The sequence below is a fragment of the Elgaria multicarinata genome, chromosome 20, assembly GCF_023053635.1.
Source record: "Elgaria multicarinata webbii isolate HBS135686 ecotype San Diego chromosome 20, rElgMul1.1.pri, whole genome shotgun sequence".
Lineage (NCBI taxonomy): Eukaryota > Metazoa > Chordata > Lepidosauria > Squamata > Anguidae > Elgaria > Elgaria multicarinata.
Genome location: NC_086190.1, coordinates 4796746 through 4867146, shown reverse-complemented (window position 1 = coordinate 4867146; position 70401 = coordinate 4796746). Strand labels below are relative to the sequence as shown.

Below are 70401 nucleotides of genomic sequence, written 5' to 3'. Positions count from 1 at the left end.
GAATTTATTTGGGTGGGTTTTTTAAGTGTACCTGATTCCTGGGAGGTGGCCAAAGGGCTGAGTAATATTTTATCTTTTGGTTACACATCTCTGCAGCCTCTCAGGCTTCCTGTGCTTCCTGACCCCCTGGGCTTTCATTGAAGTGCGGGAAGTCAAGGAGACTCGAAGCTGACAGATAGTACAATGAAAGACAAGAGACTCACACCTGCTCCTTGGCCACCTCACAAGACCCCTGAACCCAATCCAGGACAATTTCTCTGAAACAATCCCCTTTGAATCAGGGGTCTGGAAACAAAGCCCCATGAAGAGAGACTGAAAGAACTGGGCATGTTTAGCCTGGAGAAGAGAAGATGGAGGGGAGACAGGATAGCACTCTTCAAATACTTCAAAGGTTGTCACACAGAGGAGGGCCAGGATCTCTTCTCGATCCTCCCAGAGTGCAGGACGTGGAATAACGGGCTCAAGTGACAGGAAGCCAGATTCCAGCTGGACATCAGGAAAAACTTCCTGACTGTTAGAGCAGTGTGACAATGGAACCAGTTACCTAGGGAGGCGGTGGGCTCTCCCACCGTAGAGGCCTTCACGAGGCAGCCAGACAGCCATTAGTCAGGGGTGCTTTAAGGTGGATTCCTACATTGAACAAGGGGTTGGACTTGATGGCCTTTAGAGACTCCTTCCAACTCTACGATTCTATGATTCTGTGAATTTCTTTTTGAAAACAATTCTCCCCCCCCCTTTCAAATTGAAAGAGAATAGGTCAGCAATGAAATAGGAGAAAAAATCGGTACAGCAGCAGTTGGAACCAACAGACCTGCTAAAAATCAATGGGGACTCAAGTTCAGCATGACTGATTGCCCCATTGATTTCAGTGGGTCTGCTCTAAGATCACACATGGACTTCAGTTGGAGCTGTGGCGTGGAAGGGAGGTAGGATTTAATCTTGGGGTAAAATGAATCCAACGTAATCCCTAGTTAGAGTAGACCCATTGAAATGAATGGGACCTAGGTCAGTCATGACTAATGTAAGCCCTATTCATTTCAGTGGGTCTGCTCTAAGTAGGACTGTTGGATTTTACTCTTGGCATCTTAAGTACATTGTGCTTTATTTGCACCTCATAGAATCACTCGCCTTTGGGGGGCCAGGGTACACTGTCCCAAAGGACCTGTTTCTGTGTCCAGAAAAGCCAGATCCATTGCTTTCAGTAAGGGCCAACCTGCATGGATCTCCTGCATATTTATTTATTTTTAAAAGGGTAAATGAAGTCACGTGCGTCCGTGTGCATCCATATTGGGCCAGTGATTCTAAAATAAAATAAAAAATAAACAGGAAAACGTCCGGCCCTCCCATTTTCCCCAATCCAAATTCCGCCCTGCCCCCGGAGTTAGTATTTTCTCTGAAGGGGGGGGGGAGTTATATGTACCACACTGGTATATTTGCACATTTTTGTTGTTGTCCTTTAATGGGACAAGGCAGTGCAAGTTTGGGGTTTCCCCAATAGCAGCCCGCCCCCCTCCCTGCTATGCAGACGTCGCTAGTCAGCACTCATGCAAATAGGGGTTGGCTGAATTCATCAGCCAACGGTTCGCTCCCAGCCCTTCCTGCTGATTTAACAACAGGGCACGATCCACCATTGCAAAGGAGCAGGAGCTGCACCCCTGCACTCACGCATTCAGAATGAGGAGCTGTTTGAAAGTATGGGTGGGTGGACATCTGTCCATTTTCAACCCGAAGGACAAATTCCAGTGGTGGGCTTGGAAACTTGCTATTTACTGTTTTACTCTGTACAGCACCATGTACATTGATGGTGCTATATAAATAAATAATAATAATAATAATAAATTGGAAAAGCAGGACACAGCCAAATAATCGCTGAATGGGGAAAGGGGTGTCGTCAGTTGGGATAACCCGGAGGGCCACATTCCGCCCCCCCTCCCCCAGGCCTGAGGTGTATATATGCCCCGTCCGGCATATATTCGCATGTACATGTATGTAGAGCGATAATCTAGACCAAGTTGGCTGGGAAAAGAGGTGCAGTTAATTTATTTCTCCCCCAACGGCCGCCTTCTTTCCAACTTGCTACAAGGCTTGCACTCATGCAAATTGAGATTGGCCGGAGCCGGAGCTGGAGCTCCTCGCTCCGGCTTTGCAGATGGAGCCTGCTGCCTTCCGTCCTGCAGGAACTGTGCTTTATGGCCTCTGCAGTGTTAATAGCCGCTGCTGCGGGGGGAGGAGTTCATCTTCGCGAGATGGGTTTGCCAAAAGAGGAAAGTGAAGGCTTTGATTGGACCGCTGGGAAGGAATTGAACTGTGAACGAAACTACATATGATTTTTTTTTTTGTGGAGGGGGGGAGGGGTGATATATCTGTCATGTGGTCTCTTGACTCCCGCCCCTTTAATGCAATGGCATATGGTGCCGGGGGGGGGGGGGGGCAGGTACTTATTTTGATAGCAGCAGAAAAACTGGGGAAGTCGGTATTTGCCGTTTGCCTAATTGAAATGGTCTCTCCACCCCCCCACCCCCCACATGGCACTGCAAAGGAGGCTACCATGCAGGATGAGTGGATGCTTTGGAAGACACACACACACACACAATAGTATTATGCTAGCAAGATTCCCGGCATGATCATGGGTGAGCTACGTGCGTGTTGAAGGGGGGAGGGCTTGCATGTTGCAAAAAGCTGTATGTGCACGCCATGGGCGCCCTTATGCGCAACGCCCAAAGACACATTGCAGCCTGCACAGGGAGTTCAGTGCCAGGGCAAACAGATTCTTCCAAAGGCCCATGAAGCACATCTCCTGAGCGCCCATCTCTGAAGGAAACGCTGCTAGCACACGCCAATAATAATAATAATAATAATAATAATAATAATAATAATAATAATAATTTCAGACCCTCTTCTCCCTCTGGATTGAGGTGGGGAGCAGCACTGAATACAAAAATATAAAACGCATAAAACTGATTGAAAACATAAAACCAATACATTATTACAATCTCAAAATCTTTTAAGGCATTTTAAAATTCAACTGGGTAGGCCTGCCGGAAGAGATCTGTCTTCATAGCTTTTTTAAATTCAGAAAGACTATGAAGCTCTCCCAGCAGGCCATTCCACAGTCTGGGAGCGGCAAAAAAGAAGGTACTCTGGGTAATGGTTGACCTGAACAGCTTTGTCTCATCCCTACAGAGAAAACTATCGGATTGCTCCAACCAATACACCCCGCTGCCTCTTGCCGTTTCAATTTTCCATGAATGGCAACCTGTTTACTTATATGGGAGGAAATAAAAGGATGCATTCTCCAGGGTTTCAGGGCAGGGGTATTTCCAACACTACCTGTAGATGCTGATTGAACCTGGGACGGTCTGTATGCAAAGCAAGGGCTATACCACTGAGAATCTGGACTCTGGAGCGCGGCTGCTGCCAGTCAGTGCCAGCAATATTGGGCTAGATCAGCCTTCCTCAACCTGGGGCGCTCCAGATGTGTTGGACTACAACTCCCAGAATGCCCCAGCTGGGGCATTCTGGGAGTTGTAGTCCAACACATCTGGAGCGCCCCAGGTTAAAGGAAGGCTGGGCTAGATGGACCAAGGCTCTGACTCAGTATAAGGCAGTTTCCGACGCTTGATATGTTTTTCCGGAATGGTTTTGCAGTGGTATCAATACTCACTTTGAGATTGCTTTGCTGCAGTGTTTTATCGATGTGAACGCGTGCATTGGAGATAAACAGTGGGCAGGTGGAGGAAAGTCACAAAGGTACTGAAAACTGCCGCCAACTGAGCATGTGCAACATTTTGTAGAAAACCAAGGGATCAATCAAACAACAACAAAACCCAGAGCTACGCAAGGTTCCTCGTGCATTCCCAATGGATTGGATCGACTTCTGAAACCAGGAAGAGCGATTAATGAGTTGTCAGTCCTGAGCTGGCACCAGGGCGCTTGCAGATAGGAGTCTCCTAGCAGTAACAATCGACAGGCATTGTGAAGCTTATCCCCATCTTTTTTTGCTTAACGAGGTTTTTTTCTGGTAAGAAACAAATGAACTGAAGAAGTGGTGAGAAAACGGAGGAGGTCTAGAAGTTGGTGACATTGTCTCAATCTCCAGACCCATCACCATAAAATTCCATGAATGGAGCAGTGTGGTTGCACAATAAGGCCTTTATTCATCTGGGAGCAGCCGTGTTATCGAATAAGCAATGGGAAATTGTTCACGGCAAGAACTTCGCCCTTCCAGGAGGAAATTTGCATTTGGGGTTGTGGGTCGGAGGATTTGATTTCGGCCTGCCTCCTGTAGCTAGGGTCGAAGGAGAAACTCACAATGGCATCAAAGAAGTTTGGATTTCCATGAATCCAACCTATGGATTCCGCTTTTCCTAAGTTGCATGGATTCCGCAGACTTGAGGGCTTTAAAAAAAATAAAAAATACTGTCTGGAATTTTACCCAAATTTAGTTGTAGAAAACTATGTTAGAAGAAAAAAATACCGATCAAAAATGTGCACACACACACCCCCCTACATAGACTATAATATGAAAGCGTATATTTTGGGAGGATTTATGCCTTTTGGGGACAATTTGCTCATTTTTGCAGGTGCAAAGTTGCGCAAATTTGGGAAACCGGAAAAAAATCTGATTCCACCAATGAGTGTATTATGGAATGAAAGGCACCTAACAATCCCTGAAATGCAGTCGGAACAGGTTCCATGGCATGGGATACAGAAGGTTCTGAAATTCAATCCCAGCTATCTCCTGGTAGGGTGAAGAAAGACTCTTGGAAGTCGGCTGCCAGTCAGTGAAGTCAGTGTACTGAGCTAGAGGGATCATGGCGAAGGTCTGTAGCTCAGCGGCAGAAGAACACATCCCTTGTATGTGGATTCCATTCTCAGCACCTCCTGGTAGGGATGAGAAAGACAGATGTCTGAAATGCTGCAGCTGCGTAGCTGCGTAGCAATGCATTTGCTTTGCATGCAGAAAGCGCTGGTTTCAGTCACCTGGGTCATCGCCAACTAGGGCTAGGAAAGTCTCCTGTTTAAAAGCCTGGATAGCTGTTGCCAGACAGAATTGACACCGCTGAGCTAATATGACTGATGTTTTGCCAAGTGGAGGCTAGTGGCACTGATGTCAGTGGGGCTGTGTACCTTGGAGCGCTTCTTTAGAGATTCTGATTGGTTCTGACTGCATCTCAGGGTGGATTCATTGCCCCATGGACATCGGAGCCACCAGCCTCCTCTGGCTCACAGGCTACTCTGCTCTCAACGGTGAGAAAGCTCATGGCCAGTTCACCAAATCCTAGAGTTAGAGGCGGTCTTGGAGGCCACCTATTCCAAACCCCTGATCAATGCAGGAGGTTCAAAGCTAGAGCGTTCTCCAATTGCTCTTAGTACTGTCAATCCATTTTTCCCCCTAATGTCCAACTGAAATCTACCTTTCAGTAACTTTAACGCATTAGCTCTACTCCTGCCACCGATAGGAGCAGAGAACAAGGTTATACCCTCTTCTATATGACAATCATTTGGATATTCGAATAGAGCTCTTCACCTTGGAGAGCTCCTTTAGACTTCTGACTGGTTCCGACCGAAGCCCGGAGCGGATCCACTGCCTCACTGACATCGGAGTCACCAGCCTCCACTTGGAACTCTGCTATACTTCCATTTGCTGCAAAATTTGAACTGTTTGCTCTCGTCTCCCTTTTCACTCTCTTGAGAAATGGTCGTTCAAGACAATTTTACGCATGTTCTTTGCGTGTGGGCAGAACGTAGAACCTGATGACATCTTTCCCTTCATATACGGCAAGGTCCCCAGAGCATGTGCAGAGCGTCACCAACTAATCGTTGAAGAAACAACCAACCTGCAATTGGTTCCTGGGTGTGAGGAGGAGGCCATGCCAACGTTTTTTTATAGAGGGGAAGCAGGAAAATAAACCTTTTTTTGCCATTTTGCACACAGAAAAGCATGGAACGCCACCCCCTGTTTCTTCAGGCATTTTATCTCCAGATTTTGGGAGAGGAACTGCTCCCAGGGGCAGGGTGAGGAAGAATATGAACTTTGGAGGAAGATGATTGCATATTTTTAGAGCTACGTTCTATTGCCACGGCAATTCCTTTCTAGCAAAATCCATCACAAGAAGAAACAGGAGGGGAATCTGGTTTGAGTGGTCATGGCAACCGGCTTATTTTATTTCATTTTATTTTTAAGTCGGGCCAAATGGTTCACGGGCCTAACACAACCTCCTCCTGCGGTCTTCTGCCAGTGAGAATCTTGGCCCATCAAGCTATTGAGTTCTCACATCTCCCCTTCTTCATCTTTATCCTTCTCTGTATTCTTTCTTTCTCTCCTTGCTTTTTATTGCCTGCCTTTGAGGCTGAAACATCTTATGCAAGCTTATTTTTTTAATTTATTTTTTTTACACAGGCGGAAAAGGGAGCTGTAAGCTTTACTTTCGGGGTTTTGCTCCTGGAACAGCACCACCAGAAAAATCATGTTGTGGTCTGTCTAGCCCAGGCACTCCACCACTGAGCTGTGACCCCCTCCCCAATGTGCCCTGATAAAACATTTTTAAAAGCATTCTCAACGTGACTGTAGTCCATATGACAGCATCAAGGCATTTTGTGTGTGTACGTGCAGTGTTTTAATGGTGCACAGTGTAGGGTGACCATATGAAAAGGAGGACAGGGCTCCCGTATCTTTAACAGTTGCACAGAAAAGGGAATTTCAGCAGGGGTCATTTGTATATATGGAAAACCTGATGAAATGCCACCTTCATCACAACAGTTAAAGGTGCAGGAGCTATAATAGAAAGACCAGACTTAAAAGAGGGCAGGGCTCCTGCAGCTTTAACTGCTGTGATGAAGAGGGAATTTCACCAGGTTCTCCATATATACAAATGAGACCTGCTGGAATTCCCTTTTCAATAAAACTGTTAAAGATACAGGAGCCCAGTCCTCCTTTTCATATGGCCACCCTATCTTCTTGTCCATGCCGCTTTGTGAAGGAGCATTTAACTAGTCTGCGGGGAGCATCTCAGCAAAGGCAGCCCGTTTGCCCATCTCTCAGGGACCCCTTACTCTTGCAACAAGTGGCATGTAGCTGTTTTCTTCTTCCTCCTCCTCCTCCTCCTCCTCCTCCTCGTCATCTCTCTCTCCAAGCAGCTGGCGGTGTTACGTGCAGCTGGTGACATTCAATGCCTTTTCCTCCTTCCACTGAGGGACACGGACGGCTCTGCGCTGTGGTCATCATTGTTTCCCTTGTGTAGGCTGCCCATACCCTCCGGAAAATTCCGGAAACCTCTGGGGAGAACTGGGGGTCCGGAGCAACCGGACTTAGGGCCCAAAATACCGGGGTTGTGGTTACTGGGCCCGCAACATTATTATTATTATTATTATTATTATTATTATTATTATTATTAATTTATTTATATAGCACCATCAATGTACATGGTGCTGTACAGAGTAAAACAGTAAATAGCGAGACCCTGCCGCATAGGCTTACATTCTAATAAAACCATGATAAAACAATAAGGAGGGGAAGAGAAAGCAAACAGGCACAGGGTAGGGTAAACAGGCACTGGGTAGGGTAAAACTAACAGTATAAAGTCAGAACAAAATCAAGTTTTAAAAGCTTTAGGAAAAAGAAAAGTTTTTAGCTGAGCTTTAAAAGCTGCGGTTGAACTTGTAGTTCTCAAATGTTCTGGAAGAGCGTTCCAGGCATAAGGGGCAGCAGAAGAAAATGGACGAAGCCGAGCAAGGGAAGTAGAGACCCTTGGGCAGGCGAGAAACATGGCATCAGAGGAGCGAAGAGCACGAGCGGGGCAATAGTGTGAGATGAGAGAGGAGAGATAGGAAGGAGCTAGACCGTGAAAAGCTTTGTAGGTCAACAGGAGAAGTTTATATTGGATTCTGAAGTGAATTGGAAGCCAATGAAGAGATTTCAGAAGTGGAGTTACATGGTCAGAGCGGCGAGCCAAGAAGATGATCTTTGCGGCAGAGTGGTGAACAGAAACCAACGGACTGATGTGAGAAGAAGGAAGGCCAGTGAGAAGAAGGTTGCAGTAGTCCAACCGAGAAATAACCAATGCATGAGCAAGAGTCTTGGCAGAAGAGACAGACGAAAATGATCGAATCCTGGCAATATTATACAGGAAAAAATGACAGGATTTAGCTACTGCCTCAATATGAGGAATAAAGGAGAGCAAGTAATCAAATATAAAGCCAAGACTACGAGCTTCCTTGACTGGAGTAAGTGTAACATCATTGACAGTAAGAGAGAATGAGAGATGAGGAGAAGGTTTAGGAGGAAAAACAAGCACTTCAGTCTTTGCCATATTAAGTTTCAAACGACGGTGAAGCAACCAAGCTGAGATATCTGAAAGACATGCCGAGATACAATCGTGAATATCAGGAGAAAGATCCCGAGATGAAAGATATAATTGTGTATCATCGGCATACTGATGATATTGGAGGCCATGAGATTGAATAAGATTACCCAAGGGCAACACGTATAAAGAAAACAACAACGGGCCAAGCACCGAGCCTTGGGAACCCTACTGAAAGGGGAAAGGAGGAAGACGAGCTGTCATTAGCCAACACGCTGAAAGAGCGACCCGCTAGATAGGAGGAAAACCAGTTATAGACAGAGCCACAAAGTTCAAGGTCATGAAGGGAATCTAAGAGAAGATCATGATCAACCGTGTCAAAGGCTGCAGTTAGATCAAGGAGAATAAGAACGGAATAAAGGCGAGGGGTGGGTGATGAGAGCGAGGTGAGTGGTTGGGGGCTGCGTGCAGGAATTCCCAGCAATGCAGCCTCCAGCTACCCCCAACACAGAAGCAGAAGAAGCAGAAGAAGTAGAAGAAGAAGCAGCAGCAGCAAGAAGAAGAAGCAAGCAGGAGGAGGAGGAGATAGAGGAGGAGGCAAGACAGGTTTGTGTGAGAGAGAGAATGTGGGGGTGCATGGGGTGTTGAAGTGTGTGCGTGTGTGTGTGTGCGTGCACGCACACGTGTGCTGGCAGTGTGAGTGTATTGATGTCTGAATGGGATGCCTGGTTGTTTGACTGAATGAATGCATGTGCATGTTTGTAGTGGGGGTGGCTGTAGTTTTCTGTGAGTTGGGGGGATGATTTGGAGGTGATGTTCCTATTAAATAATGCATTTTAGACCCATAGACCTTCCTTTCCAATTTGTTTACTATAATTGGCATGACGTATATTTTGTAACAGTGGCTGACAATTGTTCATCCTTCTTAAAGAAACTTTTAAAAAATAAACAGGGTTGCTATCATCATCATCATCATCTCTCTTTTCTTGCTTGTGGTGTTTTTCTAGAAGAACATGATGGACTTTGCCAAGTCATGTTGTCTTTTACTGATTCAGAAATGTCCTGACTATTGAACATGTTTTAAGTATGACTGCTTTCTGGATGTTGGCATGCATGTATTTTGGTAGGCCTAATTTCTGAAAGTTTTATGTAAAAACAACCACGATGTCATGCTGGTGACTTATGTGACTAACAAATAATTGTAAGTTTTTCCTGTTGCCATAGTTCTTTAACTTCCATATCCAGTGGTGTATATTTTTCTTTTCTGCAACATTTTTGTCATTAGGTATTGCAATTTCAATGTAGGTGTGTTTTTCTCGGTTGTTTTTGACTGTTATGTCTGGTTGAAGTTGAAACAAGCTAAGACAAGCTTTAATCCATTTTGTTCCTTGGCTAACGTTTGCAGGCTAATAGTAGTTTATACTCTTTCTGAATGCTTGGTTGTTTGGTTGTTGTATACTTGTCAACTGCTTCATTTGTTCAGTGGTAGCAGTATGCAGTAAGGTGATGGGGAAACAGTGTTAAATGTTAGGAAAGGTTAGACTATGGTCATCCAGTGAAGGATTTGCAGTCAGAAAAGATATTTGAGGGAAGGGAAGATTGTATCATACACAGGGCTCATCTACACCAAGCAGGATATTCCACTTTGAAAGCGGTATAGAAAAGCTAGGAGCCACACTACTGCTTTATAGCAGTATTGAAGTGTACTAACAACTGTTGGGGCCCATGACACATACCATATACCACTTTCATAACACTTTCATAGTGTTATATCCTGCTTGGTGTAGATGTGTCACGGGCCCCAACAGTTGTCAGTGCACTTCAGTACCACTATAAAGCAGTAGTGTAGCTCCTGCAGTGCAGTTGAATACCTCTATAAAGTAATAGTGTGGCTCCTGCCTTTTATATACCGCTTTCATAGTGGAATACCCTGCTTGGTGTAGCTGAGCACACAGTATAGCAAAAGCTTCATCGTACAGCAAAAGCTACAGAAGTAGGAATGAGTGAAGTTAATTTCAGATACATTGAATGTCTCACTTATACTTTATTCCAGTGATTTTAACATTAAGATGTTATGTAGAACAGGTTTGTCTTAATTGTGTGCTGTGAAATCAGACCTGTGACCAAGGCTATGTTCGAGTGGGCATGCCCCCTTGGGGGCTGGACATGTTGGTGAGCACGCCCCTTGGGGGCTGGACATGTTGGTGGGCACACCCCCTTGGGGGCTGGACATGTTGGTGAGCATGCCCCCTTGGGGGCTGGACATGTTGGTGAGCATGCCCCCTTGGGGGCTGGACATATTGGTGGGCATGCCCCCTTGGGGGCTGGACATGTTGGTGAGCACGCCCCCTTGGGGGCTGGACATGTTGGTGAGCACGCCCCTTGGGGGCTGGACATGTTGGTGAGCACGCCCCCTTGGGGGCTGGACATGTTGGTGGGCACACCCCCATGGGGCGGCCATGTTGTCCTCCTTTTTGGTTTCCAAAATATGGTCACCCTAACAGAGGCTCTGTAACACCCTCCAGAAGAAGGTTTGGCCTAGTGGTAAAGTTCACCCCAGGACAGGCTCTATCATTAGGCAGAACTAAGCAGTCGCCTCAGGTAGCAGATGCTGGGAGTTGTCAGCAGGGTCCTGGAGGAGATACCTATGTGCCATGCAGCCAGTTCTATGCCCCCTTCACCTGCCACTTTCAGATGCAGTGGAAGATGCCAAATCACCAGTGCTGAAGAGAGATTAACCTTCCAGTCCCGTCGGCTTTTTCAGGTGGCCTGGGAGAGGTTACCATCTTGTTCTTTGCCTCAGGCAGCAAAACGTCCTGGGCCAGCCCTGGTTCACCCTGATATCCTTCACCTTGACTTCAAGTGCCTGAGCTTTCATTTAACTCCTTACAGCCTTCTCAGGAGTGGGCAGAAGATGGATCAGTAGATCCGGTACATTGGCCGGACTTTCTGACTCCCAGTAGCAAACTCACTTTTCCACCTAAATAAGGCTTCTGAAATGAAGAACACTTGGGGTAAACAGGAGAGGAGTTTTGTGTGAAAGGCCTGTGACCTCAGCTCAGGTTTCCTATTGAAAACATATTCCTAGCCTCAAAATGTGCTGAAAAGTAGACTTCTAGTTTTTTTTTTTTTAAAGTACATCTGTCTTTGAAGTCTGACCTCCCTTCTAAAAGAAGACCTTACGTGGGGCACGATCCTATGCATGTTTAGACAGAAATACATCCTACAAGTGGCAGGAATTATTTCTGTCTAAACATGCATAGGATTGCACCCTTGATCAATCTTTATTCAATACTTCTTGATGTTCTTGTAAGGTGTTAACAAGTTTAATGCTTTAGGCCAATTTTTTTTCTTTAGTCTCTTCAAAGTCTAATGGGGTCTTTAAATATTGTTTGCTTTTCAAATCCTTCTTTTTCATCACATTTATTGCAGCTCTTTTGATCAAAGCTCATAAACTGGGATTCTAAAAATTGCTTACTTATCTTTCAATACTGCTAGAAATTTCTATTTGTCCTTGGAATTTTTTTTCTTATAGTTTTGATGTTCATGATTTTCTTGCAAAATTCAACTGATCCACGTTATCACCCCACCTTGAGAATTCTTGTGCTGCCCATGAGTTACTTTGATGGAAATAAACTCTTGCATACTAAATCCATTCCCTGTTCTGATAAATTGCACAGTTCCCACATTTGTTAGTCCACAAACTAATTGATCATACATAGAGTTTTTGTTTGAAAAAACATAAATGCAGTTTATTCTGGAGCAGTATAATCTTATGAGATAGTTCTGGAAGTGGTATCTTTTCTGTAAATACTCCATTTTGGCCAATATTGTGTGCAAGTTCAGGACAGAAAACTAACCCACCACCCACCCCAGTAATGATGAGCTCCCCTATCTCTGGAAACTGAAACACTTGGCAAGCAACAGACTGGTTCAGCTTCATCAGTAAACTTGGGGGAGTGAGGGGCCACCCACTGAGAACCCTGAAAAAGTTTCATAGAAGGACAACATAAAAGGCTAAGTAAATGGAGCCTTCTCACAGAAACAGACTTTTGAGGACCTGTGCTCAGACCACTAACTGCTAGAGAGTGTTTTAAACAATGGCCCAGCACACACGAAAGGAGGAGCCACCATTGGTGAATCCCCCATGGGGCTTCCTGTCATGGCAGCAGCTGCCATTTTGAATGTTAACTCAGCCAGGGTGGGTTATTGGCGTGGTTAACATGTGCAACCCTAAAAAAGCCCAGAGGTTATGCATGACTTGTCAACCATCCCCAACATACCACCTTTGCTGAGTTTGCACATAACAAGCGACACCCCGCACCATGGCTTAATTATTCAAAAATGGTGGCAACTACCGTAACAAGCACCTCCACTGGGAAATTCCCCCATAGTGGCTGCTTGTTATGTGCAAATCAGGTCACTGTAAGGTGATAGTAACAACAACCCAGGGTATGGGTTGTCAATGAATCAATGGAGGGAATCTACACGTCGTACTGAAGGTGCTTGCGTGCGCCTCCAGTGCGCCGTCAAAACGACGGTGTAGACGGAGAAAGAAGAGGCGGAGGAGGAGGAGGATGGGGAACTGGCCGCCTCCTTGCCGCCGCCGCCTCCCCGCCGGCCTCCTGCTGCCGGGGTAAGAGCCACCCTGGTCGGAGAGCTCGGCGGAACGGAAGCCGAGCTCTCCGACCTGGGTGGCTCTTACCCCGGCAGCAGGAGGCCGGCGGGGAGGCGGTGGCAAGGACGCGTCCGGTTCCCCAGCCGCCGCCTCCTCCGCCTCTTCCTCCATCTCTTCTTTCTCCGTCTACACCATCGTTTTGATGGCGCACTGGAGGCGCACACAAGCGCCTTCAGTACGACGTGTAGATTCCCTCATGGATTGTTCTTAAATTAAGGGGGGTTTTTAACATTATTATTTTTTAAATCGTCATTTTTAAAGTTAAAGAGATGAAACTTTGTACCATGATAGGATTTAGGTAGAGCTTTAGCCACACCAAATTTGAAACAGATCCGTTCATCCATTGATTTTTTAGGATTTTTTTTAAAAATTGAGGTTTTAAAATTATTATTTTTAAAATCGTCATTTTTAAAGATAAAGAGATGAAACTTTGTACCATGATAGGATTTAGGTAGAGCTTTAGCCGAACCAAATTTAAAACAGATCCGTTCATCCATTGATTTTTTAGGATTTTTTTTTTTAAAAATGAGGTTTTAAAATTATTATTTTTAAACTGTCATTTTTAAAGATAAAGAGCTGAAAGCTGGCACCATGATAGCTTTTAGGTAGAGCTTTAGCGATACCAAATTTGAAACAGATCTGGGGCCAGTAACAAAACCTGTTAACAACAACAACAGCTTGCAATGAGTGAAGATACAGTCAGAAATGATATTTGAAGGAAGGGGAGAATCAGCAAAACCTAAAAAAGTAGGAGTGAGTGAAGTTAATTTCAGATACATTGAATCTCTCACTTGTTCTTTATTTCAGTGATTTTAACATTAAGATGTTATGTAGAACAGATTTGTCTTAAATGTGTGCTGTAAAATCAGACATGTGACCAAGGCTATGTTCGGGTGGGCACGCCCCCTTGGTACTGGACACCCCCCCTGCGGGCGACCATGTTGTCCTCCTTTTTGGTTTCCAAAATATGGTCACCTTACCCTTGTGGAGGAGGGCACTGTGGGGGATCGGCCAGAAACAGATAACACCATTTTAAAAAAACCTTTTAACTCTGTGTTGGAGAGCCGGTGCAGTGTAGTGGTTAGAATGTCAGGCTAGGACTGCGATGTTCATAGAATAGTAGAGTTGGGAGGGGCCTACAAGGCCATCAAGTCCACCCCCCTGCTCAAAGCAGGAATCCACCCTAAAGTATACCTGAGGGATGGTTGTTTCCAGACCCAGGATCATCCTTGTTGCCCTCTTCTGAACACGCTCCAGCTTGTCTGCGTCCTTCTTGAATTGTGGAGCCCAGAACTGGACGCAATACTCCAGATGAGGCCTAACCAGGGCCGAATAGAGAGGAACCAGGACCTCACACGATTTGGAAGCTATACTTCTATTAATGCAGCCCAAAATAGCATTTGCTTTTTTTGCAGCTGCAACACACTGTTGGCTCACATTCAGCTTGTGATCTACAACAATTCCAAGATCCTTCTCGCTTGTAGTATTGCTGAACCAAGTGTCCCTTATCTTGTAACTGTGCCTTTGGTTTCTTTTTCCTAGGTGCAGAACTTGGCATTTACCCCTATTAAATTTCATTCTGGGTTCAAATGCCTACTCGGCTACGGAGCGCTTTCTGTGATCTAACGCCAGTCATACATTATGGTGGGACATGGGAGAGGGCTTCCTCTGTTGTGGCACCCCAGTTGTAAAATACCTTTCCCTTGGAGGCCTGACTGGCGTCAACCCTGGCCTCATTTCAGTGCCAGGTTGAAACATGGCTGTTATCAAAGCCTTTGAGGCCTAAATTCTCCATGGTTACACATAGTTTTAATAGTTTTAATTTGCTTGTATTGCTTTTTTAAAAAAAATCTACTGGCTTTAATTAGGGTGACCCTATGAAAAGGAGGACCGGGCTCCTATATCTTTAACACTTGCATAGAAAAGGGAATTTCAGCAGGTACCATTTGTATATATGGGGAACCTGGTGAAATTATTATTATTATTATTATTATTATTATTATTATTATTATTTGTCATACTTATACCCCGCTCCTCCGCCAAAAAAGGCTCTCAGAGTGGCTTACAAATTCCCTCTCCCTCACAACAGTTAAAGCTGCAGGAGCTATACCAGAGTGACCTGATTCAAAAGAGGGCAGGACACCTGCAGCTTTAATGGTTGTGATGAAGAGGAAATTTCACCAGGTTCCCCATATATACAAATGACACCTGCTGAAATTCCCTTTTCTATGCAACTGTTAAAGATGCAGGAGCCCTGTCCTCCTTTTCATAGGGTAGCCCTACTTTAATTTGTTAACGATTTAATATATTTTTAGCTGTGTATATTATTTTTGTTTACATTGTTCTGATGTTATCTTTTCGCTGCCCTGAGATCTCAGTGACATAGGGCGGGATGCAAATGTTTTAATAAATAAAGTGCACATTTTCTCCCACGCTGACTAAAGTTTGAAAATTGGTTAAATTTGGGGATTTGAAAACATTTCTTGAAATAAAGATCTCCTGCTCGAGTTTGCATTCAAGATTTTGAATGGGATGTGTTTGCATGATCTGCAAAGAAAAACGATATTTTTGTACATCCCCATTTTCAGTAGGGATGGGCAAATGAGCCATGTTTGAAGTTGCTAGGACTTTCTGAATATCATCTCCCTGCTTGGCATAACACACATCACCTTTGGCTGTGTTGGCCAGGGCTGATGGGAGTTGTAGTCCAAACCACCTGGAGGGCGCAAATCTCCCAAAATTCGCACACATTTCCTCCATAAGCTGATCCGTTCCGTGCAAATTAGGAAAGTTCCGCAAATCGGACTGGGGACTGAGATGAACGTGAGGACTTGTTTGAATATTTGCAAAGTTTTTCTGCGGACGAGTGCTTGTGCTCACGTTTTTGGACTTTGAACAGGGCGCACTCGCATTTTTGAGAGGAAAAGTTAAAAATTCCCATTCATCCTTCATTTTCAGGTAACACAAGTGTTCAGCAGTGTAGGTTTCATGCCCTCTAGCGGTCAAAAGAGAAAAGAGTGACAGAAACAAGAAAACCTGAGCTGGAGATGGACAATTGTTGTTAAAGGTGCAATCCTGTGCATGTTTGGACAGAAGAAAGTTCACTATGTGAACAGAGTGCTGGACTAGATGGACCCTTGGTCTGATCCAGCATCAGGGCTCTTCTTTTGTTCTTGTGTGCTGATCTATGATTCTATGAGTAGTGTGTGTGTGTGTGTGTGTGTGTGTGTGTGTGTGTGTGTGTGTGTGTGTGTGTGTGTTGTGGAACTACAGAAAGGGGTTGCCATTGTAAAAACACACACACGTACACACACCATGGCAGTGCTTCTGTGCCTTGGTAAAATGAAGGAGGCTAAACACAGAGAGAATAGCAGAGTTGGAAGGGGCCCACGAGGCCATCGAGTCCAACCCCCTGCTCAAGGCAGGAATCCACCCTAAAGCATCCCTGACAGATGGCTGTCCAGCTGCCTCTTGAATGGCTCTAGCGTGGGAGAGCCCACCACCTCCCTAGGTATTGACTTGTCCTTTCCCCCCTGCCCTGAATAAATAACATTAAAGTAGAGTGACCCTATGAAAAGGAGGACAGGGCTCCTGTATCTTTAACAGTAGCATAGAAAAGGAAATTTCAGCAGGTGTCATTTATATATATGGGGAACCGGGTGAAATTTCCTCTTCATCACACCAGATAAAGCTGCAGGAGCTATACTAGAGTGACCAGATTTAAAAGAGGGCAGGGCACCTGCAGCTTTAACTGTGGTGATGAAGAGGAAATTTCCCCAGGTTCTCCATATATACAAATGGCACCTGCTGAAATTCCCTTCTCAATACAACTGTTAAAGATATAGGAGCCCTGTCCTCCTTTTCATTTGGTCACCCTAATTAAAGGTTATTTCTTGGGGTAGAGATGCGATTTATTCATTTTTAAAACATGTAAGAAGCTGAGTTGCCATTATCTCCATAAAGGTTGTGTGCCTGAAAGAGAGTGCCTCATGACAGCCCTGCGGTGTAGAGCACTCTGACGATTTCCAGTTGTGGGGTGGGGGTGTCAAGCTGATACTGAAAGAGTAGGTGTTCAACAACCCTGAGATGTAGCCCAGTGGCATTGCACCTCTATTGCAAGTGGAGGGGGGGAGTTGAAGTGGAGTGAATGGCTTACAACAACCCAGCAGTGTTGTCGGGTGATGTTATCCCCACATTGTGGGGGGTGGGGGTGGCTGGGTGTCGGACTGAGAGAGAGGGAGAGCATACTACAGCAGCCCTGCAGTGTTGTCTACGGTTATTATACCACACTTGAGGTTAGGGGTGTGTGTGAGAGAGGCAAATGAACGACAACCCTGCAAGGTAGTCTAGCTATTTCTCCGGACAAAGGTGAGGCTGCTGCAGGTTTTGAAACCCAGCCACCCTCCACCCCATATATGAGAGCAGACTTAGGGTGAAGCAAAGCTCGGTCTTTCTAAGTTGCCCTCTTCTTCTTCTTCTTCTTTTATCTAGCTGGGGTAGGGTGACCCTATGAAAAGGAGGACAGGGCTCCTGTATCTTTAACAGTTGCATAGAAAAGGGAATTTCAGCAGGTGTTATTTGTATACATGGAGAACCTGGTGAAATTCCCTCTTCATCACAACAGTTAAAGCTGCAGGAGCTATACTAGAGTGACCAGATTTAAAAGAGGGCAGCTTTAACTGCTGTGATGAAGAGGGAATTCCACCTGGTTCCCTATATACACAAATGACACCTGCAGAAATTCCCTTTTCAATACAACTGTTAAGGACACAGGAGCCCTGTCCTCCTTTCCATAGGGTCACCCTAAGCTGGGGGTATTCTGGGCCACTCTCCTTTTTCCTATCTCTACAGCATTTTCACCATAGAGTTGCCTCCCCGCGCGGCTTCTCTAGGCCACTTTTCTATGGCGCTTGGAGGACGTTCTCTGTTCCGGTCAAGGCCGGAAGTAGGCCGCTGGCGGCCGTTGCCGTGGAAACGCGGCGCTGTTTACCACCGAGGACGGGACCGGCTGCGAGCGGGGCTGCTGGATGGAGCCGCGGCGAGGTGAGAGGGCGGCCGGAGGGCCCTGCGCGGCTCCCCCGCCCCGCTTGGCGCCACAGGCCCCTGCCCAGGGCCCCTGCCCAGGCGGGTCTGCGAGGCGCCCCGGGGAAGGCGGAGAAGCCGACGTTTCCCCCACCCCACCCCACCTTGGATGTGGGAAGAGCTTGTGTGTGCCGTGAGTGAAATTGCCGAAAGCAGCCTTCCAGAGGTGGTGGACTACAAGTCCCAACATCCCCAGCCAGCACAGCGCCAGGTTGGGCAAAGCTGGCCTAGAGCAAAACCTAACCTGATGTGTGGACTACAAGTCCCATCATCCGTGACCACTGCCCATGCTAGCTGGGGGCTGATGGGAGTTGTAGTCGAAACCATCTGGAAGGGGGCGGGGCGGGGCGGGAAGGGAAGGCTGGCCTAGAGCCAGGGTCGACATCCTGGTGCCCTCCAGGTGGTTTGGACTACAACCTTAATCATTCATCACCTTTGGCTGTTCTGGCCAGGGATGATGGGAGTTGTAATCCAAACCATCTGAGCATTTGGAAAGGAGGACGGGGCTCCTGTATCTTTAACAGTTGTAAGAAGGGAATTTCAGCAGGTTCCTTTGTATGCACGCAGCACCTGATGAAATGCCCCCTCAATCACAACAGTTAAAGCTGCTAAACTATAGCTAGAGTGACCAAATGCAAAAGAGGTCAGGGCTCCTGCAGCTTTAACTGTTGTGATGAGGGAATTTCAGCAGGTGTCATTTGTATGCATGCAGCACCTGTTGAAATTCCTTCTTCATCACAACAGTCATAGCTGCAGGAGCCCTGCCCTCTTTTGTATCTGGTCACTCTAGTATAGCTCCTGCAGCTTTAACTGTTGTAATGAAGAGGGAATTTCACCAGGTGCTGCATGCATACAAATGACACTTGCTGAAATTCTCTCATCACAACTGTTAAAGCTGCAGGAGTCCTGCCCTCTTTTGTATTTGGGCACTCTAGCTATACTTTAGCAGCTTTAACGGTTGTGATTGAGGAGGCATTTCACCACGTGCTGCGTGCATACAAAGGACACTTGCTGAAATTCCCTTTTCAATAGAAACTGTTAAAGATACAGGAGCCCTGTCCCTCTTTCTATATGGTCACCCTAATGCCAAATTGCCCACGGTTAGCGCATCAGATGAGGACCAGGAAGATCTAGGTCGGGGTGGGCAAGTTTCAGGCTGCTGGGATTGACTTTATCCTTTACGAGACCCCCTCCTCCTCTTCCTGGAGATCTACCCAGTAAAACCAGGTGCCTAATAGGTGGCTCAGCTACCTCCTGTGGTCCCAGGGGCCACTTGCACATATCAGCACAAATCCACCTTGAAGCTACTACAGATCAGAGGTTCCAACACAAAGCTGTAAAGCCGGCCAGCTGAGCGGCACAAGATTTGGTTGAAGGCAGCCCGATAAAGGTTCCTCTTTTACAGGTGAGGAACAACAGAGAGGGAGAGAGAAACACTTGGCACCAGGCTGGCTTTGGCGGAGAAATATTATCATCCCAGGCATTGATAATATTTATATACGCAGGGCAGTGAAGCAGCAGTTTCTGCAGCTGAAACTCTCCCCACAGCCTGAGTTCGATACCAGCGGAAGCTGGTTGCAGGCAGCCAGCTCGGGTTGACTCAGCCTTCCATCCTCCTGAGGTCGGTAAAATGAGTACCCAGTTAGCTGGGGGGAAGGTAATAACGGCCAGGGAAGGCAACGGCAAACCACCCCGCTATAAGGCCTGCCAAGAAAACGTCAGCGAAAGCTAGTGTCCCTCCAAGAGTCAGTAATGACTCAGTGCTTGCACGAGAGGTTCCTTTCCTTTCCCAATGTAATAAGACCTCTACATAGCCTACACATACACACATGCATTTATTGTTAAACTATTGGGAGTTAGAAGAGTGTTGTAGATTTACAGTTTGTCCTCCCTGATTTATTTATTTTATTTATTTATTTATTAAACTTATATACCGCTCCCACAGCCAGGGCTCTCTGGACGGTTTACAGAAATTCTAAAATTGAGGTAAAAACAAGCGTACAAAATTTAAAACTCTAAAACACAGAACATACACACATAAAACATTAAAAACCGATTTGAAAACTAAACATGTGGGCAATTAGGATCTGGGTTCAAAAAACCCCACTCAGCCATGAATAGACGTAAGTAACTGTTATGGGTATCCTGCCTTTTCCTTTTTAAAAGCTTTCCCCACACACAACTCCACCATCACCTTACGATTGAATAAATGTTTGTGAACAACCAAAGCCCATATTTAAAAGTCTGCCCCACCTCAATTCAAAACTGCGAATTTCTTTTGTTTAAAAAAATCAGAGAAAGATGGACCTGCTGGTCTCCGGGAATGCAAGCTCATATGGGGGAATTCGTGCTTTTAATCTTTGCCAATATGCTTTTGCATTTTTTAAGATGTGTCGAGACATAGCTTGGGTTCCTGTTTGCTCAGAACATGGAGCACAGCTTTTTGTATTCATTGTGCTACCTTGGAGTTACATCTGTTGCTTGGCAGATTCAGCCGAATACACACAACACGCCCACTCTTTTTCATAGATGTAGTCCGAGAGAATGGCAAATTGTCTCACGGGGCGTGGTCTCTGTGGCTGACCTGCTGAGCATTGCTCAGTTGGCATTGCTGCATCCTTTATTGTGTCCTAACTCAACCGGCTGTCTTCTTCTACATCGCTTGTAGGGCAGGGTGCACCGTGCCGCTCTCCAGCTAGTAAGGAGGTGGTAAGCACCCTGACTTTTGCAGCAAGGGTTGACTTTGCCATTGCTGGAAACTTTTCTAGTTCCCACTTTGAGCAGGAGGACAAAAGCACTGTTTCTCTCAGTTTGGAGACAGCAGCAGGATCCTGAGGTAACAGGTTTTGGGGTGTATATCCTGCCTTTTGATTTGGAGATCCTCCAGGTGGTTATGAAAATGCAATTGATTAAAAAAAAATCACCTGTGTAAAGAGGAAATGCAATCCATCAAAGAGGCAAATACAGTAAATTAATCAGGCGATAAATATTAAAACAACAAACAAAACCCAACCCAAAGCAGTAGCACATCAGAATTATTGTTCATTAAATGCCTGGGCCAATTGAAAAAGAAAATGCCTTTGTCTGTCAGCTACAGCTCGTTCAAGAGGGCATTAGGCACCCTTGGGGCACCACCACCGAGAAGGCCCTGGCCCCGAAAAGACAGCGGATCTTAGTGGACTGGCAGGTTCCTGGTGGTGGAGTTGTTGTTGTTGTTTATTCGTTCAGTCGCTTCCGACTCTTCGTGACTTCATGGACCAGCCCACGCCAGAGCTTTCTGTCGGCCGTTGCCACCCCTAGCTCCCCCAAGGTCGAGTCTGTCACCTCCAGAATATCATCCCTCCATCTTGCCCTTGGTCGGCCCCTCTTCCTTTTGCCTTCCACTTTCCCTAGCATCAGCCTCTTCTCCAGGGTATCCTGTCTTCTCATTATGTGGCCAAAGTACTTCAGTTTTGCCCCTCAAGTGAGCAGTCTGGCTTTATTTCCTGGAGTATGGACTGGTTTGATCTTCTTGCAGTCCAAGGCACTCTCAGCATTTTCCTCCAGCACCACAGTTCAAAAGCATCTATCTTCCTTCGCTCAGCCTTCCTTATGGTCCAGCTCTCGCAGCAATCCTGAACTTAGGTAGGTGGCTGATGCAGGAGAGAGAGGCTGTCAGAATGTGGAGAAGGCACTATTTCTTGAGCTGCTGTGGCAGCGTTCAGTAAAATCATGGCTGGAAGCCTAAATGATCTGTCAACCTCTGGGTTCCATTGAAGGGCCTCTGGTTCTTATCTTTGACTGGGGTTAGTGAGTAAGCAGGGTTTAGCAAAACACATAGCACAAGACATCTTAAACCTGAACCAAAAGCCTTAACCAGCAAGGTTTAAGGTGTCTTCTGAACAGGCCCAGTGAGTAGGTATCCTTACTTTAGTCTAACAAGTGCTGAGTGTGGGTGTTGTTCTTTACCGCTCCCTAGTTCATTTATTGCTTTATTGTAGTAGTTATAATTGGGGGTTCTGTAACAGAACTACAGGAGGCAGTTTGGGAGAAGCAACCCAATGGCAACAGGTCCCAACCAAGGTAATGGTGGCACTTCCTGTGATAGATCCAAGAGGAATAGTTTAAGACAGGGGTGACACTCCATCACGGCCAAAATCCAGCATGGAGAGAGGCATGCGTATGGCCAACGGTTTCCGTGGGCGTAATCTGCTTTAACCAGTTTGCAGCCAGACTGGGTGAGTTGAAGTGTTCTTTAGGCTCTCAGCCACCAACAGCTGGTGGGATCGAGGCTAAGCGTTCTTGTGCAGAGAGAGCGAAAGGGTGCATCCTTGGTGTTAATACAAGGTTTGGACCTCAGCAGAGCATCTGCCTTTGGCTGCCTTGACAATTCATTAGTCTCTCTGCTAGTTTTTGTTTCAGGGCTCCCGTATTTTTAACACACGGAGATTCAAGAAAAGCTGCACCTATTGGTTTTCTGCCTGTTATGTGGCTGCTAGTAGCTCTACTGGAAATGGGGCAGCATCAATGCCCACCTTGAGCCTCCATCTCAAATCAATAGCGAGAAATGTCACTCTCCCCCCACCCACATCCCCAATTTCTCTTGCCAGATTTCAGGCTTGAAAATCTGCGACTCCCCGGAGGTGCAGGTTGAGATCCTATCAGACTGACTGGCCTGTTGATCCTTGGGAGCTTTTGAGCTGTCAGTCCTTTTGAGCCGATGGAGCATCTTCTGTATGTGAGTATTATATTTTTTGTTTTTATTATTTTCTTAACATGACCTTCACAACAAAGCTTTTAACGCTTTGTCGGGTTTCTAAAGCAGCTGGAGACGGTTTAGGTGCTGCCTTTTAATTCCACTGCTGCAGTTTTCTCTGTTCTGTAACCCCAAGACAACTGCATAATAAACTTTAGAAAGAGATCTATCTTCCCGCAGCCGAGACTCATGTTCAAAAGAAGGCCGTCTGGCTTTTATTTTGTAATAGGGTTGTTTAAAAAGTTGAGCAGCCGTTACATGGCCACAGAAGCAAGCACAGAGCAGGCAGTGCTACACTCGAAATCCTGACCAAATTCTTGTCCTTTTCCCCACCGCTCCCTCTTCCAGTGTCTGTCACTTTTCACCATCATTCACCTTTTGCCGTCTTTGTGATTCTCTTTGCATTCTTCACAACAGACTTCAGTGGACAGTTCGACAGGATTAAATAGGATTCTGGAAAATACTTATCCTTAGAATTCTAAGGAGTAGGATGGAAAAAGAAGAAGAAAGAGTGGGAACTTGTCACAGACAATGTATGAGATCATGAGTTGAGTTTCTATGCTCACCCCTTCGCAAGGGCTCAGGGTGGATAACAGGTGTACAAAAATGCAATTTAACACTAAATCTCAGTTAATCTAAAAATGTTGCCATTAATCACCCCATATTTGTTAAGCCATGAGTGTGGAGTGCCGTCTCAAAACCGGAAAGGGTTAAAAATATCTGGGATTCATGCTCAGACTTTGGCAGACCACTAGGGGAATGGAATTATGCGGCCAAAATGCCTCTCTGAAGGTTCTTGACTGTCCCTTTCTATTTGAACTGGGCATCCTGGATGGGACAGTCCAGAAGACATGATGAGTCAAGGTGAGGAGTGACAGATCCAAGCTCTTAGCAAGGTCGAAGCTACCACAGAGGTGGCCGGTGGGTAACCAGCAAGCTGGATTTCCTGCCAGTGGCCCTGCCAGATTTTAATCCGAGTGTGATGAAAACATGGCACTATTTCACACACAAGGGAAAAATAACTTGCTTTGATGTCTGTGTTTGGGAACGGGTATACACCTCTGCTTTTCGAAACAGAAATGAGTTAATTTCAAATGTGTTGATTTGGTATTCTGCTATTTAAATTGAGATAGGGAAAGTGCTAGTAATGAGGGGATCAAACAAATTGCCCAGGGACGGGGAGTTCCGTGTTAATAATCATCATCATCATCATCATTTATTTCTTACCCGCCTCTCCCTTTGGATCGAGGTGGGGAACAACATTAATAAAGGAATCAACACATCTTAAAAATTCTTGATTTTACATTGATCTGGGTAGGCCTGCCGGAAAAGGCTAGTCTTCAAAGCTGCCTTAAAATCACAGAGAGAGTTAATTTTACAAATCTCCTCCGGCAGGCCGTTCCACAATCTGGGGCAACAGAAGAGAAGGTCCTCTGGGAAACTGATGTCAGCCTAGTTTTGGCTGACTGTTGTAAGTTCTCCCCAGAGGACCTGAGTGTGCGGGGCGGACTGTACAGTAGAAGGCGATCCTGCAGGTAACCTGGACCCAAACCATGTAGGGCTTTAAAGGTAATGACCAACACTTTGTACTTTGCCCGGAAACTAATTGGCAGCCAGTGGAGTGATTTTAATGTTGGAGTAATATGCTCACCCCTAGATGTACCGGTGACCAACCTGGCTGCCATATTTTGAACTAGTTGTGGGTGTCACAACGAGGCCCTCCTCAAATGCCCCCTGCTAGCCCTACCTCAGAAGGAAATGGGGTGGGCAGGCAGGAGGACCTCAGATGATCTCACCGTTATGCTGGTGAGGTGTTCTACTGAATGATAAACGTAGTTGCTCCAAATAACTGCCAGTGCTCACCTCTAACAAGAGAAGCATCTAAAAGGTGCCACAGGAAAATAGATGTAGTGTGGCAGCAGCTTTGTGAGACTACAGCTCATCTTGTCAGAAGTACATTATACTCAGTTGCAGATGTGTAACATGTCGGGGAAAAGTGGGCAATAGTCCCTAAAAACTTCTGCCCCACTAGATCCGTTAGTCTGTAAGTTGCCAGAAGTCTCTTGGTGGTTCTTCTTTCACAGCCTAGCTCTGTTTCCCCTCTGAATGATCTTAGTGATGGCTGCATTCACTTGGAATGGTAAAATAAGATTCTGGCAAATTCTGGCATATTGATCATTCCCTTTAGCTCTTCCCACTAGCACAAGCTGTTAAACAAAGCCGCAATGGATTGTTCAGCCTGTCACCTGAAACCCAAGATCCCGGCTTGTTGCTTCTCAACAAGCCAGGATTTGTAAGCCAGGAACAAACCCTGTTTTACAATCCTGGCTTGTAAAGGGAGCAACAAGCCAGGATCCCAGGTTTGGCCATCACGGGAAGCTTTCTGTTTCTGGTTTAGTTTGGCCAATCATTTTAGTGAGAGGAGTCAAGTGAGGGTGAACGGGCTGTGTGCACCAGAATCCTGGCTTTTTGTTCTGTGCGAACGCAGCCTAAGCCTCGAGCAGATGAGGAGCAAGCGCGTGTATGCCGGATGCGAGAGAAAGCGGGTAGATTATTTTACTCTCCTCCTTGCATGAAGTGCCGGGCGTGTGTGGATTCCTGTGGACTCAGTCCGACGAACGACTAAGCCAGGATGAAAAGTGCTGTGTTGCAGGAGACCATCCTGCCAGTCCTCGGTGTACTTGCACTTCCCACCTTTTTCCCCCCACCAGGCGTCCTGAGAAGCAATGGCTGCTGCCTCGCACCTGAAGATCCCACCCTCTAAACGGAAGACCTCCTTCGGCCTCGCAAAGCCCTCCGCCTGGCAGCCAAGCCCCCTCGCCATGCACGTCACGCGGCCGAAATCGGCAAAAGGGCGCACGAGGTCGAACCTGAGCTACTCCCACAGCGTGGAGGCCTATTCCTACCAGGTGCCAACGTCCCCTCAGCCGCTAGCTCCCTGCGAAGACGCCGTCAGCAGCCGGCGGGCCTCCTCCTCACAGCAGCTGTACCAGCCCGTGCAGGTGTTCCCCGCCGAAATCTCAGACCACCTCCAGCAGGTGCCCATGAGAACTTCCTCCTCGTTGAATAAGTACAGAGTGCTCCCCTCCATCAGCCGGAAGGAGCTGAGGAAGAGTGCCGTGGAAGTGATGTCCGAACAGGCTGGCCACCTCCAGGTGAGCGCGCAGCAGGAGGAGGAGGAGCAGCAGGCCCGCAGGGATCTCCCCTCGGCGGGGAAGGGGCCCACGCCGATCCTGGCCCCGCACACAGGGGGCAGCGGGGAATACGCCCAGGCGCCACCGCTTCCTTTGGAGACGAAGCCCGCGAGCCAAGCCAGGGAAGGCGCCTCTCCCGCCCCGGCGCTGAATTTGCAGGAGCCCGGCGACAAGGAGCCGAGGTTGCTGCTGGCCATCCGCTCTCCTTCGGGCCACCGGTTCGAGCGCCACTTCCGGCCGACAGACAGCCTGCAAACGGTCCTGTCGGCGGCGGAGCGGCAGAACTCGGCGGTGTACGAGCACTGCAGCGTCGAAACCGTGGAAGTGCCTCGGAGGACCTTCTCCGACCTCGCCAAGTCCTTGCAAGAGTGCGCCATCGTCCACAAGTCCGTGCTGTGCATTCTGCAGGAAGAGGGGGACCTTTGAGGGGGGGCGTTCTTTGCATTAAATGCCGCTGGAGCCTGTGGGTTTTCTCCCGGCGTCCGCTCCTTTAGACGACGCCAAGGCTTGCCCTCTGGCGTCCCCGCTTTTTCCAGGCTCCTCCTTGCGTGCCCGAAAGGAGCGTCCGGGGCCGTTCTGTGTTTAAAGCATTGCATTGAACTCCCCTTCTGTGCTCCTTCCCCTTCAGCCCAGCTCCCAATAGATCCCATGCCATTTTTGTAGGTTGCCAAGTTGCGTTCAAAATAGTCTGTTCTGCTCGGAAGTTGTAAGATTTTGACTCCCGTTTTCCAGTGGGAGGGTCGGTTTTTGTTCTTCATTCGGCTCTTGGAATAGATCTTATTTTGCCCCAATTAAAAAAAAACTAGATGAGTGGATGGTAAAGAAGGACGTAAACAGGCACAGTCCACCAGGAAGTTCTCTTTCACGAGCCCTGTTGAGCGAAATTGTCATTTGCCCAAGCAGCTGCTGTTCAATGGGGCCTGTGGAAGAAAGCTTTGCGGAGGTTGTGCCCAGGGCTTCATCGTCTTTAGTTCCCCCATTCAAGAAAGGCTTTCCCAACCTGGTGCCCTCCAGATGTGTTAGACTACAAATCCTAGCATCCCCAGTTATTATGGCTGGCTAGGGAATGCTGGTAGTTGTAGTCCAAGCATCTCAAGGGCACCAGGTTGGGGAAGGCTGTGTTAAGCAAAACTGTCTTTGCTCACCCTACCTGGGTTTGCTGCTGTATTTTAATTTTGTTTTTCTTTCATGAGATTATGGCACAAATTCGACTGGAACAATCCTAACAAAGTGGGTTTATCTGGTACAAATTTGAATTTCAGTGTTGTTTGGCAACAGGTACAGAACTGTTGCTTTTTTTAAAAAAAAATAGAAATGAGTTAGCTGCACAGTTGTTGATTTGGTGTTCTGTCATCAGTCGGGTTTTGCCTGGGTATGAGCAAGTGGCTTCTCTTGAAAGCTGCTCTCTTTTTTGCAAAAAAAACGAATCAACCTGTTTTGATTTAAGACTGGGCCTGTTTGTATTTGTCAAAATGCCATTTTATATCTGTATTTTAAAGCCGGATTTTAACGTGTTGAAGAAAACCCTTCTCCTGCCCACATGCAGGGTTTAAAATCCAGGTATTCTACGAAAAATGGATTAAGCTCAAGGAGCGGACAGCCTGCCAAAACCGTCTGCTTCCCCAAGTGTTAATGTCTTGCCTCACAGAGACGGCCAAACTAACCTGAGGGGTTGGTAGCAAGTTTGCCTCCCCTCTGATTGCAGCTGCTGAATAGGCCACGACCTGACAACGTTGAGACAGAGGGTCAGGCTGAGCAGAGCAGGCGGCTTGGTCATTTCTTCCTCCTCTCTCGGGCGGTCACGTTTCCCCTAATCTATTCACAGGCCAGGTTACTTAGATGCCCGCCTTTGCTTTGGCTACAGCGCCGGGTTTCTGTCTTTGCAGAGGCCTACACGCTGACTGCTCTCTTCAGCTATAAGCGGTGAAGAGAAGCCAGCAACAGCAGGATGGGCTGACATGCCACACATCAGTACCCCACAGTTTGGCAGAAAAGAGGGGGGGGGGAAGCAAAACTAGCTAGCTGTTCTGGGCCGTCAGCTTTGAAATCTTGGCGAGAGGCAGAGATGTCAGTTCTGGACTGAATATTCGCCTGCAAGTCAAGAGGCAGCCAGGCAGCCTGAGAAATTGACCTGCATGGTGGACGGCCCTTCTTAACTCATGCAGCAGGATCAAAGAGGTTGGGGAAAGGGTCCTGGTCTGTTGACCGGGGGGCAGCACAGGGCCCACGGCGAAGGTACCGTCAGCAGCCTGCCGTGCTCAGGCGTCACTTGTCACCAACTTAGCAGCAGTAGTAAGCAGAGCAGGGGGACAAAGTAAGTTTCCTACAACTAAGTTCTCCGGGGAGCTGACGGAGGGCGGTCTCTCAACCTGCGAAAGAGCACGCTGTTTTGAAATCCCAGGCGCAAGGACAAGAACCACCACGTTGTATTATTTGCAGGGGCTGCAGACTTGCCCTGAAAACATTCTTTTCTCCCCCTTAGTAGGGGGGAAGTCAGGCTTAAAACAGTGTACAGGTTACTGTATTTTGGGTGGGGGCGGGGCGTATATGCTTTTTGCACTTAAATAATTTGGAAACATGTTGCGTGTGCTGTTAGATCAAATAAAGATATTCTGGGTGTAATGATTTTTTTAAAAAAATTATTTAGCCCCATTTTAAGTATTGTTTTTGCCTTCTTATTTTATACCTGCTATGATATCAGCGACTGGACAATTGAGTAAGCCAAAGGTTTTTACTTGTTTCTGTGCTCTATTCTTGCTGGGTGCCCTGGGTGGGGGTGTAAGCCGTTGTTCTTCAGGCTAAACCCCAAACGTCCTCCTTCGGAGGAGGATAGGGTGCAGAAAATGGAAACAAATCTATTTTGCAGACAAAATAAGTAGCAGGGGTGGGGGTGGGGTGTTCAATCAGACCAAAGGCCCAGTCTCTTACCTCCCATGAAAAGTCCACAAACGGAGTAGTAAGGCAGTGTCCCTCTCCAGGAAGTGGGTTTTTTTAAGATACCCTGCCTCTGAATATGGAGGTTCGGTATAGCCACTGATAGACCCCACCTTCTTCATGGTGCTCAACCCCTTTTTAAAATGGGATCTAAGCTAGTGTTCATCACCACATCTTGCCCTCCCCAGCCTGATGTCCCCAGATATGTTGGACTACAACTCCCAACACTCCAGGGAGACTGGGGGTTGTAGTCCCAACATCTGGGGTGGGCGCTGGGCTGGGGAAGGCAGCTTTAGTGTTGCCTGCGTGAGCATCAGCCTCTGTGCTTCCTTTTTTCTCTCTCCTGCTTCCAACACAGTCCTAAAGAGACTGGAAGCTTTTGCATCTGTTTTCAATTAACCGTGGTTTCTCCTTGCATCCAAATGCGAAACTGTGGTCCGTCTTAACCGTGGTTCAGGGGAACAAGACAGGATCGTAAACCAGTTTGAAGTCGGCTTGTTTCCCTAAACCACAGTTAAGGTGAACCACAGTTTGTTTGGGTTTGGACACTGACGAGCTGTGAGTTGAGTTCAAAGTTAAAGCTTCCAATCTCATAGCTGCGTGGGGGGGGGGGGGGGAAGAGAAAGGGAGCTGATGAGTCCGAGGCTGGTTCAGCTCAGTGTTACGTCTGCACAAGATTATGGGTAATGGCGCTTCCTTTTCTTTATCCTGAAACTACTGGGCAATTCCAATTTGAAGTATTAAGAGAATCCTGTCTGTTCGCATCACTGCAGCCGTTCCAGCTCAGCAGACTTGTCAAAAAGATGAATGCAATGTTTACTAGCTTGCAAAATAGTTTTACTAGCCTGCTTCGTGGAGACAGTAGAAGAGGGATGGGCCTCTGTCCATCCTCTGCCGGACCACTCCCCGTCGCAGATGGTGACCAGGCGAGCGCTTATATATGGGATTCCCCTTAGCTACTGGTTAAGAAGAAGTGAGAAGAAGGTTGACTACTGCAACCTTCTTCTCACTGGCCTTCCTTCTTCTCACATCAGTCTGTTGGTTTCTGTCCACCACTCTGCTGCTAAGATCATCTTGGCTCGCCGCTCTGACCATGTTACTCCACTTCTGAAATCTCTTCATTGGCTTCCAATTCACTTCAGAATCCAATATAAACTTCTGTTGACCTACAAAGCTTTTCACTGTCTAGCTCCTATCTCTCCTCTCTCATCTCACACTACTGCCCCGCTCGTGCTCTTCGCTCCTCTGATGCCATGTTTCTCGCCTGCCCAAGTGTCTCTACTTCCCTTGCTCGGCTTCATCCATTTTCTTCCGCTGCCCCTTACGCCTGGAACGCTCTTCCAGAACATTTGAGAACTACAAGTTCAACCGCAGCTTTTAAAGCTCAGCTAAAAACTTTTCTTTTTCCTAAAGCTTTTAAAACTTGATTTTGTTCTGACTTTATACTGTTAGTTTTACCCTACCCAGTGCCTGTTTGCATTCTCTTCCCCTCCTTATTGTTTCATTATGATTTTATTAGAATGTAAGCCTATGCGGCAGGGTCTTGCTATTTACTGTTTTACTCTGTACAGCACCATGTACATTGATGGTGCTATATAAATAATAATAATAATAACAACAACAACTCACGAAGCAAGGCTGGCCTTGGCCTATGCAAGCCCTGTGGCAAAATACAGTTGGAAAACGTGTTCGCTCTTCACCCATCTCCCACCAAGGTCCAGAGCAGCACAGCAAGTTGCCACGGACACCCCGTTGCCCACTGTTGCGGGGAGGGAGGGAAAGAGGGTCTAACCCCGAGAGAAAAGCAGCCCAGACCATTGTGAGTCTTTTGTGTTCTTTATTCCAACTGAAAAGTACATCAGAAAGAGCACACCGGCCCAGCAATACCTACAACCATTCAGTGCCAGCACACTGCTCTCACATTGTCATACAGCGGTACCAAAGGAGGCGGTCCGAGGCCCTCTGCCCCCCCACCCCACCCCACGCACACAGAGCACACACATTCACCTGCCACTTCCAGTGGAATAAAAATAGATATGCCCTGGCATACAAAATTTGTGGATTTATTTATGTATTTTTTTTTAAACCTGCCCCCTCCCCACCCCCCGAAGCCAGTTACACAAATGGGTAAGAGGCCTGCACGCAAACTTCCTAAAAATTTAGGTACATTTTAAAAATGAGATTGTGTGTTTTGCTTTTCGTTTTACTTGGTAAAAGAATCCAATTTCTGTCACTGAACAGAACAGTTAACAGCCAAAGTTAAAAAAAGAAAAGAAATACAGAATTTACTTTTTATTATTATTATTAGTTTAGAAGAGATTCCTGTACCAAGTAGGAGGCCAGTGAGCTGTGTTACTGCCTGTTCTAATTTTCTATCTATTGCGAGTAAAAACACGTTAAGTTCTACTTTGCCCAGAAAATATATATATATATATATATATAGCAGGTGAAGTTTCCCAAACCCTGGCTGTGCAGCTAACGTCGCTATAGCGGAATTGGAAAACCCAAATGCAAAGAAAAATGCTGGGATGAGTCTCAATTGTCAGGCACAATGGAAGCAGATGGTCTCCCGTAACTGAAGCCAACAAGCACACACGGTTATGACCCTGCTGAAGGATATTTTTTGGTCATCGCAATCCTAGGTCTGATTTTGTTTTAGTCCCCAGATCAAAACACCTACACACTTTGCAGCAACTGATTGGACAAATAGCAGGCAACCCCATAAAAGAGCATCAGATGCAGGCCACCAAGCTAGAATCCTGTGTGCGCTACATTCTTTGCTGGGACGCACCATAGCCATACCTGGTGGACTGTGCAGACTTGCGCCATTATCAAAAACAGGGACTTTCGCCATCTAACACAAAACCCAATAAAACCTTATCCCCTTCAAGGCAATCATGCTCAGAGGTGAATTAATACCTGTATTCTTAAAAGGAACCTTTCACTGCATCATCTTTTTCACCCTCCTTTCCTTCCTGAACTCTTCAATTCCCCCACCCCGGCTTTTCACTGCCATCTGCTGGGTCTCGTTGTGTTGTGTTGCAGTGAGAGAGGGAAATAGTTGTGTTTAATTCAGTGCCTTTGCAGGATTTTGCAGGGGCAGCAGCTTGGTGGAAGTGAGTTACAGCACTTTTCTTTCTGAATCAGAAAACTGGAGGTACACCTTGAAACTGTGCAAATTGGAAATGTATTTCTCAGACGAATTGGATTATTCATAATCCCTTCTCCATGCCTATTTGGTATGGCAGAGTTGAAGTGCATCCTATATTCATTGTATCACGCCGGGCACGTTCTACTACCGCCTTCTTTAAAATGCAACGTCTGCTCTGCAGGGACCTTAACTGCGCAGTTTTAACAGCTGCAGTTCCCCACTCACCCACCTCCAGTGACTGGATAGTCCTGCGAGGAGGCTGAGGATTTCAAAACTCTGTCCAAAATAGTAGTTCCCAAAGCTCGTTGCTTGGGGGGGGGGGGGAGGGAAACGTAAGAAATCAATTGATTGTTCAGCTTACCAAAGAGCAAACTTAAGGAAATAGCAGGGCAATCTACAAAAGTCTAGAAAATTGAGAGCTCTAAGGGAAAATCTCATGTAAACTAACTTGGATATATAGATATATTTACTTGGTTGTTGAACTAATATACTGCTTGGGCATGTTTACGAAGTTACTCTCAGAGATAAAAATGGGCATGTATCCCTCCTAATCAATTGGCTATGTTTTTGGCATCATCTTTAGAATTTAAGAGATCGCCTCATTTTAAGGCTAAACTAAAAAAAAAAAAGAAGTTAAAAGTTATTGTAAACATTTCTTCTTTCCCCAGAGTTTGCACACCACCCCCCTAAATCAAGTCCAGCCGCATTTTTGTTTGAAAGATGAGGTAATTTCCGTGTATTCGTTATCTTTAAAGACGTCCCTTTGCGTGTGACTGGCTAAGATCCGTGCCAGTCAGGATGCTGATCCAATTGAGGTGGGAGAGCTACCATGGGAGGGTGTGCGCACCAATTCCGGCAGCTGTAATTTCAGTTAGCTATTTTCTCAATTTCATCCAAATCGTCTGTATCCAATTTATGAATCTTCTTATCTGTATTAACAAGGAAACAGAGTCAGTATCAGGAAGGAACTGGGAATTTGAAACTGTAGTAAAGGAGAGCACCAGGAAACCAGACGAATTGCATTCTTCAGGGTTTGTGGGTAAGGCACGAGAAAGACATTTAGGGTTGTGAGAGTTGAGCACTTTTTTTTCTGAATCAGAAAACTGGAGGCACAGTTTTTAACAGCCCCCAAAGCTTTACCTTCATAGCACGCAGGAGTCAGAGCTACGTGCCATCCGTGGAACCCACTCCCTGGTTTTATGTAGATGTCACAGTTTTAAATCTCAGAGCGTGTCTCCAAATGGAAGGAGGGAAGCCCAGAGCAGTGACTTGTGCAGAGGTGCAGCAGTCAGACTTTCTCTGGAAGGAAGGCAGTTGTGCTCCTTCTGTGCACTGGGAGTAATGGAATGATACAGTGAGGGCATAGCCTCTCAACTGTGCCCCTTGCATGACCCAGCATTCTGGCTTTGTCTGCTTCCACAGAAAGATTCATTTTGGATACAGCTTCTTTGTGCTTGCAGGAACCAATACATTCTTCTTTTTGATACGAAGTTGTACAACACACTACCATTTCTCTTGCTGGGCCACAGTTTGAGAATGAATGCTCCAATCCAAATGACTGTCAACTAGAGATGGATGGACCCTCCTTGCCAAGCTCCATTGCCACTTGCCCCCCTCTGGACCCTCTTGCTGATCAGTGACGTGCCTGATAAGCAGGTCTGGCAACCACCTGTCCCCATAGTGAGCTGCCACTTGCGTAGAAAGGGCGACTGGGATTTCTGTAAATGGCGGTCGTAGAGAAGCCAATTATGCAATACTACAGATGCCCGTAATGTTGTGGCCGCTATTTTACTTTTACAGCAAGAGGGTCCGTGAGTCTGTGCTGTGGCTTGGTGAGCAGGTCCCAGGCGGAGTGGAGTCTGCTGGACTCCCGGACCCAGTCGGGCGCTAGCGACATCCCTGTCAATTTCGGCCTGAGCGAGTGGAGAGAAATTCTCCCTGCCCAAGTGGCATAAAGGGGAGCGGGTCACCATACTAGCCTCCCAAGCAGTTTGAGCAGAGTCCCACTGAACAGGCATTCCTCCCCCCGTGAAGAGATGAGGAGTTGCCCCATAGGCCTGTGTGGCGTTTCAGAGCACTCGAGGAGACCCACTCACTGCCCAATGGGAGGAGCTCTTACAAGGGAGGCAGCGGGCCAGGCAAATCCACAGGCAACCAGCTGGCCAATCCTGACTCTAATTCAAATGTTCCTCTTTCTGAAAGAGCAGCCACCAGAACCGCACGCAACAATTTAACTCGGGAGTGCTGGGCCAAGCCGTGGAGGGGTGGCTTACACAAGCCTCCAAAGACAACGGCTGGCCAAGGTGGAGAGCCCGTGCTCTGCGTGGGGGAGAAGCCAGGAGGGACGTACTGAAATGTTCCTGGATCCTGTTGAGGATGTTCATACTGTGCTTGCTGTCCACCATGTTAATGGCCAGGCCCCTCTTGCCAAAGCGCCCCGTGCGGCCGATGCGATGAAGGTACGTTTCGTTATCCGGATTCCCGTCTTTATCGACCGGCAGATCAAAGTTGATGACAACAGACACTTGCTCCACATCAATCCCTAGAGGAGGAGAGCAGCGAAGACTGAGAAGAGGGCTAAGTCCGTTTCACAATGGAGACATTTACAGTGCCACGAAACATTGATAGCAGAGCATGCCGAAAATCTGCCCTTCTGTTAGGTTGGGCAGCTACCGAATGCATCCAAATAGTAAAACATTTCCAGGCTGCAAGGATGCAATCAGGAAAGGGGCTGGACATACTCAAACAAAAGAGGTCTATCACTCCTTCTCATAGCTTCACAATTCGATTATACGGAAGCAAAACCGTTTTTCACAGCCCTTTTCATTTGCGCACACATCTGCGACTTCATCTCCTGTGTAACATCTCGTTTAATCCCTTCCTCCAGTCCTTGTGACCTGTCTTACCAACATGGCGGTTGCAAGGATTATGGAGAGCACGGTGTCTGAAAGACTTTGAACACTGCAAAGTAACTGCAGAAATGCATATTATTGACAAGGGAAATTAGGGGTGGAATATAGTCATCAAGACGATGACACGTGAGGTCCTGGTTCCTCTCTATTCGGCCCTGGTTAGGCCTCATCTAGAGTATTGCGTCCAGTTCTGGGCTCCACAATTCAAGAAGGACGCAGACAAGCTGGAGCGTGTTCAGAGGAGGGCAACCTGGATGATCAGGGGTCTGTAAACAAAGCCCTCTGAGGAGAGACTGAAAGAACTGGGCATATTTAGCCTGGAGAAGAGAAGATTGAGGGGAGACATGAGAGCACTCTTCAAATCCTTAAAAGGTGGTCACACAGAGGAGGGCCAGGATCTCTTCCTGATCCTCCCAGAGTGCAGGACACGGAATAACGGGCTCAAGTTAAAGGAAGTCAGATTCCGGCTGGACATCAGGAAAAACTTCCTGACTGTTAGAGCAGTAAGACAATGGAATCAGTTGCCTGGTGAGGTTGTGGGCTCTCCCACACTAGAGGCCTTCAAGAGGCAGCTGGACCACCATCTGTCGGGGATGCTTTAGGGTGGATTCCTGCATTGAGCAGGGGGATGGACTCGATGGCCTTGTAGGCCCCTTCCAACTCTGCTATTCTATGATTCTATGATTCTATGACTGCACCATGAAAATCCAAATGCCACTCATATGTTACATTAGAACCACTTACAGCACTTGAAAGACTAACATTTCCTGAAGTCCACTTGATCAGATGCATGAAGGCGTCATGCCCTTGCTAGAGGAACCCTCGGAGGAGGAGGAAGCAGAGTCCCCAGGAACCAGGGACACACCACAGCAAGTACTGGCACCAGACCAGGAAGAGACTGAGCCCTTAGGGGAGACAGCTCCAGCTCCTTCCCTGACACAGGAGGGGACTCTGACTCTGGAGCACAGGCTGAGCAACCCCGACCCTCAGGAGCGTCATTGCCTCAAGCAACAAGCCAGTAGGCCTCCTGCAAGGAGGAGTGCTGGGTTGCAAAAACGGTCTCCTCGGGCGAAAACAACTCCTCCTGAGTAGGGCTCTGGCCAGAGAGCTCTGATGGACAGCAGCTGAGCTTGGGTGGGGCTCAGCAGCCTTTGTGAATAAAAGCCAGCAGTGAGAGCTTGCTGGTTGCTGGAAAAAATGTCTCACCAGGTTCTCTTGTCTCCTGGCCCTGCCTTGTTCCTAAACCTCTGTGCTACGACCTTGGACCTCTGCCACCGGATGACGTATGTATTGGACGGCCTAGCTGTGTTTGACCTTTTGCCTGTTTGACGTCTCCTGCTTTGCCTGAGTCTGCATCTTGGACTGATTGCCTGGGCCTTGACCCTCTGCCTGTTATCTGGGCCACTTCTGCATTTGCCTGAACTTAAAGCTCGTCTGCTGGAACATCCGTCTGGGGTATTACTTGGCCTTGCGGTCAGCTGTATAACCGAGAATGCTACAGCCAGCGCAAGACAGAAGGAGTCAGTAAAGATGTTTGCATAGGCAGAAGTCCCCATGCGTTAGTCAGGTGGGGAAATGCACTGTTCTCCAAATGAATGCACACTGAATTTGGAGAGTCCGTATATTAAATAGGGAACGGCCATAGGTCAGTGGTGGAACATATAATTTACATGCATAAGATCTGAGGTTCAATCTGTCTGAGACCCTGGGGAGTCGTTGGCAGTACTGGGCTCAATGGGCCAAAATTCTGACTCTGTATGAGGCAGATTTAGACATTCGTAATTGAAGTAGGAAAGGAAAGGAACCTCTCGTGCAAGCACTGAGTCATTACTGACTCTTTTGCTGACGTTTTCTTGGCAGGCCTTATAGCGGGGTGGTTTGCCGTTGCCTTCCCCGGCCGTTATTACCTTTCCCCCAGCTAACTGGGTGGACATTTTACCGACTTCAGGAGGATGGAAGGCTGAGTCGACCCAAGCCGGCTGCCTGAAACCAGCTTCCGCTGGGATCGAACTCAGGCCGTGGGGAGAGTTTCAGCTGCATAAAGGGGCCCATGAAAGCCAGAAAGGAGTCCATGCACACCCAAATACTATGGGGCTGGGACTCCATTTGCAGAAGACCCCTTTGGAGAGGGGGAATCTGACATTCTGAAACCTAGATGTACTGCAAGTCTTGGTTTGCATAAATCTATTTTGCTTCCATTTTTAAAGCTTTCCAAAAATTTAGATGGGGGGTAGGGGAGAGGGGGGTTGCATAAAGTAGAGGGGTGGGGATGCCTTGGAAATGGGGAAGAGCAGTTCGTAACTGATGTGGGGCAGGGAAAGGTTTGTGGTCCTGAACTGACCCCATGACCACAGGAGGAGTTGCACCATTCCTACTCGGTCCTGTCTGCCTTCCGACGCAAAGTGCCGTGTTTTCACGAGGAGGGCTTCAAGCAGCTGTGTGGGTCATATGACGCACCCAGGTGGTCATAAGAACAAGAGGAGCCCTGAGGCTGGATCAGACCAAGGGTCCATGTAGTCCAGCACTCTGTTCGCACAGGGGCCAACCAGCCACCGGCCAGGGATGAACAAGCAGGACATGGTGCAACAGCACCCTCCCGCCCATGTTCCCCAGCAACTGGTGCACACAGTTGACAGCACACAACCATCAGGGCTAGTAGCCATGGATAGCCTTTGCCTCCAGGAATTTATCCAACCCCCTTTGAAAGGCCATCCAGACTGGTGGCCATCACTACATCTTGTGGCAGTGAGTTCCATAGGTGGTCGCTTCATCTATGGGAGCATCACATGACCTGGCAGCTGGCCTAAACCACCAACCTACGAATAACCTCGTCTAGGTTGGAAGGCAGCTATAAAGGGGGCTTCTGTTGCTGCACAAAGCTGCCTTGGCCGAGGAGGTGTTCTAACGTTGGCTGCTGGGCTTAAGCCTTTGCGAGGCGAGGAGGGCGATGCTGGTGTGATGAACTGGGCCCTCATTTTGAAGCCCGGCAAGCCTTGCTCACGGAAAGGACGTCTGGGTAACGTGCGTCGGGAAACCTATTCCCACACTTGCATCGCTCACGCAGAGCCCGGCGCGGCCGTTACCTCGGGCGCAGACGTTCGTGGTCACCAAAACTTTCTCCTTGCCCTCTCGGAAGCGATCGATCACGGCGGCTCGCTGCTCCACCATCATCTCGCCGCTCAAGAGCGCCACCTGGTGGCCTTCCTTCGAGAGCTCCCCCGCTAGCCAGCCAGCCGTCTTGCGAGTCTGCGGAACGTGAAAACGGGAACAGCCTGTTCAGACCCTCAACGTTAACACACGTACACTGGATACGTATGTATCTTGCACGCCTGTTACAGCCCCACCGGTCAACGGATTCCGTTTGAGTCAAGACCCGCCCACCCACCACGCCTCTTCCCTGAAATCACTCACATGGCAAAAGATCATGGCTTGCGCGATTGTGATGGCGCCGTAGATGTTGCAGAGCGCATGGAACTTCTCCTCCCGGCTGTTGCACAAGACGTAGTACTGCTTGATGGTGTCCAGCGTCTCCTCCTCCCGTTTCAACTTGATGATGTTGGGATCCGGAACCACCTTCTGGGCAAACTTCCACACGGAGTCTTCAAAGGTGGCTGAGAAGAGCAGCATTTGGCAGTCCTTGGGAAGCATCCTGGGGGGGGGGGGGGAGAGAGAAACCACATGACGTCCCTATCTAGATACATCTTGAGAAAGGAACAGTCCTGCTGGTTTACACGAAAGTAGTAGATCACAAGCTGAATATGAGCCAACAGTGCAATATGGCTGCAAAAAAGGCAAATGCTATTTTGGGCTGCATTAATAGAAGTAGAGCTTCCAAATCACGCGAGGTCCTGGTTCCTCTCTATTCGGCCCTGGTTAGGCCTCATCTAGAGTATTGCGTCCAGTTCTGGGCTCCACAATTCAAGAAGGACGCAGACAAGCTGGAGCGTGTTCAGAGGAGGGCAACCAGGATGATCAGGGGACTGGAAACAAAGCCCTGTGAAGAGAGACTGAAAGAACTGGGCATGTTTAGCCTGGAGAAGATTGAGGGGAGACAGGATAGCACTCTTCAAATACTTAAAAGGTTGTCACACAGAGGAGGGCCAGGATCTCTTCTCGATCCTCCCAGAGTGCAGGACACGGAATAATGGGCTGAAGTTACAGGAAGCCAGATTCCGGCTGGACATCAGGAAAAACTACCTGACTGTTAGAGCAGTACAACAATGGAACCAGTTACCTAGGGAGGTTGTGGGCTCTCCCATACTAGAGGCAGCTGGACAAGCATCTGTCAGGGATGCTTTAGGGTGGATTCCTGCATTGAGCAGGGGGTTGGACTCGATAGCCTTAGAGGTCCCTTCCAACTCTACTATTCTATGATTCTATGTAGACATCCTGTGCCCACCCAGAATGCCCACAAATGGGGCTCAGAGCCCCCCCACTGTCACATGCCTCCAAACTATGGAGGTTCGATGCAGCCATCCCTGCTACAACTCTTGATAGACTTACCCTTCCTTAATCTGACTCATCCCCTTTTCAAATCTTCCAAGGCTGCAACCCGACGCATGTTTAGACACTGGGGTGGGGGGAGGAAAAGTCCTACAACTCCCAGCATTTCCCAGCCAGCCTGGGGAATGTGTGAAGAAGTCCTTCCTTTTATCTGTCCCAGGTTTCCCACCGATCAGCCTCATGGGATGACTCAACTGAGCTCTAGCATTTTGAGCGAGGGAGAAAAATGTCTCCCTCTCCACCTTCTCCACACTGTGCATGATTTTGTACACCTCCATCATGTCTCCTCTTAGCCTTTTTCCCAAGCTAAACAATCCCGTGGTTGTTTCTTCCCTCATAGGGGAGACGCTACGGCCCCTGGACCAATTGCCGTCTTCTGGCAACAGGGCCGTTTTGGGACGCCCCCTAAGAAAGCCTCCCTGCAAGTGAAAACGGCAAGCTTACCCCAAAGGAGAGATTGCACCGTTCCTGTGGTGCTGCGTTTCTGTTTGCAGGCCTTTCTGATTATCCAGCACACACAATTTCAACCAGTGGCAGTCCTAAGAGGCACAGCCCATTGGACACCTCACTGCATGGCCCACAGTAGCGCGGGCTCTGTCAGAGGCAAACTAAAAGCATACAGAAGCCTGTCCTCTGTCACAACGTCGCCCCGGACGTCGAAATACAACGGGGCAATCTTGTCGCATCCAACAGAGGCGCTCAGGCGGCTCTCCAGGGAAGAGAACTCCGCCACCAAGCGATGGCCGTGGAGGAAACCGCTCCGTGTGCGTTTGCTTGGCTCACAAAACGGGCGCCCTCGGCAGACCGAGACAGAGAGAGATACAGCGCAAGAGTTCCCAAAGCCCTGGCAAACACTGATTTGTGGCACCTCTTTCAGCCGCCACATTTTAGTGATCATAGAATCATAGAGTTGGAAGGGGCCTCTAAGGCCATCGAGTCCAACCCCCTGCTCAATGCACGGGCTGAAGGCACAAGGGCAGGGCCAAAAACATATCCACCTATTGTAGCTTCACCCTCTTCCTGCCGGTCACTAGAGGCGTCGGCAGGGGCGTTTCGTCCTCTGAGAACGGGGGACAAATGCGCCAGAGCCGGGAAACTGCTGAACCATTGGTGGTGGTTACAAGGGGGAGGGGCCTCCTGGGGAATCCCAAAAGGCCAGATTAGGAGGGTGGGATGTGATGCCCAGGCCTGAGGTTGCACACCCCGAGCTGGGCCCAAACATTTCCAGCCAGTCTGGATGAAACCCCAAATAAATCATGTGACAGAGATGCTTTAGGGTGGATTCCTGCCTTGAGCAGGGGGTTGGACTCGATGGCCTTGTAGGCCCCTTCCAACTCTGCTGTTCTATGATTCTAGGATTCTAAAGAACGGGTTTCCTTTCCGTTGGATGTCGACCACTTGCAGAAAGGGCATTCGGTCAGCGGCCCAGGGGGAATCGGCGCCCGGAGGGCGAGGCCCCCAGGTGAGGGGACAGGGGGCTCAGCCTCACCTCTGGATACGGATGCTCTGGTCCTGGTGCCCTTGGGTGGCTATCATGACGTCCGCCTCGTCCAAGACGAAGACCCTGATCTTCTTCGGGTCGATGAACTTGAGCTTGGAGCACCAGTCCAGGACGGTGCCCGGAGTGCCAATGACGATCTGCTCCGCGATTTTCTGGCCACGCTCCACTGTGGAAGGACGAGATCAAGAGCCCTTTGGAGCAGCAAAACCACCCGGGGAGGGGGCTGTTGGGGGAAATGTCCCTCTTTCTGCCAGAGAATGGAAACTGGGACAATTTCCTTGGGGAAGTTTCCTGCACTACCGGAGCGACCAAAGTGCGGTTCTTGGAGGTGGAGCCACTCAAATCAAGACCGTTCTGCTATCCCAGGTGATATTCTGGACTGTTCCAGGTTTCCACAGCTGCTGCCACCCACAAGAGAAGCCGTATTGGACACCTCCCTCCTTTATGGTCTTTTTTTTTTATTATCACCCACTAGATCTTCCCCACCCGAAGACGCTTCTGATCAGGGGGACAACATTCGCCCGCAAAAACAACAGAATAGTTCACACTCACGTTTGTTGCCTCGAACCGCGTAGGCGAGCTTCAGTTCCGGATAAAACCTGCCCATCTGTTCAATCACCTTCCCCGTCTGAAGGGCCAGTTCATAAGTCGGGGAAAGGCACAGGCACTGAAAAGGAGGAGGAGGAGGCAGGTCTGAAGGCTTCCCAGGGACAGCCCGCATGGTGTTTAGGGTGGCAACGGCAACGGCCCGGAAACTTCAGCTGGTACAAAACAGGGCAGACCACCTACTCACAGGGACTGGCCAACGAGACCACATCACGCCAGTCCTTCTACAACTTCATTGGCTGCCAGTCCAGGTCCGGGCCCGATTCAAAGTGCTGGTATTGACATACAAAGCCCTAAACGGCTTGGGGCCAGGTTATTTGAAGGAACGCCTCCTCCCATATGTACCTGCCCGGACCCAAAGGTCATCCTCAGGGGTCCTTCTCCGTGAGCCCCTGCCGAAGGAAGTGAGGCAGGTGGCTACTAGGAGGAGGGCTTTCTCTGCTGTGGCACCCCGGTTGTGGAACGAGCTCCCCAGAGAGGTTCGTCTGGTGCCTACACTGTTTTCCTTCCATAGCCAGCTGAAGACCTTTTTATTTTCTCAGTATTTTAACACCTAATTTAACTTAAATTTAAACTCTGCTGTTTTAATCTCATATTTTAACCGATATCAATTTTTGCTGTGTGGTTTTATCCTGGTCGTGCTTTTTATATTGTATTTTGGATTTGTGTTTTTAAATTGTTGGCTGTTTTATTATGCTCTTCATGGTTTTAATTTTTGTGAACCGCCCAGAGAGCTCCGGCTATTGGGCGGTATAGAAATGAAATAAATAAATACAAGGCCTGCCCACCTCCCACACAGCCCCAGAGTGTCCCCGAGCGCACAGCCCCACTTTCGGCAACATCGGTGAACGGATCGACATTTGCTGGAAGGATCTGGACCCATCTCTTCGTCAAAAAAAGGTCTTACGGAGGAGCTTACAAAGATCAATAATAGAATCAGGCTTAAAATCCTTGTGTTTTTTTAAGGCAGCACAAAAGGAAAAGGGAGGAGGAAGGAGGAGGAAAGAAGCCGAGTCTGGCGCTCCTTCTTGGTTACAAGTGGCTGCTCTTCCTTCTTATGGAGAAGGCTATCCCCCAATACCAGAGGGGATCATCCACCACTGGCAGGGATGCTTTTGTTCACCCCACCTCACAACCTGAACGCAGCTCCAGGGTTGTAGGGAAGGAGGCAATATGTCTTCAACTGGGAAAGACAGGGGCTTAACAGAATGGGAAGAATTTGTAGAGAACCATAAGGTAGGAGACAAAGGAATGATAACTCAAAAATACAAAATGTTAATAAAGCAGGCGATCAGGGGAAGTAAGACAATAAAACAGGTAGAGGAAGCAGCAGCCAGGCACCTCTCCACCGTGCCTGGGTCCAGCTCCAGCTGAGAGCCCCCCTTCCTCCTGCTACCAACTGTCTCTGCAGAGACCACCAGTGAGGGAGGAAGCAGCAGCAGGGCACCTCTCCATCATGCCTGGGTCCAGCTCCAGCTGAGAGCCCCCCTCCCTCCTGCTACCAACTGTCACTGCAGAAGCCACCAGTGCGGGAGGAAGCAGCAGCCGGGCACTTCTCCATCGTGCCTGGGTCCAGCTCCAGCTGAGAGCCCCCCTTCCTCCTGCTACCAACTGTCTCTGCAGAGACCACCAGTGAGGGAGGAAGCAGCAGCCGGGCACTTCTCCATCATGCCTGGGTCCAGCTCCAGCTGAGAGCCCCCCTCCCTCCTGCTGCCAACTGTCACTGCTGAACTTTGCAACTAAGATTGTAGTGCCTGAATTTGCTTTCCTTTTCCCCCTCCTCCTCCTCCCTCCCAATCCCCTTTCCTTTTGTGTCATGTCTTTTAGATTGTAAGCCTGTGGGCAGGGACTGTCAAGAAATACTTTTGTAAGCCGCCGTGAGAGCCTTTTTTGGCTGAATGGCGGCATAAAAATCCTTAAATAAATAAATAAAATAAATATAGAAGAAGAGACTGAGGAATAAGAGTGGGAGAATTTTTTCGAAAGATTCCCTTTCAAAACAACATCCACAAGAATAAAAGATGGTGCCCTAAAATTAATTCAAAAATGGTACTGGACCAAATGGTCAGACTGGCACAAATTAACAAGACTTTGTCACCCTCATGCTGGAGAGGGTGTAAGGAAAATGGAACTCAAGTACATATGTGGTGGGAATGTGGGAAAGTAAAGAAATTTTGGGATAGGGTCTTCAGGGAAATGGAGAAAATTACAGATCAAAAAATACATAAAAAGCCAGAATTGGCATTATTGAATATTCTTGCCAAAGGAAATAAAGAGATAAAAGAAAATCCTCTAATAGGTTACATGCTGACAGACGCAAGGCAATTAATAGAAAGCAACTGGAAAATTGCAAAGATGCTGATAGTAGCTATTTGGAAAAGGACAATTTGGGAAATAGCAATTAGTGAAAAATTGACACAGAAATTACAAGTACGAAGAGGAATAAAACAAAAAGATAACTTTGAGAGAGATTGGCAAAAATATATCGAATGTATGAAGAAAGAAACGAATAGAACAACAGCTTATAGGATGCTCTGGGACTCATAAAAAACAAGTGGAGTTTTAGGAAAATAACAAAAGAAGAGACAAATAGAAGTGATATAACATGCCAGAAGAAGAGATGGAAAAATCTGTGAGAAAGTCTTCCGGGCGTGTTGGGGGAATGGGGCGGGAAGAGGTAAAAAAGGGTTAAAAGTTAAAACTTGAAATGAAAAGTATTTTTATAAATGTAGGAGGAGAAAAAGGTTACGGTATAATGAACATGTACCTATTCATGAATATTTGTTTAAATGTATATATATTGGAAAAATAAATAAAGCAATTTAACACACACACACTAAAAAGAGAGAGAGAGACTCTGGTTTTTTTCATGGGCGGGAGGGGGAAAAGCCGTCCGCTACACGGCCCTTGAGTGCAGCCCTGCAGGGTTTGGACAGGTGGGGATGGATCCATTAGATGGCGCTGCAGCGCAGCTACGCAGCAGAGACCTCGCTCCTTCCCACACAGGAGCTTCATGGAGAAACACAGAGCTCACTTCTGGCTACCAGCCGCTGGTTACGGGCGGAAGCTGTCTGCACATGGGAGTGGGCGAATCAGCCAGGAGATGCAGGTGTCTCAAAACAGTCCACCTGGAGCTCATCGACTCCGGCACAAGTGTGCACAGTTGGCGCCTCAGAGCAGGAGTGGGCGACTTCCAGGCGTTGGGAGAACACGCCGCAGCCCCAGCTGCAACGCCTGGCAAATTCACTGTTGCAAATTTGGCGCCCAGCAGATTTCTGGGAGCGCAATTACACCTGAAAAAGGCGAGTCCTTCCCGTACACTTGTAAAAGCACCACATTTTGGGCCTCCGCAGTAGCAAATTCAGCAGCCCACGCCCCAAATGGCCACATTGCCCACCCCTGCCTTAAAAGAAGAGGCTCATCACCTTCAGGATTGTTTCGGTTTCCCAAAGAACCTTGGATGCATATGCTAGATCGGGCTTGCCAAACCTGCTGTCGTCGAGATGTGTTGGACTGCAATCCCCATCATTCCCAAAGCAGTGTGGCCAATCTCCGGGAATGATGGAAGCTGTAGTCCTATACATTTGGAGGGCACCAGGTTGGGGAAGGCAGACCGAGGCCAGGGACCTACAGCTCTCCAGCTCTTGTTGGATTACAACTCCCATCTTTCCTGACCACTGGACATGCTGGCTGGGGCTCATGGGAGTCAGAGCCCAATATCTGGAGAACTGCCATTCATTACCAATCAAGGACTGTCTTCAAATATTATCCGTTCACTCCCTTACGGTCTACGAGCTTCGTTCAATGTTTAACTCTCAAGCACGGTAACTGATGGATCAACTCAAGTTTTAACAAATCAATTGATTACAGCTTTCAGCCATGGTGTAAAGAAAAAGTGGGCTGAGATTTGTGGAAGTTAACAACGTTGGAGGGAAAAGAACACACACACACACCTCCCACCTTCTGGGAAAACCAGGTTGCACGGGACCCATAGTGCCGGGTGAAGGGGACCATGGTTACCTGCGGATATTTGTTATCAGGTTCCACTCTGCTGAGCATAGCCAAGACAAAAGCCGCCGTCTTACCAGTACCGGACTGGGACTGTGCAATCAGGTTCTGCGGACTGGAAACACATAACAACATGAAGTGGTCATTTTAAGAGTCCTTGTCGGGGTTAAATGACGGCGTGGCAGAAGTGAACAGGCCAGCCCACGCTAGGTTTACTGCAGGCTGGTTCTCTTGCGGCCAAATAAATAAATAAATTGCCCCAAGTACTGAAGGGAAACCCAACAATACAGTCATGAGCAGACTGCAGATGGCAAAGCACTCCCAGGGCCATGGCGCATGGCTGCAGGCACCTTGTCGAAGCTAAGCAGGCCTGGGCCTGCTCACTGCCTGGACAGGAGACTGCTTGGGAATTCTCTCTACAAACTCAAGTAGAGATTTCCCAGGTGTACAGATTGCTGGGAACGTGGCTTTCTAATGTCTGCGCACACTTGACGGCGTACCTGACATTCATCCTACACGGTGGCAGTGTACGGCGGCAGTTTTCAAACTTCCTAATTTAAGGAACCCTTCTCACAAAAACAAAGGCTTTGCTGCCTGCCTTGCAGAGGACTTCAGGGAGCATGTTTTGGGGGGGGGGGCACTCAATTCGTGCAGGATGCCGGCCGGTTCTGATGGGCCACATCGTGGCCCTAAATGAACCATGCGCAAGCTTGAAAAGTAGGGCTCTGCTCCACTTCGCTTCAGTTCGGAGAAGCGATAGCGAGGCAGCCTGATTCGCCTCCGACAAAGGTGGAGACGGATCAGGTCAGGGGAGCTGCGAATCGAGACCAAGCGGATTGAGACCAAGCGGATCCTTCGCCTCGATCCAAAAAAAAGTAAGTGGGGTCTTATCTGGCACTGCCGCAGTCCGTGCAGTGATGGCGGCAGAGCCAGGTAAGGGGCAGGGCGGTTTACCTGGCTCCATTGTGGTCCGGTGGCGGCTTCAACTGAGGCCGAGGATTCAAACTGGAAGACTAGGCCGCAGCCTGGTCTTCCTGTTTGAGTCCTCGGCCTCAATTGAAGCCGCCGCCGGACCACGACGGAGGCAGGTAAGTTGTGAGGGGGTAGGGGGGGCCTTACCTGGTGCTGCCACCGCGGAGCTCCGATTCAGGTCTGGAGCTCCACAGCGGAGCGGACCATAGGCGGATCGACATGGGGCAGAGCGGACCCAATCCGGAAGATGCGGATCGGGGGGGTCCGTGCACAGCCCTATTGAAAAGACAACCCTGCACACGCGTCCAGCTACGTGTTGCGGGGAGTGGAAGATCAGCCGTGATGGGTTGGTTTTACAGGGAAGCTCGTCCACCGTTACGGATCTTTGGACTCTTCTCAACCCTAGGATTTGACCACAGGGTAGAAGCAGCCAACCTGTCCCCCTCTTTCCCCATCCGGGCACTGCAACGGCATGCACTAATAAATACATACGGCTCGGCAAGCATCATGGGCAACGCCGTCTCTTGGATCTTGGAGGGCCTGTTGAAACCCAAGGCATACACTCCCTGCAATAGTTGCGGCTTCCTGGAAGAGAGAAGACAGGAGGGGCGTTCAAGGAGGGAGCCAACGGCAGCCTGAAGGTGCATGGCAAGGCATCCCATCACAGAACCAAAGCAGGGAAGAGCTTCTCAGCTTTCTGGACCTCCCAGATGTACCTGCCCGGACCGAAGATCTTCCTCAGGGGTCCTTCTCCGTGAGCCCCTGCCAAAGGAAATGAGGCAGGTGGCTACCAGGAGGAGAGCCTTCTCTGCTGTGGCACCCTGGCTGTGGAGACATGAGAGCACTCTTCAAATACTTAAAAGGTCGTCACACAGAGGAGGGCCAGGATCTCTTCTCCATCATCCCAGAGTGCAGGACACGGAATAGCGGGCTCAAGTTAAAGGAAGCCAGATTCCAGATGGACATCAGGAAAAACTTCCTGACTGTTAGAGCAGCACGACAATGGAATCAGTTACCTAGGGAGGTGGTAGGCTCTCCCACACTAGAGACCTTCAAGAGGCAGCTGGACAACCATCTGTCAGGGATGCTTTAGGGTGGATTCCTGCCTTGAGCAGGGGGTTGGACTCGATGGCCTTGTAGGCCCCTCCCAACTCTGCTACTCTATGATTCTATGAATGAGCTCCCTGGAGAGGTTCGCTCAGCACTGACATCGTATTCTTCCCAGCGCCAGGTGAACAGGCAACACTGGGCTCGTTGGACAGTCCTGCCTGGACTAAGGCAGCTTCCTAGGTTTCGATGTCAAGGAAGGCAGACCGCAGGGTGGGTGGGTTCAGCGCGCCTCATCCATGCTCTTAACTGCCACCTCCACTGCTTCAGGAAGGATTGAGGCAGGCCTGTGGGTAACAGAGATCGGCCCGGGGCAATAACGTCTGTTTTGGTCCATAGAAAAAGCCCTCTGAAAAGAAACCGGGCGTCAGTTCCCATGTAGGCAATCTTCCCCCAGCCTGCTCTTCCAAGGCAGTTGCCAAGGAGACACAGAGCTTATGGAGAAAGCAGGCGCTTGCCTCCTCCAAGACTCACTATAACGAGCTCTGCCGTAGATTCCTCCAACTCAATTCTTTGCTCTCAGACAAAACGGAAGCGGCTGATCCGTTCGGAAGCATCTTTGGCAGCGACAGGGTCCTCCACGGACAAAGCCATGCCGTGGCAAGAAGCAGGTCCCTCCGGACCAATCACCAGTGCATCTGGCAGGAGCACACGACGTGAAAGCAATTAAGGATTGGCGCTCCTAGGTGGAGAAGAGGCCCCCGAGTTGAACTGAGTGATCAGCGGCAGGCCAAGAGTTTGACACCGCCGGCAAACAGGGGCTCCCTGGCACAGTTAACGTGGAGGAAAAACCTACGCCGGGCTTGAGAACAGGAGGCACAAAACACAGGAGGGGGGGATTTCATTAGGAGACTCAGGAGTAGGAAGAGAAGTTGTAGTAAGTCTGCTAGTGAGCAATAAGGTGGACTTCACAGCACTCCTATATACTGCTGTTAGCCACCTAGAGACCTGTGTAGTTTGGCCTAGCCGGCAGCTTTATCAACAAAGGCTGATAATTTACAGCTGCAAAAAGGGGAGAAACGAGTTCTCAAGATGCTGAACTTTTAATTTTTGTTTTATATTACGAGAACCGAACAACGCTATCGTTTGAAGGGGTGGTATATAGGTGCCAGTTGTGAATGGGAAAATATATGGACATTTGGTCTGCTTTTCTTGAAAGTTACCCATAATCTCCCCCCACTACACACACACACACACTTTTTACGAATTTTGTACTTGAGAGAATATTTCAATGCACGCAATTTCTTGTTCTTTTTTGCTTTGCTTTTCACGATAAAAAGAGAAAGAAGATCAATTAAAAGGAAGTCGTGACGCAGCAACAAACTCTCGAAAGGGAAGTCGAGGGAGGAACTTACAGCCGCAGCTCCTCAAAAGACTTCACGGAGTAGAGGGGCGACGTCGGATCCCGCTGCAGGACCTCCACTTGGTTGGTGTTGTCCACCAGGTTGCTGCGGATTAACTTGTTTAGCAACGACTGGGCTGCTCTGTCCTCTGCCAGGAAGCAAAGACCGGAAAAGAAAGGGGGGAGAAACAAATAAAAGGTTTAAAATGCAGACGCCAATCTCAGCCAGTGGTTACCGCTTAAGTCATAGAATCATGGAACAGTAGAGTTGGAAGGGGCCTACAAGGCCATCGAGTCCAACCCCCTGCTCAATGCAAAAATCCACCTTAAAGCATCCCTGACTGATGGTTGTCCAACTGCCTCTTGAAGGCCTCTAGTGTGGGAGAGCCCACAACCTCCCTAGGTAACTGGTTCCATTGCCGTACTGCTCTAACAGTCAGGAAGTTTTTCCTGATGTCCAGCCAGGATCTGGCTTCCTGTCATTTGAGCCCATTATTCCGTGTCCTGCACTCTGGGAGGATCGGGAAGAGATCCTGGCCCTCCTCTGTGTGACAACCTTTTAAGTATTTGAAAAGTGCTATCATGTCTCCCCTTGATCTTCTCTTCTCCAGGCTAAACATGCCCAGTTCTTTCAGTCTCTCTCCATAGGGCTTTGTTTCCAGACCCCTGATCATCCTCACTGACCTCCTCTGAACCCCCTCCAGCTTGTCTGCGTCCTTCTTGAAGTGTAGTGCCCAGAAATGGATGCAATACTCAAGGTGAAGAGTAACCAGTCCATAAATTATGCCTGCTGTGAAGAAGCATGGCCAGCTGCATGTGCAGAACTGTGCACACGCAGGGTCCCCCACTTGCGCAGCATGGGTGATATGGCAATATCATTGGGATGAGGTTAAGAAGACGTTTCTTGTCCCCCTGGGGGCATCTTTCCCTCTTTTTTCTGGCGGATAGTGCCTTCCAGTTTCCTCTTTCCTGGGCACCCATAAACATCCCGCTCATTCAGCCGGCTGTCGGCCGGCCGTACCGTGCAGTGTCAAGAGGGCCTCGCACCCTAGGAAGGCTGCGGGTCTCCTTTTTTGTCCCAGCACTTGAGGATAGAAACCAGCAGATGGTAACGCCGCTGGCACCGAAGACAGAACACTGGGTGGGCTTTGCTTTACCTCCGGACATAACAGAGCTGGGACCTGAGTAGCCCAGGCCTGCCAAGAAAAGGAGGGTGGGTTTGTATGTTTTGCAGGAACACTTCCCTCGCGCTATGTTTTAAGTTACACTGGCGAGACTTGGCTCCACTTGCCTTCTTTCTTCTGCAGCTTGGAGCGAAGCTTAGGAACCTAAGAGCCGTCATGGATCAGGCCAAGTTATTTGAAGGACCAACGTGCCGTGTCAGCCTGCCTGCACTCTAAACCCATAAGCAAAGGCCCTTCCCACTTGCCAGGTGCCAAGGGCAGTTAGCTTGCTAAGTACTAGGGAGAAGGCCTTTTGGGGAGTGGCCCCACACCGACGGAATGAGCTTCCATTGGGGGCTTGCCGGGGCCCTTCTTTGCAGGCCTCCGGGAAAGCTCTGAAAATCCACTTAGCTTTTTCACGATTTGTGTTTTACGGCTGCTGGATTCATTTGCGACGGCTGTTTCCACAGATTCTTTTTCTTTCTGCTTTGCATTGTTGTTTTTTATGATATACTCTGCTTTGGGAGAGTTCCATCCTTTGTTTTTTATTTATCTGAGCCAGTGTGGTGTAGTGGCTAAGGTGTTGGACTGGGAGTCGGGAGATCCGGGTTCTAGTCCCTGCTTGGCCATGGAAACCCACTGGGTGACTTTGGGCCAGTCACAGACTCTCAGCCCAGCCTACCTCACAGGGTGGTTGTTGTGAGGATAACATGGAGAGGAGGAAGAGGATTATGTACGCCGCCTTGGGTTTCTTGGAGGAAAAAAGGTGGGATATAAATGTAATAATAAATAAAATAAATACAACGCTCCAAATTCTGAATGGGGAGCGGTATATAAATATTGTAAATAAATAGACGGCTTCAAAATACTTTTAAATAAATAGAATAAATAAATCCCAGCGGCCAGCCAGATATACTTTCAGGAAGCCAACATACCCCCGCTGCTCTAGCTCCACAGCAACAGGTACACTGCCAGCAGAGGTTCGCCATAGCCATCATGGCTAGTAGCCACTGATCATATCTTCCTCTGTGAATTTGTTTAATTTCTTTTTAGCTGTGTAGATTTACTGTTTCATACTGTATGCTTGTATCTGTATGCCACCCTGAGAACTTAATGAGATAGGGCGGGATATAAATGTTTTAAATAAATAAATCTCGCTCTCTTTGAAAGCCCTCTAAACCAGGGGTAGGCAGAACGTTGCTCTCCAGATGTTTGGGACCAATTCCTACATGTTATTTACCAGTCGCTCAACATCCAGTATATATTATCCTTTCCACGCTCTCCCTTATCCTGTTTGATTAATAACATTTCTAATTTGTCATCTTGTCAATAATCTACCTGGTCGTTCTGATGTCCCTTTGGTAAGTTATCAGAGAACTACATCTTTTAAGGACCTTCCAACACAACCTGATTCTCCCCATCTCCCCCAGTTTTTATAATGCAGAGATTAGAACATAAGAATCATAGAATAGCAGAGTTGGAAGGGGCCCACAAGGCCATGGAGTCCAACCCCCTGCTCAATGCAGGAATCCACCCTAAAGCATCCCTGACAGAGGGTTGTCCAGCTGCCTCTTCAATGACTCTAGTGTGGGAGAGACCACCACCTCCCTAGGTAACTGATTCCATTGTCGTACTGCTCTAACAGTCAGGAAGTTTTTCCTGATGCCCAGCTGGAATCTGGCTTCCATTAACTTGAGCCCGTTATTCCGTGTCCTGCACTCTGGAAGGATCGAGAAGAGCTCCTGGCCCTCCTCTGTGTGACAACCTTTCAAGTATTTAAAGAGTGCTCTCATGTCTCCCCTCAATCTTCTCTTCTCCAGGCTAAACATGCCCAGTTCTTTCAGTCTCTCCTCATAGGGCTTTGTTTCCTGATGCTGGATCAGACCAAGGGTCCACCTAGTCCAGAACTCTGTTTGCACAGTCGCCAACCAGCCATCGGCCAGGGATGAACAAGCAGGACATGGTGCAACAGCACCCTCCTGCCCATGTTCCCCAGCAACTGGTGCACACAGGCTTATTGCCTCAAATACTGGAGATAGCAAACAACCATCAGGGCTAATAGCCATTGATAGCCTTTGCCTCCAGGAATTTATCCAACCCCCTTTTGAAGCCATCCCAATTGGAGGCCATCACTACATCTTGTGGCAGTGAGTTCCATAATTTAACTATGCGCTGTATGAAGAAGTACTTCCTTTCATTTCTCCTTTATCTCCCACCAATCAGTTTCATAGGATGACCCTGGGTTCTAGTATTTTGAGAGAGGGAGAAAAATGTCTCCCTGTCCACATTCTCCATACCATGGTCCAACCATAGAAGTCATTATAAATATGGACATTGCATTAATTGACCTCAGTCTCTTCAATTTCAGGAGTTTATACATCCCGTGGACAGTCGGCGTTTCAAATTAAACCACGTGTCCAATTGTCATGCTACTCACGTGATCTGTGTTGCAATATGCACTTGCAGATACATGTGTGTGTGTGAGGGGGGGATAGGTCTTTATAAATCAGGATGCCTGAACATCATGGTAAGATCAAGAATGAAGTTATAGATGCTCCTCTTGCATCCCATGCTATTGATTAATCACACAAATGGGGTGATTTCTCCTCTTTTTGTGATTGAGTGATTACAACCAGATTTGTATAACAGAGTTGAGGTGGATTGTTTTATTATAGAAGGAAGCATTCCAGATCTTTACTTTTACATCTCTAGTTCCTGCAGGTTTAAATGAACGTATGGACCTGCAGTATTCTTGTAAATTCTCTTTAATGAGTACTGTGCATTTAATTTGTGAACAATTTTTTGTATGTGTATTTATTTCATTGCGTTCACGTCGTGATTCGCATGTGATGTGGCAGCAGTGGTTGCTTGGTGACTGGTCTGGAAAGTATCCACATATTCAGAAAAGAGTGAGCTGCAAAAATCAGGTCAACGCTGACTGTACATTTTGGGTCTGTTCAGGTCAGCGAAAAGCCGGGTAAGAGCCAACGGTCTGAATGTGTTTGCTTTCTCTTTCATACGGATTACCTCACCTCCAACCAGTTAATAGTGGCAATTTTCTGTTATCAGGAACGGTGTTAGAAATTGCCTATTCAGGAAGTGTTGTTGTTTTCGCAACATTATCAGTTATTGCAAAAATGTTATTAAATTTGCGAGATCGATAGGGGAGACATGATAGCACTCTTCAAATACTTAAAAGGTTGTCACACAGAGGAGGGCCAGGATCTCTTCTCGATCCTCCCAGAGTGCAGGACACGGAATAACGGGCTCAAGTTAAAGGAAGCCAGATTCCGGCTGGACATCAGGAAAAACTTCCTGACTGTTAGAGCAGTGCGACGGTGGAATCAGCTACCTAGGGAGGTTGTGGGCTCTCCCACACTAGAGGCATTCAAGAGGCAGCTGGACAACCATCTGTCAGGGATGCTTTAGGGTGGATTCCTGCATTGAGCAGGGGGTTGGACTCGATGGCCTTGTAGGCCCCTTCCAACTCTGCTATTCTATGATTCTATGATTCTATGATAGGAAGACCTCATCCGGTCGAAACGGAGATACACCGAGACTCTGTTTGACAGAGGCAGGAAGAGATTTCATCTTGCCGAAGAATGTAATGTGCCAAGGATTAAAGATGGCTTCTTTGCCAAAGGGTGGCTACATGCCAGATTTGCATTCCTAAATGGTGGACATCATGTGCTAGTAGACAAAGGGGAAAACTTTCAACCAATGGAGCACTGAATGTAACCTATGACTCATTGAGATCGTGCACCTTAACTTGAAAATTGAATGTAACTTAACTTGCTAACCCCGTCCTGGCCAATCAAGGGGTTCGAAAGAAAGTAACACCCCCTGTGTAATCAGAGCATATATATGTACTGTAAGATTCCTTTGTTCTGGGTGCCTCCATTTTGTAGAACCGGAGAGCACCCCCATACTGCAGTATCGGAAGTAAATGGATTAAGAGCATTCGCTAGCCTCGTGTGTTTGATTGGCTACTAACGTGCTGGGGTAGCGAGCCTTTAACCCCTGGTTGAGGGGCACCGTGTAGACAGAACTGTTAACCATTGTTGTTAAACAGCCAGCAGATCTGACAGATGCTTTGACAGTCTGACGGATTGTGCACACCTGTAAACCAATTGGTCCAATCGTACTTGGGATGATTTTTATTACAAATTTGGCAACTTGTGGTCTCTTATGTCAGGAGTGTTTATATTAACATCATTAATGGGGGCTTTGTCCTTTTTGGTTATGTGCAGCCCTGCTCCGAACCACGTTTGGGGGCAGTCCGTTCCATTCATGACACCCTGGCTTTCCATCCCCAAAGGCAGCCTGGAAGAGGAGGCTATCAATGGCTACTAGCCCTGATGGCTATGTGATACCTCCAGTATCAGAGGCAGTACACCAGTTGCTGGGGAACATGGGCAGGAGGGTGCTGTTGCACCTGTGTCCTGCTTTCTTGGACCCTGGTCAACAGCTGGTTGGCCGCTGTGTGAACAGAATGCTGGACTAGACGGACCCACAGCCTGATCCAACTTCAGGGCTCTTCTTTTGTTCTTATCATAAAAATGAAAAACAAAACCAAGGAATGAACGGCAGCAGTGCTAACAAGTTCGCCAAGGCAACCCAACTGAAAGGTGTTCTGGAATAATATTGTTTTTAATTGACACCTAAAGGCAGCCTTTCCAACCTGGTACCCTCCAGATGTACCAGACTGCAACTCCCATCATTCTCACCCATCATGGTCAAGGATGATGGGGGCTGTAGTCAAAGACACCTGGAGGACATCGGATTAGGAGAGGCCCCCCTATCCCATGTATCAACCCGCCGTGCCTCCAACGAGGACGGGATACCGAAAAAGACTTCCTCTAAAGATCAAAGGGAGCTCGCTGCCCGAAATGGGAGGCAGCGGCCCTTCAGGCAGCCAGGTCCCCAAACCATTTCCGTCTCTGAGGATCAAGAGCGGCGCTTTGGCTCAGCCTTGGGAACAGCGCCAAAGCCAACGGAGCAAAGCACAGTGTCAACGTCAGTGCAGCCGGGTCTCCCGTCATGAACTTTGCACCAACTGGAGTTTCTGGACGTTTTGCAAAGGCCTGAACAGTCCCGAAGTCTAAGGTGCTTAGATCCTGCATGAACAGCCTCCCTCAAGAAGCCCGCCAGGCCCTTCCCATGGTGCTTTTTCGAGCCACCGGGGTGGAAAAAAAACTCTGCAACTATCAGAAGACTTTTCCCAGGCTTCGTTTTGCAGCTGAGCTCATTAACACGGACCATTTTAATATCCAGCCGTCTTAAACCGCTGGACTGTTTCAAAGTTTTTATTATTCATTGCCTGGGGGTGCTGTTAGTAGGAAGGCAATTTAGAAACGCTACCAAGGAAAATCCAATTAATGCCCTGGGTACATAATAATGCAAACACATGCTAACATCACTGGGAAATAAGGGGGGGGGAATCCCTCAGAAAGCGTCCCAGATATCATTACGCAAGGTTGCTGGATCAAAATATCAAGGCCTGAGGGAGTTTCAAAGCTGGAAATGTTGGTCCAGTGGAGTTGAGCATCGTAAAGATGGGGCAGGTAGGTTATTTAAAACCAGGGAGCAAGGCAGAGCTGACTAATTCAAGGCAGAGCTCACCACGGCTAAGCCCCAACATCTTTTTTTCAACACTGAGGCTCAGAACTTCTTGAACATGCCCAGAGTCCCTTTCCCTAATCGGGGAGAATGGCACATCCGTGATTTAGGAAGCAGCAGAAGACGGCGGACGGAGCCCCAGCGCCTTTTCACGGATCAGATCCCGGCATTTCTACGCTGCTGCGTTAAGCCCAGGCTACAAAGCAGCCCCGCGAGCGGGACACGGGGGCGTCATGTCAACGTACGAGAGGCAGCCAGAGTGGTGGAGTGGATAGAGTGTCGGACTGGGAGTGAGGAGACCCGGGTTTTAGTCCCCTCTCAGCCAAGGAAACCTACTGGGTGGCCTTGGGCCAGACACTGAGTCTCAGCCCAGTCTACCTCACAGGGTTGTTGTGATGATAAAACAGAGAAAAGGATGACCGTGCAAGCTGCCTTGGGTTCCTTGCAAGAGGGACACAGGCAGGATATAAATGTAATATGAAGCCTCCTGTCTAGCTCTTGGAATCCCAATCTGGCTCCACTTCCAGTTCTTTTCTCCCAACCACCAATTGTTTGCTCGTGTCCCAACTTTTGTGCCTCCCCACCCCCTTTTTAAATTTGCATTTTTGCATTGCGGCTGTTTTTATCTTGGTTGTGCTTTTATATTGTATTTTATATTATGGTTTTACACTGTTGTATTATACTTGAATTGTCTTAATTTTATAAACCGCCCACAGAAATGCAATAAATAAATAAATAAAATTCTGAAATGCGTCTCCAGAGGCGGAGTTACCGGCAGAAAGAGCTCAAAGCTAAAATATGCGTCGGTTTTGGGCTCCGCCCTTTCTGCCTTTGGCCACGCCCCGGAATGTGTCCCCCACAAGAGCGTCTCCGAAATGTCATTTGGACTTTAGGCGGAAAGAGGCCGCGCGCCCCTTAACCTAGCATGATTCACTTATGGACTGCCCAGGGAAAGCCTCGGCGAACAAATGTGGCCTCTTTCAAACACCTCCTGAAAACCCATTTCCTGCCTCTTGAACGGCACACGAGGGAGATTTCCAAAGGGTGGGAGCCGCTACCAAGAAGGCCCCGTCATCAGGGGTCATTGCAAGGTGATATTCCGTCCGTTTCGGAATGACCTGCAAGGCCTCCTTGGACGATCTTAAAAGGCCACCTAGATCTGAAGAAGGGAAGGCCGTCTGCTAGGTGACCTGGTCCCAAACTGTTTGGGGTTTGTATGACAATAACAAACTTGTACGTGACTCAGTAGCTAACAGCAGCTAATTGTAAGCCAAAATACCTGGAGGGCTACAAGCTGCCCAGCCTGGCATTAAGTGGAGATGAAGGGGTTTGGACCGGGGACTTCGTACATGGCAGGCACATGTTTTACCACTGCATTTTGCCCCGCCCCACCTTGGCCACATTCTCCTCCCCTCTCCAGAGACCAAGCAGCTTACCTTTTTCCTCCTCTTCAGTCTTCTCTGCATTGTCATCTGCCTTGACAACAGCCCCTACAATGCGAAAAAGCAGCTGTTACTGCACTGTCAAACTGAATGGGACAGACTTCCTCCATGGGGCAACGCAGTTCTGCTCTGCAGCAGCAAAGGGTCCCCACACCACCTGCACTGAGTGTCGTGTGATGCAGCCACCCAGTCAAGTAGTTCAGCTGCACAATGGCGCTAGGTTTGCCACATGTCCATGCAGGCCGGGTACGCACTGACCTCTAATTCCAGGGCACCAAAGTCCGATTTCCCGCAAACATTTATTAGAGTGAGAATTTTGCGGTCAGGAAGGCACCAAAACCTCCCAGGGCACGGCTGTTGCTGACCTTAAAGCCGCCATATTTCCAACAGGAGGCTGTAGCAGCCGAGTCACAGTCATAAGCAAATTTAATACTGCGGGACTCAACCAGGACTGGGAGCAGCTTTCTCGCGACGGAATTTATGTCCCTCATCAGGAGTTCGCTCTCTCCATCTTGCTACGTCAATTTAACAGGGTGACCCATTCACACTGGGTGTGGAGAGCGGGTCACATCGCCAACTAAACCTTGCGCTTAGTGGCTGCGTTGCAAATAGATGCATTTCATGGCCTTTCAGACCCACAATTATAATTTCTCTCCCCGCCCCCTCGCTTAGAACACAGCTTTGTGCGTCTGCCAAAGTGGACTCTGGCCCACAACAGCTGATGGCCGCAATACTGTTGTTAGTGGCGACATCCCACAGGACTCCTGTTTTTGCACCTTTGTAAGCCAACTGTTCAGATTGCCTTGTGCCCTGTATAAAACCTGCTTTTGTACTTAGGAGGCTAGAATTCTAGTTGTGAAGTAGACAGAGTGGCTCAGTTCAGACAACACATTTCTCAACGGTGGCTTTAGAACTCCACGGAGGAGTTGTTACACCACCGTTGAGAAATGTGTTGTCTGGAGGGAAAACTCCACCCCACAGAAGTGTTGTTTTTTGAAAAACACTGCACCCTGAATATCCACGCTGTGCAGAGAAGAGTTCCTGCACAACCATGGTGTTCTATGTTGTCTGGAGGGCTCCGTGGAGTTTCTTGCTGCATTGAGTGGGGTTTCCCCACTGGCTACAGAGTTCCCTGGCTAGAGCAGGCAAAGGAGGAAGTGCCGCTCTAGGAGAGCTGCCGGGATTATTTTTTCTCAGCAATGGCTGATGGGATAGCATCGGGAGGACTGGGGGAGGAAAGAGGGTGGAGGAACTGTCAATCCAACGCCACGTTGAGTTTTACTCTACTCCACGGTAGCCCACATTCACACAACGGTGGAGTTGGAACATGTTGTGTACGGGGTACCTCCTAAAAACTCAACCACTGAACAGAGTTTTCACACTGCGTAAAGAAAAGTGTTGTGTGAACTGAACCAGTGCCAGCAGCATCACCTTCTGCTGTGGACGTCAAGTAGCAAGGACAGGAAACAGGAAAGAGAGTTGGAAGCAGGAGTGACAGGAACCGAAGGCGGGATCAACCCAGGAAATCGGGGCTACACTCACCATTGGAGTCTGGCTTGACTTTCTCCTCCTTCAGATGCAAGGTGCTCAACTAAAGAAATTGGAAGGGGAAGGAGAGGAAGAGTCACCCAAACATCACAGATTATGAACGCTGCTTCATATCATGCATTTTACATAGATGAGAGTAGTGCATTTCAAGCATTTTGCTTCTTAAAATATTTTTCAACCCTGTTTGCTTATCCTCACAGACCCACAAAACAGCTACCAAATATTAATAAATGCAGCGCAAATAGAACACCAGCCAGCAAACTCAAAAAAAGTAGGGAGCAAGAGAATCAAACAAAGGCAGTTATTGGCCCAAACGACAGTGGGTGTCTTGAATTGGCATCTGAAGGCAGGGTGAGCTCAGGGCGAGATGTTGTGGACAAAGAACACCTTTGTTCTTTGTCCAGTGGAGGGGGAAGCTCTGGTGACAGAGATTGGTTCTACGCACCCACCTGCCATACCTCAATTGGCAGTGGGATGCAAAGAATGCCTGTCAGTAAGGATCTAAGCATACAAATAGGTTTTGTATATTCTCACAGAAGAGCAATAAGGTAGGCTGGAGAGATATGGGGTTGGGCAAAGGTGTTTTGGCCGATGCAGGGGTGAGCAACCGTTTTTCCGTCAAGGGCTGGCTGCATTCCCACACAGGTAAACTGTCGGGAATTGCATGTCAGCGGTGGGCAAAGCCATCATGGCAGTCCTTTTACAACTACATTGGCTGCCAGTCCAGGTCCAGGCCCAATTCAAAGTGCTGGTATTTATTAGGAACGCCTCCTCCCATATGTACCTGCCCGGACCCTAAGGTCATCCTCAGGGGTCCTTCTCTGCGAGCCCCTGCCAAAGGAAGTGAGGCAGGTGGCTACTAGGAGGAGGGCTTTCTCCACTGTGGCACCCCAGCTGTGGAATGAGCTCCCCAGAGAGGTCTGCCTGGCACCTACACTGTATTCCTTTTGTTGCCAGCTGAAGAGCTTTTTATTCTCTCAGTATTTTAACACCTAATTTTAACTTAAATTTAAATTTGTGTTCTAACTCTGTATTTTAATCTTTTTGCTGCGTGGTTTTATCCTGGTTGTGCTTTTTATACTTATTTTGTACCGTGTTTCTTCGATTGCAAGACGCCATCGATTGGGCAGTGCTGTTAGGCAATGAAGATAAACTGCAACATTTTGTTGCGGGTTCCACTTGCTTTCTCAATTTTTTTAAAACACACACACACACACTGTTTTCAAAGTCCTTTATGCATACTTGGCAGCAGCGTAAGCATCTCAGAGGAGGGTGGGGAGAGAGAAGGCAGTTAAAATGTTGCCAAATCCAACCTTAGAAAGGATGCCTTTGTCCCTGGAACGCGTAGGCCAATGTGACCTTGCGATTATGAGCTCGCAGATTGGAGTTCCTACCACAGCACCTGGGTCTTTGCACTACTGACACTTCCTTTCGGCTGAGAGGTCAGAAGTATTGCTGAGTCAGAACTTGGTCAGATTCCCTGACCCTGGGCTAAAATGCTGACTAATGGGGCCAGCACCCAGAGAGCTATGCCCAAATAAATTAAAGAATGACGTTCTTGGTTACACCATCGCCCTTTGGGAATCTGATATATAAGTATGAGGAAGGTTACATGTGGAGAACAACTTTAGATTGGCAAGGTAGTAGTTTTCCACACAGACACATATTTATTACAAAAGACACAGAGGCTCTGGCATCGTTTTATTTGAAGTGATTTTACCCCATTTTTCAGCAGGAAAAACTCTGAGAGTGGCATCATATGAGGTGATCACTATCATCAAGAAGTATAAGTAATAACTAATATATTATCATCATTATCATAGAAGAGCACCACAAGGGCTTATTCAACAGATTAAGGGAGGCTGGCTTGCTGATCCCCTTACAAGCCAGGATAGCAAACTGGGGCTTGTTTGGGAGCAGCAAACCAGGACCTCCTGTTTGGAGGACACACTAAGCTTTCATTTTCTGGTTACTTTAGCTGCTATCACCATCAGGAGCAGCCAAGTGGGAGGGAAGGAGCTGTAATGCATCAGCACACAGCTCGTTTACTGTAAGCCACGATTCTCCAGAAATCTGGCTTACCAATGTGTCAGACGGCAGCTAGTGGCTTGCCCAAGGCTACCTAGTGAGTTCATGGCAGATGTGAGATTCCCTTCGCTGTTCCGGGTCTCCCCAGCTTCCTAGAATGTTATGACCTGGAACCAGTTCAACAGACTCAACAGTACAACAGGTGTAACAAGAAAGAAGACATGGAAATGGTGGGGACAGAAGGGGGACAGGCTAGTTTTACAGGTCTTAGAAGAAAACAAAATCATTTGAAAGTCCATCATGTTGTGCAAAGCTATGCTAGAGCACTCTTTCCCCTCTCAAAAGTGCTCCCTGGCATCATTCAACTTTTTAATTGTTTTTAACGTTCACTGTTTTTAATCTTTGTAAACTGCCCAGAGAGCTTTGGCTATGAGGCGGTATAGAAATCTAATAAATAAAACAAATAATAATAAGTGGACACCAATAACCCTAACGTTCTCTCTTTTACGGAAGTCAGCTACTTGCCCCGCTTCTTTCTATAAGACTCAGGAAGATGCTTTCTCCCTCCTCCTCCCTGTAGTAACAACAACAGGGATACGCCTGGAACGCTCTTCCAGAACATTTGAGAACTACAAGTTCAATCGCAGCTTTTAAAGCTCAACTAAAAACTTTTCTTTTTCCTAAAGCTTTTAAAACTTGATGTTGTTTGGACTTTATACTGTTAGTTTTACCCTACCCTGTGCCTGCTTACCCTACCCTGTGCCTGTTGGCATTCTCTTCCCCTCCTTATTGTTTTACTAGGATTTTATTAGATTGTAAGCCTATGCGGCAGGGTCTTGCTATTTACTGTTTTACTCTGTACAGCACCATGTACATTGATGGTGCTATATAAATAAATAATAATAATAATGAACCAGGAACTGGGGAGACTCGGGTTCAAGTCCCCAGTCCCCAATGGATCACTCATCACCTCTCAGCCTAACCTACCTGTTGTCAAGACGAAGCAGGAGGAGGATGCGGGACAACACACACCGCTTCACGCGTTCCTCGGAGGAAGGACGGATATCCTATATGACTAACGAACACACGACGCAAGGACAGAACTCGAGTGCCCAAGGATACGTCCCAGCGTCCCGATATTTATTTATTATTTATTTATTGCATTTTTATACCGCCCAATAGCCGAAGCTCATCTCGATACGATGCCAAACCCTTCCCTTCTCCTCCTCCCCTGGCATGTCTGATTCGGACTGTAGGCCCAAAGGGCAGTAGGGTGCAGTGGTTACAGAAGGCCAGGAGGACTGGGGAGACCCAGGCTCAAACCCCCACTCAGCCATGGCGTGTATCAGGTGACCTTGCATCCGTCGCCATCTCTCTGCCTCACCTACCTCACAGGGCTGTTGTGAAGAGGAAAAGCGGAGGGGGGAGGAAAGGGGGGGACATTCACATATATGCATACATAACATATGTATACACATATATGTATTACACACACATTTATACATAACACACACATATTAGACACCCCCTCCCCCACCACATCCGGGTGCTCCCGCCTCTCCCTTCCCCGCCTCCTCACCGACTCCGCGGCCGCTTCCTGCTCGTCCACCGCCAGCGCCCAGGAGTCCGTCGCCATGCTCGCCCGCGGGAGAGGAGAGGAGAAGGAAGGGAAGAAGGAAGGCAGGCAGGCACCGCCGGGGCAGACACCGCGAGCCGCAACAGCGCCGCCGGAAAGAACTGCGCAGGCGCGAGGGGAAGAAATGAGGCCAACCCCGGTACGGCGCTTAAAAGCGACCGGCCGGAAAGCTCTGGCCGCGCCGCGCCCGTTCCGCCGTGCATAAGTTCCGCCCCCTGTTGGCTGGGGTTTCTTTGCCGTCTCTTCTAACGCTTCCCAAAAACATAAAACCCTTTTCATTCTCCACGTTCCAATCCCCATGTAGGGTATTTCTAATATTCCACAGCTCTATCTGTCTATCTCATAAATAGATTTTTCATTTTATCAAAATCAAGGACAGTGGTTTTAGTTCAGGGTTAGGGTTAGTTCTTTCCATCTGGAATATGTGCATTTTAGTAAATTCAGTTCAAAAGGAACTGGGGGGAAATCTCAGTCATCCCTGGCCCTAGGCCGATGTTGCCAGTGGTCACTGGTGCAGTCAGGCAATTTTAGATTCTCAATTTAATGGTTTGTTATGAAACCCTCCTTCCTTTGTATTAGTTCACTTGAAACTGGTATTTTATTTATTTATTACATTTATATCCCGCCTTTTTCCCTCCAAGGAACTCAAGGTGTTGTACATAATCCTCCTCCTCTCTATTTTATCCTCACAACAGCCCTGTGAGGTAGGCCAGGATGAGAGTCTGTGACCGGCACGAAGTCACCCAGTGAGCTTCCATGGCCAAGTGGGGACTGGAACCCAGATCTCTGGACTCCCAATCCAACACTAGGGTGACCATATGAAAAGGAGGACAGGGCTCCTGTATCTTTAACAGTTGTATTGATAAGGAAATTTCAGCAGGTGTCATTTGTATATATGGGAAAGGAAAGGAAAGGAACCTCTCGTGCAAGCACTGAGTCATTACTCACTCTAGGAGGGACACCAGCTTTCGCTGACGTTTTCTTGGCAGGCCTTATAGCGGGGTGGTTTGCCGTTGCCTTCCCCGGCTGTTATTACCTTTCCCCCAGCTAACTGGGTACTCATTTTACCGACCCCGGGAGGATGGAAGGCTGAGTCGACCCGAGCTGAAACCTTTTTCTGCTGGGATCGAACTCAGCTGCAGGTGCCTTGCCCTCTTTTAAATCTGGTCACTCTAGTAGAGCTCCTGCAGCTTTAACTGTTGTGATGAAGAGGGAATTTCACTAGGTTTTCCATATATACAAATGACACCTGCTGAAATTCCCTTTTCTATGCAACTGTTAAAGATACAGGAGCCCTGTCCTTTTCATAGGGTCACCCTACCAACACTCTAACCACTACACCACACTGGCTTTCTTTTATGATGATAAGAATATAGAAGCAGTCAGTCTCTTTCCTGTGAGTCAAAAGAAAATAAAGCAGTACAGCATTAACCACACACATATACTTTTTATTTATTTATTTCAAGTTATTTATAATCTGGTTCTTTAAAGCCATGGCCTCCCAAGCCGAGGTACAAAGAAAATGAGTGATACAAATAGTAACAGATGTAACCTATCTAAAAGACATGCTTCATTCTGCCACTGTCACCGTAGTGGTATGTAAAATCACTCATAGTGTGGAGAAAGTGGATAAGATTACGTTTTTCCTCCCTCTCTCATAATACTATAACCTGGGGTTATGCAGTGAAGCTGAATGCAGAAGATCCAGGGCAGACAAAAGGAAGCAATCTACAAAGAAAGTAAGCTATGCAAGCAATAATAGAACCAATAGACGGCATGTCTGTAAGGCCTTTATATACATCTCTGTTGTGACCACAGTTGGAAGAGTGTCACCACGCCTCCATATGGTGAAGAAAGTGTAGAAAAATGGCAACCGACAATGGGTCACACTAAGCCATGGTTAGGCCGCTAAGCCTTTTGCAGCAAATGGTTAGTGAGCATGTTTAAACTGTGGTTATGTAGCCACCATGGCTAGGAATAGTTCACACGACATGCTAAGTCATGGTTCACAGGACAAGCTGAGCCATAATGTTTAGCTCAAAATGCTTAACCGCTGTAGCTTAGCATGTTGTCTGAACAGGCCTACTGTTTAAAAAAAAAGGGGCCTTTTTGCTTTGAAAAAGAGTGAATAAAGATCCATAAAATTATTAAACATCCATAAAAATATTCATGGTGTGGAAAAAGAGAAGATTTTCCCCCCCATTCTCATAATGCTGGAACTCAAGGTCATCCCATGAAATTGAATAGCAAGAGATTCAGGACACATAAAGGAAGGAGTTCTTCACATAGCACATAGTTAAACTATGGAATTCATGACCACAAGGTGTTGTGATGGCCACCAACTGGGACAGCTTTAAAACGGTGTAGAGAAATTCATGAAGGATAAGGCTATCAATGGCTACTAGTCCTGAGGGCTATATGCTACTTCCAGTTGCTGGGGAACATGGACGGGAGGGTGCTGTTGCACTCATGTCCTACTCCGAGCTTTATCACACCAGCGTTATACTGTGCAATCACTGTGAATTGCGTGCAAAGGACTCCGAAGTTTTCCATCTTATAATCTGCTTTTATTGTAAAGTACTTTGAAGTTTTCCAGTTTATAATCTGCGTTTATTGTGAAGTACTCCCAGGCATCCTGCTTTAATTGCGCTTCTTAACCAAAAGAAGTGCAATATTTTGCTACTAGTTTTTGAGTGTATCATTTGTTGTTTTCCGAGCAGCCACTGGGGCACAGGAGCAGGATTTGAAGAAAAATTAAACAAATGCTTACATCTGTGTAAGCTTTAAAGATAAAGACATCAAAGTTGGCACAGTAATAAATATTAAGGAGAGCTTTAAGCATACCAAATTTGAATCAGATTGGGTCATCTGTTGATTTTTAATGATTTTTTTACATTTCCCCCCTTAAACCCATTTCCTGGTATGCAAAGGATCTAGCCACCCAGTAACAACAACAATGACAAAGGCGACAGGGATAATTCGAAGGAAACAGGTACGTGGGATGAAGCTCTTCGGGGCGTCTCATGGGGCATCTAGATGACCACTGTGGGAACAGAATGCTGTACTACACAGGCCTTTCATCTGGAGGATCTTGAAGAGGGATATATTTTTACCAACAACATGCACCAATGCCATCTTATCACCTGGCTCCGGTACATAGATGATGTTTTTCTTATCTGGAGAGGAACGGTTGAGGAGCTTCAAAAATTCACTGAATGGATCAACACAAGGGACACCAATCTCAGCTTCGACAGCACCTACAGCGCCCAACAGGTGAACTTCCTCGACATCAATATACAAAAGCGATCCCATGGTTTGATCATCACCACCTACAAAAAAACTACCAATAAGCAGAGCAATGACAGCAGTATAATAATAATAATAATAATAATTTTATTTATTTCTTACCCGCCTCTCCCTTTGGATCGAGGTGGGGAACAACATTAGAACAGGAATCAATACATCTTAAAAATTCTTGATTTTACATTGATCTGGATAGGCCTGCCGGAAAAGGCTAGTCTTTAAAGCTGCCTTAAAATCACACATAGTGTTAATTTTACGAATCTCCTCCGGCAGGCCGTTCCACAATCTGGGGGCGACAGAAGAAAAGGTCCTCTGGGAAACTGATGTCAGCTTAGTTTTAGCTGACTGAAGTAAGTTCACCCCAGAGGACCTGAGTGTGCGGGGTGGACTGTATGGGAGAAGGCAATCCCACAGGTAACCTGGACCCAAACCATTTAGGGCTTTAAAGGTGATGACCAACACTTTGTACTTTGCCCGGAAACTAATTGGCAGCCAGTGGAGTGATTTTAATGTTGGTGTAATGTGGTCACCCCTAGGTGTACCGGTGACCAACCTGGCTGCCATATTTTGAACTAGTTGAAGTTTCCGAACTAGGTACAATGGTAGCCCTATGTAGAGCGCATTGCAGAAGTCAAGCCTTGAGGTTACCAGCGCGTGAACTACTGTCTTTAAGTCTTCTGACTCTAAGAAGGGGTGCAGCTGGCGTATCAGCCGAAGCTGATATTAGGCACTCCCGGCCGTCGCATCTATCTGGGCTGTCATTTGGAGCGACGGATCCAGGAGCACCCCCAAACTGCGAACACAGTCTTTCAGGGGGAGTGTAGCCCCATCCAGAACTGGCTGACACACCTCCAAACCTAGGTCAGAGCCCTTGACAGCAAGCACCTCTGTCTTGTCTGGATTCAGCTTCAGTTTGTTTTTCCTCATCCAGCCCATTACTACCTCCAAGCATTCATTCAGAGGAGACACACTGTCCTTAGCTGACACTGTTATTGAAGGCATAGAGAAATATATTTGGGTGTCATCAGCATACTGATAGCACCCTGCCCCATGCCTCCGGATGATCTCTCCCAGCGGTTTCATGCAGATGTTAAACAGCATTGGGGAGAGGATGGCACCTTGTGGTACGCCATACAACAGCTCCTTCTTTGAGGAGCAACTATCCCCAAGCATCACCATTTGGAATCTACCTGAGAGGTAGGACCGGAACCACCAGAGCACCACTGGATGCATGGGAGCACTTCACAATGAGAGCAGATTATAAAGTAGAAAACATCGGAGTCCTTTGCATGCAATTTGCAGTGAATGCACAGTATAACGCTGGTGTGACGACGCTCAAAATGCCTGTACTGAAGGACTGAGGCGTATATTCAACTGGAACTTTGAAGGGAGCTCCGCAATCGAGGAGCCACCACCGAAAAGACTGAATCTGTTATTGTTTTCGATGTGTCTTTGCAGATGTTAAAGCTGATTGTGAACTGCCTTGGAACCAATTTTCAAAGACAGGTACAAGCAGAAGACATTACCACAGCAGGGAAGCAGCTGGCGTGGGTCTCCACAGATCCTGCCTGCCCGCTGCCTTGCCCTGAGGTGTCCTCAGAGTGAGGCATCGCGCGGGCAGGTTTGAGTGAGCTGTCCAGTGATCTATATTTTCTTCTCATGGGCCAGAATGCAATAGGCCTTTGGCCACCCAGAAAGCTCTGCTGGAGAACTCTGTGCATGCTGTATGTGCAGATGCGGAAAGGTATAATTTGGTTGCTGCCATCAGCACCATGAAATAGGCGATCATGTGGGTTCTAGCCGGTGTTTCCGCCAAAGTCTCTCTAGCCATTGCCCCTCTCATTTCATCACCACCAGCTGCCTTGAGAACCAAGGAGTTTGCATGGCTGTACTCAGGGGTGGGGGCACTCAGGCGCAACTGTGTCAACCGCCTGGGCCGTTTGCCATTTTCAGAGGTCAACAAGGGCTTTGGCAGAATCGCCTGGGCCTGGTGGCAGGAAAATCCCCAAGAGCTGCCAGGAAAACGCTCGGTTCAATCGGCAGCCCTCTCCCCCTGCCTCCGAGTCCCAGTAAGTCGAAACCCCACCAGGAAGTGATCTGCCTGTGACAAGGGAACTATAGCCAGTTCCTCCAGACCCAGAACACCATCATCCTAGACAATACCGAAAACCAGATCCAGAGTATGTGCCCTGAGGAATATAAGTGGAAGACCTTCAGTGCAACAAGTGCAGAGGCCACCAGTGAAGGAGGAAGCAGCAGCCAGGCACCTCTCCACCGTGCCTGCGTCTAGCTCCAGCTGAGAGCCCCCACCCTCCTGCTACCAACTGTCTCTGCAGAGGCCACCAGTGAGGGAGGAAGCAGCAGCCAGGCACCTCTCCACCGTGCCTGGGTCCAGCTCCAGCTGAGAGCCCCCTCCCTCCTGCTACCAACTGTCTCTGCAGAGGCCACCAGTGAGGGAGGAAGCAGCAGCCAGGCACCTCTCCACCGTGCCTGGATCCAGCTCCAGCTGAGAGCCCCCTCCCTTCTGCTGTCAACTGTAACTGCTGAACTTTCCAACTAAGATTGTAGTGCCTGAATTTGCTTTCCTTCCTCCTCCCTCCCAATCCCCTTTTCCTTTGTGTCATGTCTTTTAGATTGTAAGCCTGTGGGCAGGGACTGTCAAGAAATACTTTTGTAAGCCACCATGACAGCCTTTTTTGGCTGAATGGCGGCATAAAAATCCTTAAATAAATAAATAAAATAAAACAAGATGTGGAGATGCCTGCATCACCTCCGGAACCACCCCAGCAAGCTCAGGAAAGGGGGATTGTTATGCAGCGGCATTGGCGGTACCCCAGCATCATCCCTATTCTGTCCCAAACACCCACCTTTGCGATGTGTTACCTGGAGTGGAGGCTGGTGGCTTTGATGTCAAGGGGGCGGAAAATCCACTTCGGGTTTGTCAGAACTCTAAAGCAGCGGTCCCCAACCTTTTTGGCACCAGGGACTGGTTTTGTGGCCCGGTTCCTACAGGCCAAGGACCGGTACCAGTCTGTGGCCCGGGAGTTGGGGACCCCTGCTCTAAAGGAGTAACCAATTGGGGCACAAGCACCACATGAAGCAGGCAGCTGGTCAAAGGACTGAGGAGAGACTGAAAGGACTGGGCCTGTTTAGCCTGGAGAAGAGAAGGCTGAGGGGAGACATGAGAGCACTCTTCAAAGACTTGAAAGGTTGTCACACAGAGGAGGGCCAGGATCTCCTCTTGAACCTCCCAGAGTGCAGGACACGGAATAACAGGCTCCAGTTACAGGAAGCCAGATTCCGGCTGGACATCAGGAAAAACATCCTCACTGTTAGAGCAGTATGACAATGGAATCAGTTACCTAGGGAGGTTGTGGGCTCTCCCACACTAGAGGCCTTCAAGAGGCAACTGGACAACCATCTGTCAGGGATGCTTTAGGGTGGATCCCTGCATTGAGCAGGGGGATGGATTCAATGGCCTTATAGGCCCCTTCCAACTCTACTATTCTATGATTCTATGAAGTTGCAGGAAGCCAGATTCTGCCTGGACATCAGGAAAAACTTCCTGACTGTTAGAGCAGTATGACAATGGAACCAGTTACCTAGGGAGGTTGTGGGCTCTCCCACACTGGAGGCCTTCAAGAGGCAGCTGGACAACCATCTGTCAGGGATGCTTTTGGTGGATTCCTGCATGGAGCAGGGGGTTGGACTCGATGGCCTTGGAGGCCCCTTCCAGCTCAACTATTCTATGATTCTATGATCGTGCTATGCCCCTTTCTTAGTGCCTCTGTGTGCATGAAAAAAGAAAAGTGGGCAGGATGGGTCCTGGATGACATCATGGAAGCATGAGGAGCTTCAGAGCAGGGGGCTACACACACACCCTTTGACATCTTCTAACCCATCGCCTCAGACCAAAAGAGGACGACTACCCCATCATAGTCCAACAGGGAAGTTATCAGAGCATAGGCTACTTTTCCTCCTATTTCTGGAAACCGCTCTTGTAGGCCGTTTGGGTCCCTAGGAGGAAAGACCCTCTGGGTACCAGGGGCTTCTGGAGAAAGGCAGCCAATGTCAAACCGCTCTACCTGGGCAGCTGTTCTTTCCTGCTTTTCCCTCTCCTAATGTGTGTGTGTGCTGGTATTCCAGGGCTCAAGTCTAACCGCTATGCCACATTGCCTCTGCCGCCCTGGCTGCTTTGTCCCCAGCCTCCTGTTACAAAGATCCTGCTCTTCCTTTGCACGCTCTCATTGTTAACGTCTACAGCCCGAAATTCATCAGGGAAGTTTCCCCTCGTGATCGTGTGTCTCCATACCACGAAATGGAGCAGCACCTGTTGGATTTCTGCCTGGCGTACCCATATTAAACGCTGTATGAATAAGAGCCAGAGTCCTATTCCCTCCCAACAACCTGTCTGCTTGTTTTCTCTCTCTGTCTGCCTCTCTTTGTCTTTGCCCGTCTGGAAGCGGCTGTTCCTGCCTCATAATTACCAGAATTATTTGCTACTTGGTATGAACGGCATGCCCCCCCGCCCCATGGCTTAATTAACTTTCGCCTCCCGAATGTGGCTCGCTTGCACCGAAATGAACTTAGGGGTCTCGCTGGCTGGTTTTTCCAAGGTGACATCACGGCCCTCG

At 48.1% G+C, this 70401-nt stretch overlaps 2 protein-coding genes and 1 non-coding gene across 5 annotated transcripts; 1 reads left to right on the top strand and 2 right to left on the bottom strand.

The window, feature by feature from the left end:
* The first annotated feature begins 17927 nt into the window (after window positions 1-17927).
* UBXN10 (UBX domain protein 10) lies at window positions 17928-28754 on the top strand. Of its 3 annotated transcripts, none has more exons than XM_063145282.1 (3): window positions 17928-18024; window positions 22660-22780; window positions 25510-28753. In XM_063145282.1, exon 3 carries the CDS (start codon window positions 25525-25527, stop codon window positions 26416-26418), a length of 894 nt encoding a protein of 297 aa, XP_063001352.1. In that variant the 5' UTR covers window positions 17928-18024; window positions 22660-22780; window positions 25510-25524; the 3' UTR covers window positions 26419-28753. The 3 variants fall into 3 exon arrangements, with proteins under 3 accessions (XP_063001352.1, XP_063001353.1, XP_063001354.1); XM_063145283.1 differs by having other exon boundaries at window positions 22653-22780; XM_063145284.1 differs by lacking the exons at window positions 17928-18024; window positions 22660-22780 and adding an exon at window positions 24207-24367 and having other exon boundaries at window positions 25510-28754.
* A 1989-nt stretch (window positions 28755-30743) lies between these two features.
* Window positions 30744-62545, bottom strand: LOC134411655 (ATP-dependent RNA helicase DDX19B). Its single transcript, XM_063145546.1, has 12 exons — window positions 62408-62545; window positions 58795-58843; window positions 57247-57300; window positions 49042-49177; window positions 47072-47164; window positions 45620-45722; window positions 41546-41660; window positions 40982-41159; window positions 38401-38638; window positions 38073-38235; window positions 34428-34619; window positions 30744-33006 (listed from the first exon to the last, which is right to left on the bottom strand). The coding sequence occupies exons 1-12, from the start codon at window positions 62462-62464 to the stop codon at window positions 32945-32947; spliced, it is 1440 nt and encodes a 479-aa protein (XP_063001616.1). The 5' UTR covers window positions 62465-62545; the 3' UTR covers window positions 30744-32944.
* On the bottom strand, window positions 50100-50241 carry LOC134411837 (small nucleolar RNA SNORA57). Its single transcript, XR_010026372.1, has one exon. It is a non-coding gene; the product is annotated as a small nucleolar RNA SNORA57 (small nucleolar RNA).
* Window positions 62546-70401: the final 7856 nt, after the last annotated feature.

What these genes read in the sequence shown, in the direction of transcription:
- UBXN10 (XM_063145284.1), top strand. Translation starts at nt 25,525, where the DNA reads ATGGCTGCTGCCTCGCACCTGAAGATCCCACCCTCTAAACGGAAGACC.
- LOC134411655 (XM_063145546.1), bottom strand. Translation starts at nt 62,464, where the DNA reads ATGGCGACGGACTCCTGGGCGCTGGCGGTGGACGAGCAGGAAGCGGCC. An exon ending in AGGAAGCGGCCGCGGAGTCG is followed by an intron (nt 58,844 to 62,407) that starts GTGAGGAGGCGG and finishes CAATTTCTTTAG; the next exon opens with TTGAGCACCTTGCATCTGAA. An exon ending in CAGGATCCAGGAACATTTCA is followed by an intron (nt 33,007 to 34,427) that starts GTACGTCCCTCC and finishes TTGTTAATACAG; the next exon opens with ATAAGAAGATTCATAAATTG.